The sequence below is a fragment of the Vidua macroura genome, chromosome 10 (genome assembly GCF_024509145.1).
Source record: "Vidua macroura isolate BioBank_ID:100142 chromosome 10, ASM2450914v1, whole genome shotgun sequence".
NCBI lineage: Eukaryota > Metazoa > Chordata > Aves > Passeriformes > Viduidae > Vidua > Vidua macroura.
In genome coordinates, this window is record NC_071580.1 from 18281392 (window position 1) to 18351121 (window position 69730).

Consider the following 69730-nt stretch of genomic DNA (forward strand, 5'->3'; position numbering starts at 1 on the left):
GGAGGCAGGTTGGGTCTGGGACATATCCTTAATCTTTTGGATTTTTTGGAGGCGGCCTCCCCATCAGGGCCACAGGACCCTGGAGACAAAGACCAGCTCTTTTCCCTGGGAAAGAAAAGTGGCCAGCCCACGTTCCTGATGTCAGTTTGTAGGGTTCCCTTGGGACTGTCAGAGCAGCACAGGTTTGAGGTGGGGGCATGCTGGGTTGGGAACATATCCTTGATTGTTCAGATTTTTTGGAGGCAGCCAGCCCCTCATGGCCACAGGATCCTGGAGCCAAAGACCGGCCCTTTTCCCTGGGAAAGAGAAGTGGCCAGCCCAGGTTCCTGATGTCAGTTTGTAGGGTTCCCTTGGGACTGTCAGGGCAGCACAGGTTTGAGGTGGAGGCAGGTTGGGTCTTGGACATATCCTGGATCGTTCGGATTTTTTGGAGGCGGCCGGCCACTCAGGTGTTGTGGCCCCTGGGGTCAAAACCGGGCATTTCCCCTTCGGAAAGAAAAGTGGCCAGCCCAGGTTCCTGATGTCAGTTTGTAGGGTTTCCTTGGGACTGTCAGGGCAGCACAGTTTTGAGGTGGAGGCGGGTTGGGTGTGGGACATATCCTTGATCGTTCGGATTTTTTGGAGGCGGCCTCCCCCTCAGGACCACAGGACACTGGAGATATAGACCAGCCCTTTTCCTTGGGATAGAAAAGTGGCCAGCCCACGTTCCTGATGTCAGTTTGTAGGGTTCCCTTGGGACTGTCAGGGCAGCACAGCTATGACCTGGGGGCGGGATAGGTCTGGGACATATCCTTGATCGTTCGGATTTTTTAGGGACCGCTGGCACCTAAGGGCCTGTGGACCATGGTAACAAAGACCGGCCCTTTTCCCTGGGAAAGAAAAGTGGCCAGCCCAGGTTCCTGATGTCAGTTTGTAGGGTTCCCTTGGGACTGTCAGGGCAGCACAGGTTTGAGGTGGGGGAAGGCTGGGTCTGGGACATATCCTTGATCGTTCGGATTTTTTGGAGGCCGCCGGCCCCTCAGGGCCACAGGACCCTGGAGAGAAAGATGGGGCCTTTTCCCAGGGAAATTCAAGTGGCCAGCCCAGGTTCCTGATGTCAGTTTGTAGGGTTCCCTTGGGACTGTCTGGGCAGCACAGGTTTGAGGTGGTGGCACGTTGGGTCGGGAACATATCCTTGATCGTTCAGATTTTTCGGAGGCTACCGGCATTCAGGGCCACAGGACCCCGGAGAAAAAGACCGGGCCTTTTCCCTGGGAAATACAAGTGGCCAGCCCGGGTTCCTGATGTCAGTTTGTAGGGTTCCCTTGGGACTGTCAGGGCAGCACAGGTTTGAGGTGGAGGCAGGTTGGGTCTTGGACATATCCTGGATCGTTCGGATTTTTTGGAGGCGGCCGGCCACTCAGGTGTTGTGGCCCCTGGGGTCAAAACCGGGCCTTTCCCCTTGGGAAAGAAAAGTGGCCAGCCCAGGTTCCTGATGTCAGATTGTAGGGTTCCCTTGGGACTGTCAGGGCAGCACAGGTTTGAGGTGGAGGCAGGTTGGGTCTGGGACATATCCTTGATCGTTCGGATTTTTTGGAGGCGGCCTCCCCCTCAGGGCCACAGGACACTGGAGATATAGACCAGCCCTTTTCCTTGGGATAGAAAAGTGGCCAGCCCACGTTCCTGATGTCAGTTTGTAGGGTTCCCTTGGGACTGTCAGGGCAGCACAGCTATGACGTGGGGGCGGGATAGGTCTGGGACATATCCTTGATCGTTCGGATTTTTTGGGGGCCGCTGGCACCTAAGGGCCTGTGGACCATGGTAACAAAGACCGGCCCTTTTCCCTGGGAAAGAAAAGTGGCCAGCCCAGGTTCCTGATGTCAGGTTGTAGGGTTCCCTTGGGACTGTCAGGGCAGCACAGGTTTGAGGTGGGGGAAGGCTGGGTCTGGGACATATCCTTGATCGTTCGGATTTTTTGGAGACGGCCGGCCACTCAGGGCGACCGGGCTCCGGAGACAGAGGCCGGCTCTTTTCCCTGGGAAAGAAAAGTAGCCAGCCCAGGTTCCTGATGTCAGTTTGTAGGGTTCCCTTGGGACTGTCTGGGCAGCACAGTTTTGAGGTGGTGGCACGTTGGGTCAGGAACATATCCTTGATCGTTCAGATTTTTTGGAGGCTACCGGCACTCAGGGCCACTGGACCCCGGAGACAAAGACCGGGCCTTTTCCCTGGGAAAGAGAAGCCGCCAGCCCAGGTTCCTGATGTCAGTTTGTAGGGTTCCCTTGGGACTGTCAGCGCAGCACAGGTTTGAGGTGTGGGCAGGTTGGGTGTGGGACATATCCTTGATCGTTCGGATTTTTTGGAGGCGGCTTCCCCCTCAAGGCAACCGGACCCTGGAGACATAGACTGGCTCTTTTCCTTGGGAAAGAGAAGTGGCCAGCCCAGGTTCCTGATGTCAGTTTGTAGGGTTCCCTTGGGACTGTCAGGTCCGCACAGATTTGAGGTGGAGGCAGGTTGGGTCTGGTACATATCCTTGATCGTTCGGATTTTTTGAAGTGGCCGTCCACTCAGGGCCACAGGACCCCGGAGACGAAGACCGTCCCTTTTCCTTGGGAAAGAAAAGTCGCCAGCCTCAGTTCCTGATGTCAGTTTGTAGGGTTCCCTTGGGACTGTCAGGGCAGCACAGGTTTGAGGTGGGGGAAGGCTGGGTCTGGGACATATCCTTGATCGTTCGCATTTTTGGAGGCCGCCGGCCCCTCAGGGCCACAGGACCCTGGAGAGAAAGATGGGGCCTTTTCCCAGGGAAATACAAGTGGCCAGCCCAGGTTCCTGATGTCAGTTTGTAGGGTTCCCTTGGGACTGTCAGGGCAGCACAGGTTTGAGGTGGAGGCAGGTTGGGTCTGGGACATATCCTTGATCGTTTGGAATTTTTGGCGGCGGCCTCCCCATCAGGGCCACAGGACCCTGGAGAAAAAGACCGGCTCTTTTACCTGGGAAAGAAAAGTGGCCAGCCCACTTTCCTGATGTCAGTTTGTAGGGTTCCCTTGGGACTGTCAGGGCAGCACAGGTTTGAGGTGGAGGCAGGTTGGGTCTGGGACATATCCTTGATCGTTCGGATTTTTTGGAGGCGGCCTCCCCCTCAGGGCCACAGGACACTGGAGATATAGACCAGCCCTTTTCCTTGGGATAGAAAAGTGGCCAGCCCACGTTCCTGATGTCAGTTTGTAGGGTTCCCTTGGGACTGTCAGGGCAGCACAGCTATGACGTGGGGGCGGGATAGGTCTGGGACATATCCTTGATCGTTCGGATTTTTTGGGGGCCGCTGGCACCTAAGGGCCTGTGGACCATGGTAACAAAGACCGGCCCTTTTCCCTGGGAAAGAAAAGTGGCCAGCCCAGCTTCCTGATGTCAGTTTGTAGGGTTCCCTTGGGACTGTAAGGGCAGCACAGGTTTGAGGTGGGGGAAGGCTGCGTCTGGGACGTATCCTTGATCGTTTGGATTTCTTGGAGGCCGCCGGCCCCTCAGGGCCACAGGACCCTGGAGAGAAAGATGGGGCCTTTTCCCAGGGAAATTCAAGTGGCAAGCCCAGGTTCCTGATGTCAGTTTGTAGGGTTCCTTTAGGACTGTCAGGGCAGCACAGATTTGAGGTGGTGGCACGTTGGGTCGGGAACATATCCTTGATCGTTCAGATTTTTTGGAGGCTACCGGCACTCAGGGCCACAGGACCCCAGAGACAAAGACCGGGCCTTTTCTCTGGGAAAGAGATGTGGCCAGCCCGGTTTCCTGATGTCAGTTAGTAGGGTTCCCTTGGGACTGTCAGGGCAGCACAGGTTTGAGGTGGAGGCAGGTTGGGTGTGGGACATATCCTTGATCGTTCGGATTTTTTGGAGACGGCCGGCCACTCAGGGCCACCGGACTCCGGAGACAGAGGCCGGCTCTTTTCCCTGGGAAAGAAAAGTGGCCAGCCCAGGTTCCTGATGTCAGTTTGTAGGGTTCCCTTGGGACTGTCTGGGCAGCACAGGTTTGAGGTGGGGGCATGGTGGGTTGGGAACATATCCTTGATTGTTCAGATTTTTTGGAGGCCGCCAGCCCCTCATGGCCACAGGATCCTGGAGCCAAAGACCGGTCCTTTTCCCTGGGAAAGAGAAGTGGCCAGCCCAGGTTCCTGATGTCAGTTTGTAGGGTTCCCTTGGGACTGTCAGCGCAGCACAGGTTTGAGGTGGAGGCAGGTTGGGTCTGGGACATATCCTTGATCGTTCGGATTTTTTGGAGACGGCTGGTCACTCAGGGCCAAAGGACCCCGGAGAGGTAGACCGTCCCTTTTCCCTGGGAAAGAAAAGTGGCCAGCCCAGGTTCCTGATGTCGGTTAGTAGGGTTTCCTTGGGACTGTCAGGGCAGCACAGGTTTGAGGTGGAGGCAGGTTGGGTCTTGGACATATCCTGGATCGTTTGGATTTATTGGAGGCGGCCGGCCACTCAGGTGTTGTGGCCCCTGGGGTCAAAACCGGGCCTTTCCCCTTGGGAAAGAAAAGTGGCCAGCCCAGGTTCCTGATGTCAGTTTGTAGGGTTCCCTTGGGACTGTCAGCGCAGCACAGGTTTGAGGTGGAGGCAGGTTGGGTCTGGGACATATCCTTGATCGTTCGGATTTTTTGGAGGCGGCCTCCCCCTCAGGGCCACAGGACACTGGAGATATAGACCAGCCCTTTTCCTTGGGATAGAAAAGTGGCCAGCCCAGGTTCCTGATGTCAGTTTGTAGGGTTCCCTTGGGACTGTCAGGGCAGCACAGCTATGACGTGGGGGCGGGATAGGTCTGGGACATATCCTTGATCGTTCAGATTTTTTGGAGGCTACCGGCACTCAGGGCCACTGGACCCCGGAGACAAAGACCGGGCCTTTTCCCTGGGAAAGAGAAGCGGCCAGCCCAGGTTCCTGATGTCAGTTTGTAGGGTTCCCTTGGGACTGTCAGGGCAGCACAGGTTTGAGGTGTGGGCAGGTTGGGTGTGGGACATATCCTTGATCGTTCGGATTTTTTGGAGGCGGCTTCCCCCTCAAGGCAACCGGACCCTGGAGACATAGACTGCCTCTTTTCCTTGGGAAAGAGAAGTGGCCAGCCCAGGTTCCTGATGTCAGTTTGTAGGGTTCCCTTGGGACTGTCAGGTCTGCACAGATTTGAGGTGGAGGCAGGTTGGGTCTGGTACATATCCTTGATCGTTCGGATTTTTTGAAGTGGCCGTCCACTCAGGGCCACAGGACCCCGGAGACGAAGACCGTCCCTTTTCCTTGGGAAAGAAAAGTCGCCAGCCTCAGTTCCTGATGTCAGTTTGTAGGGTTCCCTTGGGACTGTCAGGGCAGCACAGGTTTGAGGTGGGGGAAGGCTGGGTCTGGGACATATCCTTGATCGTTCGCATTTTTGGAGGCCGCCGGCCCCTCAGGGCCACAGGACCCTGGAGAGAAAGATGGGGCCTTTTCCCAGGGAAATACAAGTGGCCAGCCCAGGTTCCTGATGTCAGTTTGTAGGGTTCCCTTGGGACTGTCAGGGCAGCACAGGTTTGAGGTGGAGGCAGGTTGGGTCTGGGACATATCCTTGATCGTTTGGAATTTTTGGCGGCGGCCTCCCCATCAGGGCCACAGGACCCTGGAGAAAAAGACCGGCTCTTTTACCTGGGAAAGAAAAGTGGCCAGCCCAGGTTCCTGATGTCAGTTTGTAGGGTTCCCTTGGGACTGTCAGGGCAGCACAGGTTTGACGTGGAGGCAGGTTGGGTCTGGGACATATCCTTGATCGTTCAGATTTTTGGAGGCGGCCGGCCCCTGAGGGCCACAGGACCCTGGAGAGAAAGATGGGGCCTTTTCCCAGGGAAATACAACTGGCCATGCCAGGTTCCTGATGTCAGTTTGTAGGGTTCCCTTGGGACTGTCAGGGCAGCACAGGTTTGAGGTGGAGGCAGGTTGGGTCTGGGACATATCCTTGATCGTTTGGATTTTTTGGAGGCGGCCTCCCCATCAGGGCCACAGGACACTGGAGATATAGGCCAGCCCTTTTCCTTGGGATAGAAAAGTGGCCAGCCCACGTTCCTGATGTCAGTTTGTAGGGTTCCCTTGGGACTGTCAGGGCAGCACAGCTATGACGTGGGGGCGGGATAGGTCTGGGACATATCCTTGATCGTTCGGATTTTTTGGGGGCCGCTGGCACCTAAGGGCCTGTGGACCATGGTAACCAAGACCGGCCCTTTTCCCAGGGAAAGAAAAGTGGCCAGCCCAGGTTCCTGATGTCAGTTTGTAGGGTTCCCTTGGGACTGTCAGGGCAGCACAGGTTTGAGGTGGGGGAAGGCTGCGTCTGGGACATATCCTTGATCGTTCGGATTTTTTGGAGGCCGCCGGCCCCTCAGGGCCACAGGACCCTGGAGAGAAAGATGGGGCCTTTTCCCAGGGAAATTCAAGTGGCCAGCCCAGGTTCCTGATGTCAGTTTGTAGGGTTCCCTTGGGACTGTCTGGGCAGCACAGGTTTGAGGTGGTGGCACGTTGGGTCGGGAACATATCCTTGATCGTTCAGATTTTTTGGAGGCTACCGGCATTCAGGGCCACAGGACCCCGGAGAAAAAGACCGGGCCTTTTCCCTGGGAAATACAAGTGGCCAGCCCGGGTTCCTGATGTCAGTTAGTAGGGTTCCCTTGGGACTGTCAGGGCAGCACAGGTTTGAGGTGGAGGCAGGTTGGGTCTGGGACATATCCTTGATCGTTCGGATTTTTTGGAGGCGGCCGGCCACTCAGGTGTTGTGGCCCCTGGGGTCAAAACCGGGCCTTTCCCCTTGGGAAAGAAAAGTGGCCAGCCCAGGTTCCTGATGTCAGTTTGTAGGGTTCCCTTGGGACTGTCAGGGCAGCACAGGTTTGAGGTGGAGGCAGGTTGGGTCTGGGACATATCCTTGATCGTTCGGATTTTTTGGAGGCGGCCTCCCCCTCAGGGCCACAGGACACTGGAGATATAGACCAGCCCTTTTCCTTGGGATAGAAAAGTGGCCAGCCCACGTTCCTGATGTCAGTTTGTAGGGTTCCCTTGGGACTGTCAGGGCAGCACAGCTATGACGTGGGGGCGGGATAGGTCTGGGACATATCCTTGATCGTTCGGATTTTTTGGGGGCCGCTGGCACCTAAGGGCCTGTGGACCATGGTAACAAAGACCGGACCTTTTCCCTTGGAAAGAAAAGTGGCCAGCCCAGCTTCCTGATGTCAGTTTGTAGGGTTCCCTTGGGACTGTAAGGGCAGCACAGGTTTGAGGTGGGGGAAGGCTGGGTCTGGGACATATCCTTGATCGTTTGGATTTCTTGGAGGCCGCCGGCCCCTGAGGGCCACAGGACCCTGGAGAGAAAGATGGGGCCTTTTCCCAGGGAAATTCAAGTGGCAAGCCCAGGTCCCTGATGTCAGTTTGTAGGGTTCCTATAGGACTGTCAGGGCAGCACAGATTTGAGGTGTTGGCACGTTGGGTCGGGAACATATCCTTGATCGTTCAGATTTTTTGGAGGCTACCGGCACTCAGGGCCACAGGACCCCAGAGACAAAGACCGGGCCTTTTCCCTGGGAAAGAGATGTGGCCAGCCCGGTTTCCTGATGTCAGTTTGTAGGGTTCCCTTGGGACTGTCAGGGCAGCACAGGTTTGAGGTGGAGGCAGGTTGGGTGTGGGACATATCCTTGATCGTTCGGATTTTTTGGACACGGCCGGCCACTCAGGGCCACCGGACTCCGGAGACAGAGGCCGGCTCTTTTCCCTGGGAAAGAAAAGTGGCCAGCCCAGGTTCCTGGTGTCAGTTTGTAGGGTTCCCTTGGGACTGTCTGGGCAGCACAGCTTTGAGGTGGGGGCATGCTGGGTTGGGAACATATCCTTGATTGTTCAGATTTTTTGGAGGCCGCCAGCCCCTCATGGCCACAGGATCCTGGAGCCAAAGACCGGTCCTTTTTCCTGGGAAAGAGAAGTGGCCAGCCCAGGTTCCTGATGTCAGTTTGTAGGGTTCCCTTGGGACTGTCAGAGCAGCACAGGTTTGAGGTGGTGGCACGTTCGGTCGGGAACATATCCTTCATCGTTCGGATTTTTTGGGAGGCTACCGGCACTCAGGGCCACAGGACCCCGGAGACAAAGACCGGGCCTTTTCCCTGGCAAATAAAAGTGGCCAGCCCCGGTTCATGATGTCAGGTTGTAGGGTTTCCTTGGGACTGTCAGGGCAGCACAAGTCTGAGGTGGGGGAAGGCTGGGACTGGGACATATCCTTGATCGTTCGGATTTTTTGGAGGTGGCCGGCCACTCAGGTTTTGTGGCCCCTGGAGACAAAGATCGGACATTTTCCCTGGGAAAGAGAAGTGGCCAGCCCAGGTTCCTGATGTCAGTTTGTAGGGTTCCCTTAGCACCGTCAGGGCAGCACAGGTTTGAGGTGGTGGCACGTTGGGTCGGGAACATATCCTTGATCGTTCGGATTTTTTGGAGGCGGCCGGCCACTCAGGCCCACAGGACCCCGGAGACAAATACTGGGCCGTTTACCTGGGAAAGAAAAGTGGCCAGCCCAGGTTCCTGATGTCAGTTTGTAGGGTTCCCTTGGGACTGTCAGCGCAGCACAGGTTTGAGGTGGAGGCAGGTTGGGTCTGGGACATATCCTTGATCGTTCGGATTTTTTGGAGGCGGCCTCCCCATCAGAGCCACAGGACCCTGGAGACAAAGACCGGCTCTTTTCCCTGGGAAATACAAGTGGCCAGCCCAGGTTCCTGATGTCAGTTTGTAGGGTTCCCTTGGGACTGTCAGCGCAGCACAGCTATGACGTGGGGGCGGGATTGGTCTGGGACATATCCTTGATCGTTTGGATTTTTTGGGGGCCGCCGGCACCTAAGGGCCTGTGGACCATGGTAACAAAGACCAGCCCTTTTCCCTGGGAAAGAAAAGTGGCCAGCCCCGGCTCCTGATGACAGTTTGTAGGGTTCCCTTGGGACTGTCAGGGCACCACAGCTATGACGTGGGGGCGGGATAGGTCTGGGACATATCCTTGATCGTTTGGATTTTTTGGAGGCCGCCGGCCCCTCAGAGCCACAGGACCCTGGAGAGAAAGATGGGGCCTTTTCCCAGGGAAATACAAGTGGCCAGCCCAGGTTCCTGATGTCAGTTTGTAGGGTTCCCTTGGGACTGTCAGGGCAGCACAGGTTTGAGGTTCGGGAAGGCTGGGTCTGGGACATATCCTTGATCGTTCGGATTTTTGGAGGCCGCCGGGCCCTCAGGGCCACAGGACCCTGTAGAAAAAGATGGGTCCTTTTCCCAGGGAAATACAAGTGGCCAGCCCAAGTTCCTGATGTCAGTTTGTAGGGTTCCCCTGGGACTGTCAGCGCAGCACACATTTGCGGTGGGGGCAGGTTGGGTGTGGGACATATCCTTGATTGTTCGGATTTTTTGGAGGTGGCTTCCCCTCAGGGCAGCCGGACCCTGGAGACATAGACTGGCTTTTCTCCTTGGGAAAGAGAAGTGGCCAGCCCAGGTTCCTGATGTCAGTTTGTAGGGTTCCCTTGGGACTGTCAGGGCAGCACAGTTTTGAGGTGGTGGCACGTTGGGTCAGGAACATATCCTTGATCGTTCCGATTTTTTGGGGGCCACGGGCACCTAAGGGCCTGTGGACCATGGTAACAAAGACCGGCCCTTTTCCCTGGGAAAGAAAAGTGGCCAGCCCAGGTTCCTGATGTCAGTTTGTAGGGTTCCCTTGGGACTGTCAGGGCATCACAGGTTTGAGGTGGGGGAAGGCTGGGTCTGGGACATATCCTTGATCGTTCGGATTTTTGGAGGCCGCCGGCCCCTGAGGGCCACAGGACCCTGGAGAGAAAGATGGGGCCTTTTCCCAGGGAAATACAAGTGGCCAGCCCAGGTTCCTGATGTCAGTTTGTAGGGTTCCCTTGGGACTGTCAGGGCAGCACAGGTTTGAGGTGGAGGCAGGTTGGGTCTGGGACATATCCTTAATCTTTTGGATTTTTTGGAGGCGGCCTCCCCATCAGGGCCACAGGACCCTGGAGACAAAGACCAGCTCTTTTCCCTGGGAAAGAAAAGTGGCCAGCCCACGTTCCTGATGTCAGTTTGTAGGGTTCCCTTGGGACTGTCAGAGCAGCACAGGTTTGAGGTGGGGGCATGCTGGGTTGGGAACATATCCTTGATTGTTCAGATTTTTTGGAGGCAGCCAGCCCCTCATGGCCACAGGATCCTGGAGCCAAAGACCGGCCCTTTTCCCTGGGAAAGAGAAGTGGCCAGCCCAGGTTCCTGATGTCAGTTTGTAGGGTTCCCTTGGGACTGTCAGGGCAGCACAGGTTTGAGGTGGAGGCAGGTTGGGTCTTGGACATATCCTGGATCGTTCGGATTTTTTGGAGGCGGCTGGCCACTCAGGTGTTGTGGCCCCTGGGGTCAAAACCGGGCATTTCCCCTTCGGAAAGAAAAGTGGCCAGCCCAGGTTCCTGATGTCAGTTTGTAGGGTTTCCTTGGGACTGTCAGGGCAGCACAGTTTTGAGGTGGAGGCGGGTTGGGTGTGGGACATATCCTTGATCGTTCGGATTTTTTGGAGGCGGCCTCCCCCTCAGGACCACAGGACACTGGAGATATAGACCAGCCCTTTTCCTTGGGATAGAAAAGTGGCCAGCCCACGTTCCTGATGTCAGTTTGTAGGGTTCCCTTGGGACTGTCAGGGCAGCACAGCTATGACCTGGGGGCGGGATAGGTCTGGGACATATCCTTGATCGTTCGGATTTTTTAGGGACCGCTGGCACCTAAGGGCCTGTGGACCATGGTAACAAAGACCGGCCCTTTTCCCTGGGAAAGAAAAGTGGCCAGCCCAGGTTCCTGATGTCAGTTTGTAGGGTTCCCTTGGGACTGTCAGGGCAGCACAGGTTTGAGGTGGGGGAAGGCTGGGTCTGGGACATATCCTTGATCGTTCGGATTTTTTGGAGGCCGCCGGCCCCTCAGGGCCACAGGACCCTGGAGAGAAAGATGGGGCCTTTTCCCAGGGAAATTCAAGTGGCCAGCCCAGGTTCCTGATGTCAGTTTGTAGGGTTCCCTTGGGACTGTCTGGGCAGCACAGGTTTGAGGTGGTGGCACGTTGGGTCGGGAACATATCCTTGATCGTTCAGATTTTTCGGAGGCTACCGGCATTCAGGGCCACAGGACCCCGGAGAAAAAGACCGGGCCTTTTCCCTGGGAAATACAAGTGGCCAGCCCGGGTTCCTGATGTCAGTTTGTAGGGTTCCCTTGGGACTGTCAGGGCAGCACAGGTTTGAGGTGGAGGCAGGTTGGGTCTTGGACATATCCTGGATCGTTCGGATTTTTTGGAGGCGGCCGGCCACTCAGGTGTTGTGGCCCCTGGGGTCAAAACCGGGCCTTTCCCCTTGGGAAAGAAAAGTGGCCAGCCCAGGTTCCTGATGTCAGATTGTAGGGTTCCCTTGGGACTGTCAGGGCAGCACAGGTTTGAGGTGGAGGCAGGTTGGGTCTGGGACATATCCTTGATCGTTCGGATTTTTTGGAGGCGGCCTCCCCCTCAGGGCCACAGGACACTGGAGATATAGACCAGCCCTTTTCCTTGGGATAGAAAAGTGGCCAGCCCACGTTCCTGATGTCAGTTTGTAGGGTTCCCTTGGGACTGTCAGGGCAGCACAGCTATGACGTGGGGGCGGGATAGGTCTGGGACATATCCTTGATCGTTCGGATTTTTTGGGGGCCGCTGGCACCTAAGGGCCTGTGGACCATGGTAACAAAGACCGGCCCTTTTCCCTGGGAAAGAAAAGTGGCCAGCCCAGGTTCCTGATGTCAGGTTGTAGGGTTCCCTTGGGACTGTCAGGGCAGCACAGGTTTGAGGTGGGGGAAGGCTGGGTCTGGGACATATCCTTGATCGTTCGGATTTTTTGGAGACGGCCGGCCACTCAGGGCGACCGGGCTCCGGAGACAGAGGCCGGCTCTTTTCCCTGGGAAAGAAAAGTAGCCAGCCCAGGTTCCTGATGTCAGTTTGTAGGGTTCCCTTGGGACTGTCTGGGCAGCACAGTTTTGAGGTGGTGGCACGTTGGGTCAGGAACATATCCTTGATCGTTCAGATTTTTTGGAGGCTACCGGCACTCAGGGCCACTGGACCCCGGAGACAAAGACCGGGCCTTTTCCCTGGGAAAGAGAAGCCGCCAGCCCAGGTTCCTGATGTCAGTTTGTAGGGTTCCCTTGGGACTGTCAGCGCAGCACAGGTTTGAGGTGTGGGCAGGTTGGGTGTGGGACATATCCTTGATCGTTCGGATTTTTTGGAGGCGGCTTCCCCCTCAAGGCAACCGGACCCTGGAGACATAGACTGGCTCTTTTCCTTGGGAAAGAGAAGTGGCCAGCCCAGGTTCCTGATGTCAGTTTGTAGGGTTCCCTTGGGACTGTCAGGTCCGCACAGATTTGAGGTGGAGGCAGGTTGGGTCTGGTACATATCCTTGATCGTTCGGATTTTTTGAAGTGGCCGTCCACTCAGGGCCACAGGACCCCGGAGACGAAGACCGTCCCTTTTCCTTGGGAAAGAAAAGTCGCCAGCCTCAGTTCCTGATGTCAGTTTGTAGGGTTCCCTTGGGACTGTCAGGGCAGCACAGGTTTGAGGTGGGGGAAGGCTGGGTCTGGGACATATCCTTGATCGTTCGCATTTTTGGAGGCCGCCGGCCCCTCAGGGCCACAGGACCCTGGAGAGAAAGATGGGGCCTTTTCCCAGGGAAATACAAGTGGCCAGCCCAGGTTCCTGATGTCAGTTTGTAGGGTTCCCTTGGGACTGTCAGGGCAGCACAGGTTTGAGGTGGAGGCAGGTTGGGTCTGGGACATATCCTTGATCGTTTGGAATTTTTGGCGGCGGCCTCCCCATCAGGGCCACAGGACCCTGGAGAAAAAGACCGGCTCTTTTACCTGGGAAAGAAAAGTGGCCAGCCCACTTTCCTGATGTCAGTTTGTAGGGTTCCCTTGGGACTGTCAGGGCAGCACAGGTTTGAGGTGGAGGCAGGTTGGGTCTGGGACATATCCTTGATCGTTCGGATTTTTTGGAGGCGGCCTCCCCCTCAGGGCCACAGGACACTGGAGATATAGACCAGCCCTTTTCCTTGGGATAGAAAAGTGGCCAGCCCACGTTCCTGATGTCAGTTTGTAGGGTTCCCTTGGGACTGTCAGGGCAGCACAGCTATGACGTGGGGGCGGGATAGGTCTGGGACATATCCTTGATCGTTCGGATTTTTTGGGGGCCGCTGGCACCTAAGGGCCTGTGGACCATGGTAACAAAGACCGGCCCTTTTCCCTGGGAAAGAAAAGTGGCCAGCCCAGCTTCCTGATGTCAGTTTGTAGGGTTCCCTTGGGACTGTAAGGGCAGCACAGGTTTGAGGTGGGGGAAGGCTGCGTCTGGGACGTATCCTTGATCGTTTGGATTTCTTGGAGGCCGCCGGCCCCTCAGGGCCACAGGACCCTGGAGAGAAAGATGGGGCCTTTTCCCAGGGAAATTCAAGTGGCAAGCCCAGGTTCCTGATGTCAGTTTGTAGGGTTCCTTTAGGACTGTCAGGGCAGCACAGATTTGAGGTGGTGGCACGTTGGGTCGGGAACATATCCTTGATCGTTCAGATTTTTTGGAGGCTACCGGCACTCAGGGCCACAGGACCCCAGAGACAAAGACCGGGCCTTTTCTCTGGGAAAGAGATGTGGCCAGCCCGGTTTCCTGATGTCAGTTAGTAGGGTTCCCTTGGGACTGTCAGGGCAGCACAGGTTTGAGGTGGAGGCAGGTTGGGTGTGGGACATATCCTTGATCGTTCGGATTTTTTGGAGACGGCCGGCCACTCAGGGCCACCGGACTCCGGAGACAGAGGCCGGCTCTTTTCCCTGGGAAAGAAAAGTGGCCAGCCCAGGTTCCTGATGTCAGTTTGTAGGGTTCCCTTGGGACTGTCTGGGCAGCACAGGTTTGAGGTGGGGGCATGGTGGGTTGGGAACATATCCTTGATTGTTCAGATTTTTTGGAGGCCGCCAGCCCCTCATGGCCACAGGATCCTGGAGCCAAAGACCGGTCCTTTTCCCTGGGAAAGAGAAGTGGCCAGCCCAGGTTCCTGATGTCAGTTTGTAGGGTTCCCTTGGGACTGTCAGCGCAGCACAGGTTTGAGGTGGAGGCAGGTTGGGTCTGGGACATATCCTTGATCGTTCGGATTTTTTGGAGACGGCTGGTCACTCAGGGCCAAAGGACCCCGGAGAGGTAGACCGTCCCTTTTCCCTGGGAAAGAAAAGTGGCCAGCCCAGGTTCCTGATGTCGGTTAGTAGGGTTTCCTTGGGACTGTCAGGGCAGCACAGGTTTGAGGTGGAGGCAGGTTGGGTCTTGGACATATCCTGGATCGTTTGGATTTATTGGAGGCGGCCGGCCACTCAGGTGTTGTGGCCCCTGGGGTCAAAACCGGGCCTTTCCCCTTGGGAAAGAAAAGTGGCCAGCCCAGGTTCCTGATGTCAGTTTGTAGGGTTCCCTTGGGACTGTCAGGGCAGCACAGGTTTGAGGTGGAGGCAGGTTGGGTCTGGGACATATCCTTGATCGTTCGGATTTTTTGGAGGCGGCCTCCCCCTCAGGGCCACAGGACACTGGAGATATAGACCAGCCCTTTTCCTTGGGATAGAAAAGTGGCCAGCCCAGGTTCCTGATGTCAGTTTGTAGGGTTCCCTTGGGACTGTCAGGGCAGCACAGCTATGACGTGGGGGCGGGATAGGTCTGGGACATATCCTTGATCGTTCAGATTTTTTGGAGGCTACCGGCACTCAGGGCCACTGGACCCCGGAGACAAAGACCGGGCCTTTTCCCTGGGAAAGAGAAGCGGCCAGCCCAGGTTCCTGATGTCAGTTTGTAGGGTTCCCTTGGGACTGTCAGGGCAGCACAGGTTTGAGGTGTGGGCAGGTTGGGTGTGGGACATATCCTTGATCGTTCGGATTTTTTGGAGGCGGCTTCCCCCTCAAGGCAACCGGACCCTGGAGACATAGACTGCCTCTTTTCCTTGGGAAAGAGAAGTGGCCAGCCCAGGTTCCTGATGTCAGTTTGTAGGGTTCCCTTGGGACTGTCAGGTCTGCACAGATTTGAGGTGGAGGCAGGTTGGGTCTGGTACATATCCTTGATCGTTCGGATTTTTTGAAGTGGCCGTCCACTCAGGGCCACAGGACCCCGGAGACGAAGACCGTCCCTTTTCCTTGGGAAAGAAAAGTCGCCAGCCTCAGTTCCTGATGTCAGTTTGTAGGGTTCCCTTGGGACTGTCAGGGCAGCACAGGTTTGAGGTGGGGGAAGGCTGGGTCTGGGACATATCCTTGATCGTTCGCATTTTTGGAGGCCGCCGGCCCCTCAGGGCCACAGGACCCTGGAGAGAAAGATGGGGCCTTTTCCCAGGGAAATACAAGTGGCCAGCCCAGGTTCCTGATGTCAGTTTGTAGGGTTCCCTTGGGACTGTCAGGGCAGCACAGGTTTGAGGTGGAGGCAGGTTGGGTCTGGGACATATCCTTGATCGTTTGGAATTTTTGGCGGCGGCCTCCCCATCAGGGCCACAGGACCCTGGAGAAAAAGACCGGCTCTTTTACCTGGGAAAGAAAAGTGGCCAGCCCAGGTTCCTGATGTCAGTTTGTAGGGTTCCCTTGGGACTGTCAGGGCAGCACAGGTTTGACGTGGAGGCAGGTTGGGTCTGGGACATATCCTTGATCGTTCAGATTTTTGGAGGCGGCCGGCCCCTGAGGGCCACAGGACCCTGGAGAGAAAGATGGGGCCTTTTCCCAGGGAAATACAACTGGCCATGCCAGGTTCCTGATGTCAGTTTGTAGGGTTCCCTTGGGACTGTCAGGGCAGCACAGGTTTGAGGTGGAGGCAGGTTGGGTCTGGGACATATCCTTGATCGTTTGGATTTTTTGGAGGCGGCCTCCCCATCAGGGCCACAGGACACTGGAGATATAGGCCAGCCCTTTTCCTTGGGATAGAAAAGTGGCCAGCCCACGTTCCTGATGTCAGTTTGTAGGGTTCCCTTGGGACTGTCAGGGCAGCACAGCTATGACGTGGGGGCGGGATAGGTCTGGGACATATCCTTGATCGTTCGGATTTTTTGGGGGCCGCTGGCACCTAAGGGCCTGTGGACCATGGTAACCAAGACCGGCCCTTTTCCCAGGGAAAGAAAAGTGGCCAGCCCAGGTTCCTGATGTCAGTTTGTAGGGTTCCCTTGGGACTGTCAGGGCAGCACAGGTTTGAGGTGGGGGAAGGCTGCGTCTGGGACATATCCTTGATCGTTCGGATTTTTTGGAGGCCGCCGGCCCCTCAGGGCCACAGGACCCTGGAGAGAAAGATGGGGCCTTTTCCCAGGGAAATTCAAGTGGCCAGCCCAGGTTCCTGATGTCAGTTTGTAGGGTTCCCTTGGGACTGTCTGGGCAGCACAGGTTTGAGGTGGTGGCACGTTGGGTCGGGAACATATCCTTGATCGTTCAGATTTTTTGGAGGCTACCGGCATTCAGGGCCACAGGACCCCGGAGAAAAAGACCGGGCCTTTTCCCTGGGAAATACAAGTGGCCAGCCCGCGTTCCTGATGTCAGTTAGTAGGGTTCCCTTGGGACTGTCAGGGCAGCACAGGTTTGAGGTGGAGGCAGGTTGGGTCTGGGACATATCCTTGATCGTTTGGATTTTTTGGTGGCGGCCTCCCCCTCAGGGCCACAGGACACTGGAGATATAGACCAGCCCTTTTCCTTGGGATAGAAAAGTGGCCAGCCCAGGTTCCTGATGTCAGTTTGTAGGGTTCCCTTGGGACTGTCAGGGCAGCACAGCTATGACGTGGGGGCGGGATAGGTCTGGGACATATCCTTGATCGTTCGGATTTTTTGGGGGCCGCTGGCACCTAAGGGCCTGTGGACCATGGTAACAAAGACCGGCCCTTTTCCCTGGGAAAGAAAAGTAGCCCGCCCAGGTTCCTGATGTCAGTTTGTAGGGTTCCCTTGGGATTGTCAGGGCAGCACAGGTTTGAGGTGGAGGCAGGTTGGGTCTGGGACATATCCTTGATCGTTCGGATTTTTTGAAGTGGCCGTCCACTCAGGGCCACAGGACCCCGGAGACGAAGACCGTCCCTTTTCCTTGGGAAAGAAAAGTCTCCAGCCCCGGTTCCTGATGTCAGTTTGTAGGGTTCCCTTGGGACTGTCAGGGCAGCACAGGTTTGAGGTGGAGGCAGGTTGGGTCTGGGACATATCCTTGATCGTTCGGATTTTTGGAGGCCGCCGACCCCTGAGGGCCACAGGACCCTGGAGAGAAAGATGGGGCCTTTTCCCAGGGAAATACAAGTGGCCAGCCCAGGTTCCTGATGTCAGTTTGTAGGGTTCCCTTGGGACTGTCAGGGCAGCACAGGTTTGAGGTGGAGGCAGGTTGGGTCTGGGACATATCCTTGATCGTTTGGATTTTTCGGAGGCGGCCTCCCCATCAGGGCCACAGGACCCTGGAGACAAAGACCAGCTCTTTTCCCTGGGAGAGAAAAGTGGCCAGCCCACGTTCCTGATGTCAGTTTGTAGGGTTCCCTTGGGACTGTCTGGGCAGCACAGGTTTGAGGTGGTGGCACGTTGGGTCGGGAACATATCCTTGATCGTTCAGATTTTTTGGAGGCGGAGGGCCACTCAGGTGTTGTGGCCCCTGGGGTCAAAACCGGGCCTTTCCCCTTGGGAAAAAAAAGTGGCCAGCCCAGGTTCCTGATGTCAGTTTGTAGGGTTCCCTTGGGACTGTCAGCGCAGCACAGGTTTGAGGTGTGGGCAGGTTGGGTGTGGGACATATCCTTGATCGTTCGGATTTTTTGGAGGCGGCTTCCCCCTCAGGGCAACCGGACCCTGGAGACATAGACTGCCTCTTTTCCTTGGGAAAGAGAAGTGGCCAGCCCAGGTTCCTGATGTCAGTTTGTAGGGTTCCCTTGGGACTGTCAGGGCCGCACAGATTTGAGGTGGAGGCAGGATGGGTCTGGGACATATCCTTGATCGTTCGGATTTTTTGAAGTGGCCGTCCACTCAGGGCCACAGGACCCCGGAGACGAAGACCGTCCCTTTTCCTTGGGAAAGGAATGTCGCCCGCCCCGGTTCCTGATGTCAGTTTGTAGGGTTCCCTTGGGACTGTCAGGGCAGCACAGGTTTGAGGTGGAGGCAGGTTGGGTCTTGGACATATCGTTGATCGTTTGGATTTATTGGAGGCGGCCGGCCACTCAGGTGTTGTGGCCCCTGGGGTCAAAACCGGGCCTTTCCCCTTGGGAAATACAAGTGGCCAGCCCAGGTTCCTGATGTCAGTTTGTAGGGTTCCCTTGGGACTGTCAGGGCAGCACAGGTTAGACGTGGAGGCAGGCTGGGTCTGGGACATATCCTTGATCGTTTGGATTTTTTGGAGGCGGCCTCCCCCTAAGGGCCACAGGACACTGGAGATATAGACCAGCCCTTTTCCTTGGGATAGAAAAGTGGCCAGCCCAGGTTCCTGATGTCAGTTTGTAGGGTTCCCTTGGGACTGTCAGGGCAGCACAGCTATGACGTGGGGGCGGGATAGGTCTGGGACATATCCTTGATCGTTCGGATTTTTTGGGGGCCGCTGGCACCTAAGGGCCTGTGGACCATGGTAAGAAAGACCGGCCCTTTTCCCTGGGAAAGAAAAGTAGCCAGCCCAGGTTCCTGATGTCAGGTTGTAGGGTTCCCTTGGGATTGTCAGGGCAGCACAGGTTTGAGGTGGAGGCAGGTTGGGTCTGGGACATATCCTTGATCGTTCGGATTTTTTGAAGTGGCCGTCCACTCAGGGCCACAGGACCCCGGAGACGAAGACCGTCCCTTTTCCTTGGGAAAGAAAAGTCTCCAGCCCCGGTTCCTGATGTCAGTTTGTAGGGTTCCCTTGGGACTGTCAGGGCAGCACAGGTTTGAGGTGGAGGCAGGTTGGGTCTGGGACATATCCTTGATCGTTCGGATTTTTGGAGGCCGCCGACCCCTGAGGGCCACAGGACCCTGGAGAGAAAGATGGGGCCTTTTCCCAGGGAAATACAAGTGGCCAGCCCAGGTTCCTGATGTCAGTTTGTAGGGTTCCCTTGGGACTGTCAGGGCAGCACAGGTTTGAGGTGGAGGCAGCTTGGTGTGGGACATATCCTTGATCGTTCGGATTTTTTGGACACGGCCGGCCACTCAGGGCCACCGGACTCCGGAGACAGAGGCCGGCTCTTTTCCCTGGGAAAGAAAAGTGGCCAGCCCAGGTTCCTGGTGTCAGTTTGTAGGGTTCCCTTGGGACTGTCTGGGCAGCACAGGTTTGAGGTGGGGGCATGCTGGGTTGGGAACATATCCTTGATTGTTCAGATTTTTTGGAGGCCGCCAGCCCCTCATGGCCACAGGATCCTGGAGCCAAAGACCGGTCCTTTTCCCTGGGAAAGAGAAGTGGCCAGCCCAGGTTCCTGATGTCAGTTTGTAGGGTTCCCTTGGGACTGTCAGCGCAGCACAGGTTTGAGGTGGTGGCACGTTGGGTCGGGAACATATCCTTGATCGTTCGGATTTTTTGGAGGCTACCGGCATTCAGAGCCACAGGACCCCGGAGAGGTAGACCGTCCCTTTTCCCTGGGAAAGAAAAGTGGCCAGCCCAGGTTCCTGATGTCGGTTAGTAGGGTTTCCTTGGGACTGTCAGGGCAGCACAGGTTTGAGGTGGAGGCAGGTTGCGTCTTGGACATATCCTGGATCGTTCGGATTTATTGGAGGCGGCCGGCCACTCAGGTGTTGTGGCCCCTGGGGTCAAAACCGGGCCTTTCCCCTTGGGAAATACAAGTGGCCAGCCCAGGTTCCTGATGTCAGTTTGTAGGGTTCCCTTGGGACTGTCAGGGCAGCACAGGTTAGACGTGGAGGCAGGTTGGGTCTGGGACATATCCTTGATCGTTTGGATTTTTTGGTGGCGGCCTCCCCCTCAGGGCCACAGGACACTGGAGATATAGACCAGCCCTTTTCCTTGGGATAGAAAAGTGGCCAGCCCAGGTTCCTGATGTCAGTTTGTAGGGTTCCCTTGGGACTGTCAGGGCAGCACAGCTATGACGTGGGGGCGGGATAGGTCTGGGACATATCCTTGATCGTTCGGATTTTTTGGGGGCCGCTGGCACCTAAGGGCCTGTGGACCATGGTAACAAAGACCGGCCCTTTTCCCTGGGAAAGAAAAGTAGCCAGCCCAGGTTCCTGATGTCAGGTTGTAGGGTTCCCTTGGGATTGTCAGGGCAGCACAGGTTTGAGGTGGAGGCAGGTTGGGTCTGGGACATATCCTTGATCGTTCGGATTTTTTGAAGTGGCCGTCCACTCAGGGCCACAGGACCCCGGAGACGAAGACCGTCCCTTTTCCTTGGGAAAGAAAAGTCTCCAGCCCCGGTTCCTGATGTCAGTTTGTAGGGTTCCCTTGGGACTGTCAGGGCAGCACAGGTTTGAGGTGGAGGCAGGTTGGGTCTGGGACATATCCTTGATCGTTCGGATTTTTGGAGGCCGCCGATCCCTGAGGGCCACAGGACCCTGGAGAGAAAGATGGGGCCTTTTCCCAGGGAAATACAAGTGGCCAGCCCAGGTTCCTGATGTCAGTTTGTAGGGTTCCCTTGGGACTGTCAGGGCAGCACAGGTTTGACGTGGAGGCAGGTTGGGTCTGGGACATATCCTTGATCGTTTGGATTTTTTGGAGGCGGCCTCCCCATCAGGGCCACAGGACCCTGGAGACAAAGACCAGCTCTTTTCCCTGGGAGAGAAAAATGGCCAGCCCACGTTCCTGATGTCAGTTTGTAGGGTTCCCTTGGGACTGTCTGGGCAGCACAGGTTTGAGGTGGTGGCACGTTGGGTCGGGAACATATCCTTGATCGTTCAGATTTTTTGGAGGCTACCGGCATTCAGGGCCACAGGACCCCGGAGAAAAAGACCGGGCCTTTTCCCTGGGAAATTCCCGTGGCCAGCCCGGGTTCCTGATGTCAGTTAGTAGGGTTCCCATGGGACTGTCAGGGCAGCACAGGTTTGAGGTGGAGGCAGGTTGGGTCTTGGACATATCCTGGATCGTTCGGATTTTTTGGAGGCGGAGGGCCACTCAGGTGTTGTGGCCCCTGGGGTCAAAACCGGGCCTTTCCCCTTGGGAAAAAAAAGTGGCCAGCCCAGGTTCCTGATGTCAGTTTGTAGGGTTCCCTTGGGACTGTCAGCGCAGCACAGGTTTGAGGTGTGGGCAGGTTGGGTGTGGGACATATCCTTGATCGTTCGGATTTTTTGGAGGCGGCTTCCCCCTCAGGGCAACCGGACCCTGGAGACATAGACTGCCTCTTTTCCTTGGGAAAGAGAAGTGGCCAGCCCAGGTTCCTGATGTCAGTTTGTAGGGTTCCCTTGGGACTGTCAGGGCCGCACAGATTTGAGGTGGAGGCAGGATGGGTCTGGGACATATCCTTGATTGTTCGGATTTTTTGAAGTGGCCGTCCACTCAGGGCCACAGGACCCCGGAGACGAAGACCGTCCCTTTTCCTTGGGAAAGGAATGTCGCCCGCCCCGGTTCCTGATGTCAGTTTGTAGGGTTCCCTTGGGACTGTCAGGGCAGCACAGGTTTGAGGTGGAGGCAGGTTGGGTCTTGGACATATCCTGGATCGTTCGGATTTTTTGGAGGCGGCCGGCCACTCAGGTGTTGTGGCCCCTGGGGTCAAAACCGGGCCTTTCCCCTTGGGAAAGAAAAGTGGCCAGCCCAGGTTCCTGATGTCAGTTTGTAGGGTTCCCTTGGGACTGTCAGGGCAGCACAGGTTTGAGGTGGAGGCAGGTTGGGTCTGGGACATATCCTTGATCGTTCGGATTTTTTGGAGGCGGCCTCCCCCTCAGGGCCACAGGACACTGGAGATATAGACCAGCCCTTTTCCTTGGGATAGAAAAGTGGCCAGCCCAGGTTCCTGATGTCAGTTTGTAGGGTTCCCTTGGGACTGTCAGGGCAGCACAGGTTTGAGGTGGAGGCAGGTTGGGTCTGGGACATATCCTTGATCGTTTGGATTTTTTGGAGGCGGCCTCCCCCTAAGGGCCACAGGACACTGGAGATATAGACCAGCCCTTTTCCTTGGGATAGAAAAGTGGCCAGCCCAGGTTCCTGATGTCAGTTTGTAGGGTTCCCTTGGGACTGTCAGGGCAGCACAGCTATGACGTGGGGGCGGGATAGGTCTGGGACATATCCTTGATCGTTCGGATTTTTTGGGGGCCGCTGGCACCTAAGGGCCTGTGGACCATGGTAAGAAAGACCGGCCCTTTTCCCAGGGAAATACAAGTGGCCAGCCCAGGTTCCTGATGTCAGTTAGTAGGGTTCCCTTGGGACTGTCAGGGCAGCACAGGTTTGAGGTGGGGGAAGGCTGGGTCTGGGACATATCCTTGATCGTTCGGATTTTTTGGAGACGGCCGGCCACTCAGGGCGACCGGACTCCGGAGACAGAGGCCGGCTCTTTTCCCTGGGAAAGAAAAGTAGCCAGCCCAGGTTCCTGATGTCAGTTTGTAGGGTTCCCTTGGGACTGTCTGGGCAGCACAGGTTTGAGGTGGAGGCACGTTGGGTCGGGAACATATCCTTGATCGTTCAGATTTTTTGGAGGCTACCGGCATTCAGGGCCACAGGACCCCGGAGAAAAAGACCGGGCCTTTTCCCTGGGAAATTCCCGTGGCCAGCCCGGGTTCCTGATGTCAGTTTGTAGGGTTCCCTTGGGACTGTCAGGGCAGCACAGGTTTGAGGTGGAGGCAGGTTGGGTCTTGGACATATCCTGGATCGTTCGGATTTTTTGGAGGCGGCCGGCCACTCAGGTGTTGTGGCCCCTGGGGTCAAAACCGGGCCTTTCCCCTTGGGAAAGAAAAGTGGCCAGCCCAGGTTCCTGATGTCAGTTTGTAGGGTTCCCTTGGGACTGTCAGGGCAGCACAGGTTTGAGGTGGAGGCAGGTTGGGTCTGGGACATATCCTTGATCGTTCGGCTTTTTTGGAGGCGGCCTCCCCCTCAGGGCCACAGGACACTGGAGATATAGACCAGCCCTTTTCCTTGGGATAGAAAAGTGGCCAGCCCACGTTCCTGATGTCAGTTTGTAGAGTTCCCTTGGGACTGTCAGGGCAGCACAGCTATGACGTGGGGGCGGGATAGGTCTGGGACATATCCTTGATCGTTCGGATTTTTTGGGGTCCGCTGGCACCTAAGGGCCTGTGGACCATGGTAACAAAGACCGGCCCTTTTCCCTGGGAAAGAAAAGTGGCCAGCCCAGCTTCCTGATGTCAGTTTGTAGGGTTCCCTTGGGACTGTAAGGGCAGCACAGGTTTGAGGTGGGGGAAGGCTGGGTCTGGGACATATCCTTGATCGTTTGGATTTTTTGGTGGCGGCCTCCCCCTCAGGGCCACGGGACACTGGAGATATAGACCAGCCCTTTTCCTTGGGATAGAAAAGTGGCCAGCCCAGGTCCCTGATGTCAGTTTTTAGGGTTTCCTTGGGACTGTCAGGGCAGCACAGCTATGACGTGGGGGCGGGATAGGTCTGGGACATATCCTTGATCGTTCGGATTTTTTGGGGGCCGCTGGCACCTAAGGGCCTGTGGACCATGGTAACAAAGACCAGCCCTTTTCCCTTGGAAAGAAAAGTAGCCAGCCCAGGTTCCTGATGTCAGGTTGTAGGGTTCCCTTGGGATTGTCAGGGCAGCACGGGTTTGAGGTGGAGGCAGGTTGGGTGTGGGACATATCCTTGATCGTTCGGATTTTTTGAAGTGGCCGTCCAATCAGGGCCACAGGACCTCGGAGACGAAGACCGTCCCTTTTCCTTGGGAAAGAAAAGTCGCCAGCCCCGGTTCCTGATGTCAGTTTGTAGGGTTCCCTTGGGACTGTCAGGGCAGCACAGGTTTGAGGTGGAGGCAGGTTGGGTCTGGGACATATCCTTGATCGTTTGGATTTTTTGGAGGCGGCCTCCCCATCAGGGCCACAGGACCCTGGAGAAAAAGACCGGCTCTTTTACCTGGGAAAGAAAAGTAGCCAGCCCAGGTTCCTGATGTCAGTTTGTAGGGTTCCCTTGGGACTGTCTGGGCAGCACAGTTTTGAGGTGGTGGCACGTTGGGTCAGGAACATATCCTTGATCGTTCAGATTTTTTGGAGGCTACCGGCACTCAGGGCCACTGGACCCCGGAGACAAAGACCGGGCCTTTTCCCTGGGAAAGAGAAGCGGCCAGCCCAGGTTCCTGATGTCAGGTTGTAGGGTTCCCTTGGGACTGTCAGCGCAGCACAGGTTTGAGGTGTGGGCAGGTTGGGTGTGGGACATATCCTTGATCGTTCGGATTTTTTGGAGGCGGCTTCCCCCTCAGGGCAACCGGACCCTGGAGACATAGACTGCCTCTTTTCCTTGGGAAAGAGAAGTGGCCAGCCCAGGTTCCTGATGTCAGTTTGTAGGGTTCCCTTGGGACTGTCAGGGCCGCACAGATTTGAGGTGGAGGCAGGATGGCTCTGGGACATATCCTGGATCGTTCGGATTTTTTGGAGGCGGCCGGCCACTCAGGTGTTGTGGCCCCTGGGGTCAAAACCGGGCCTTTCCCCTTGGGAAAAAAAAGTGGCCAGCCCAGGTTCCTGATGTCAGTTTGTAGGGTTCCCTTGGGACTGTCAGGGCAGCACAGGTTTGAGGTGGAGGCAGGTTGGGTCTGGGACATATCCTTGATCGTTCGGATTTTTTGAAGTGGCCATCCACTCAGGGCCACAGGACCCCGGAGACGAAGACCGTCCCTTTTCCTTGGGAAAGAAAAGTCGCCAGCCCCAGTTCCTGATGTCAGTTTGTAGGGTTCCCTTGGGACTGTCAGGGCAGCACAGGTTTGAGGTGGGGGAAGGATGGGTCTCGGACATATCCTTGATCGTTCGGATTTTTGGAGGCCGCCGGCCCCTCAGGGCCACAGGACCCTGGAGGGAAAGATGGGGCCTTTTCCCAGGGAAATACAAGTGGCCAGCCCAGATTCCTGATGTCAGTTTGTAGGGTTCCCTTGGGACTGTCAGGGCAGCACAGGTTTGAGGTGGAGGCAGGATGGGTCTGGGACATATCCTTGATCGTTCGGATTTTTGGAGGCCGCCGGCCCCTGAGGGCCACAGGACCCTGGAGAGAAAGATGGGGCCTTTTCCCAGGGAAATACAAGTGGCCAGCCCAGGTTCCTGATGTCAGTTTGTAGGGTTCCCTTGGGACTGTCTGGGCAGCACAGGTTTGAGGTGGAGGCAGGTTGGGTCTGGGACATATCCTTGATCGTTTGGATTTTTTGGAGGCGGCCTCCCCATCAGGGCCACAGGACACTGGAGATATAGACCAGCCCTTTTCCTTGGCATAGAAAAGTGGCCAGCCCAGATTCCTGATGTCTGTTTGTAGGGTTCCCTTGGGACTGTCAGGGCAGCACAGCTATGACGTGGGGGCGGGATAGGTCTGGGACATATCCTTGATCGTTCGGATTTTTTGGGGGCCGCTGGCACCTAAGGGCCTGTGGACCATGGTAACAAAGACCGGCCCTTTTCCCAGGGAAATACAAGTGGCCAGCCCAGGTTCCTGATGTCAGTTTGTAGGGTTCCCTTGGGACTGTCAGGGCAGCACAGGTTTGAGGTGGGGGAAGGCTGGGTCTGGGACATATCCTTGATCGTTTGGATTTTTTGGAGGCCGCCGGCCCCTCAGGGCCACAGGACCCTGGAGAGAAAGATGGGGCCTTTTCCCAGGGAAATTCAAGTGGCCAGCCCAGGTTCCTGATGTCAGTTTGTAGGGTTCCCTTGGGACTGTCTGGGCAGCACAGGTTTGAGGTGGTGGCACGTTGGGTCGGGAACATATCCTTGATCGTTCAGATTTTTTGGAGGCTACCGGCATTCAGGGCCACAGGACCCCGGAGAAAAAGACCGGGCCTTTTCCCTGGGAAATACAAGTGGCCAGCGCGGGTTCCTGATGTCAGTTTGTAGGGTTCCCTTGGGACTGTCAGGGCAGCACAGGTTTGAGGTGGAGGCAGGTTGGGTCTGGGACATATCCTTGATCGTTCGGATTTTTTGGAGGCGGCCGGCCACTCAGGTGTTGTGGCCCCTGGGGTCAAAACCGGGCCTTTCCCCTTGGGAAAGAAAAGTGGCCAGCCCAGGTTCCTGATGTCAGTTTGTAGGGTTCCCTTGGGACTGTCAGGGCAGCACAGGTTTGAGGTGGAGGCAGGTTGGGTCTGGGACATATCCTTGATCGTTCGGATTTTTTGGAGGCGGCCTCCCCCTCAGGGCCACAGGACACTGGAGATATAGACCAGCCCTTTTCCTTGGGATAGAAAAGTGGCCAGCCCAGGTTCCTGATGTCAGTTTGTAGGGTTCCCTTGGGACTGTCAGGGCAGCACAGCTATGACGTGGGGGCGGGATAGGTCTGGGACATATCCTTGATCGTTCGGATTTTTTGGGGGCCGCTGGCACCTAAGGGCCTGTGGACCATGGTAACAAAGACCGGCCCTTTTCCCAGGGAAATACAAGTAGCCCGCCCAGGTTCCTGATGTCAGTTTGTAGGGTTCCCTTGGGACTGTCAGGGCAGCACAGGTTTGAGGTGGGGGAAGGCTGGGTCTGGGACATATCCTTGATCGTTCGGATTTTTTGGAGACGGCCGGCCACTCAGGGCCACCGGACTCCGGAGACAGAGGCCGGCTCTTTTCCCTGGGAAAGAAAAGTAGCCAGCCCAGGTTCCTGATGTCAGTTTGTAGGGTTCCCTTGGGACTGTCTGGGCAGCACAGTTTTGAGGTGGTGGCACGTTGGGTCAGGAACATATCCTTGATCGTTCAGATTTTTTGGAGGCTACCGGCACTCAGGGCCACTGGACCCCGGAGACAAAGACCGGGCCTTTTCCCTGGGAAAGAGAAGCGGCCAGCCCAGGTTCCTGATGTCAGGTTGTAGGGTTCCCTTGGGACTGTCAGCGCAGCACAGGTTTGAGGTGTGGGCAGGTTGGGTCTGGGACATATCCTTGATCGTTCGGAATTTTTGGAGGCGGCTTCCCCCTCAGGGCAACCGGACCCTGGAGACATAGGCTGCCTCTTTTCCTTGGGAAAGAGAAGTGGCCAGCCCAGGTTCCTGATGTCAGTTTGTAGGGTTCCCTTGGGACTGTCAGGGCCGCACAGATTTGAGGTGGAGGCAGGTTGGGTCTGGGACATATCCTTGATCGTTCAGATTTTTTGAAGTGGCCGTCCACTCAGGGCCACAGGACCCCGGAGACGAAGACCGTCCCTTTTCCTTGGGAAAGAAAAGTCGCCAGCCCCGGTTCCTGATGTCAGTTTGTAGGGTTCCCTTGGGACTGTCAGGGCAGCACAGGTTTGAGGTGGAGGCAGGTTGGGTCTTGGACATATCCTGGATCGTTCGGATTTATTGGAGGCGGCCGGCCACTCAGGTGTTGTGGCCCCTGGGGTCAAAACCGGCCCTTTCCCCTTGGGAAAGAAAAGTGGCCAGCCCAGGTTCCTGATGTCAGTTTGTAGGGTTCCCTTGGGACTGTCAGCGCAGCACAGGTTTGAGGTGGAGGCAGGTTGGGTCTGGGACATATCCTTGATCGTTCGGATTTTTTGGAGGCGGCCTCCCCCTCAGGGCCACAGGACACTGGAGATATAGACCAGCCCTTTTCCTTGGGATAGAAAAGTGGCCAGCCCACGTTCCTGATGTCAGTTTGTAGGGTTCCCTTGGGACTGTCAGGGCAGCACAGCTATGACGTGGGGGCGGGATAGGTCTGGGACATATCCTTGATCGTTCGGATTTTTTGGGGGCCGCTGGCACCTAAGGGCCTGTGGACCATGGTAACAAAGACCGGCCCTTTTCCCAGGGAAATACAAGTAGCCAGCCCAGGTTCCTGATGTCAGTTTGTAGGGTTCCCTTGGGACTGTCTGGGCAGCACAGTTTTGAGGTGGTGGCACGTTGGGTCAGGAACATATCCTTGATCGTTCAGATTTTTTGGAGGCTACCGGCACTCAGGGCCACTGGACCCCGGAGACAAAGACCGGGCCTTTTCCCTGGGAAAGAGAAGCGGCCAGCCCAGGTTCCTGATGTCAGGTTGTAGGGTTCCCTTGGGACTGTCAGCGCAGCACAGGTTTGAGGTGTGGGCAGGTTGGGTGTGGGACATATCCTTGATCGTTCGGATTTTTTGGAGGCGGCTTCCCCCTCAGGGCAACCGGACCCTGGAGACATAGACTGGCTCTTTTCCTTGGGAAAGAGAAGTGGCCAGCCCAGGTTCCTGATGTCAGTTTGTAGGGTTCCCTTGGGACTGTCAGGGCTGCACAGATTTGAGGTGGAGGCAGGTTGGGTCTGGGACATATCCTTGATCGTTCGGATTTTTTGAAGTGGCCGTCCACTCAGGGCCACAGGACCCCGGAGACGAAGACCGTCCCTTTTCCTTGGGAAAGAAAAGTCGCCAGCCCCGGTTCCTGATGTCAGTTTGTAGGGTTCCCTTGGGACTGTCAGGGCATCACAGGTTTGAGGTGGAGGCAGGTTGGGTCTTGGACATATCCTGGATCGTTCGGATTTTTTGGAGGCGGCCGGACACTCAGGTGTTGTGGCCCCTGGGGTCAAAACCGGCCCTTTCCCCTTGGGAAAGAAAAGTGGCCAGCCCAGGTTCCTGATGTCAGTTTGTAGGGTTCCCTTGGGACTGTCAGGGCCTCACAGATTTGAGGTGGCGGCAGGTTGGGTCTGGGACATATCCTTGATCGTTCGGATTTTTTGAAGTGGCCATCCACTCAGGGCCACAGGATCCCGGAGACGAAGACCGTCCCTTTTCCTTGGGAAAGAAAAGTCGCCAGCCCCAGTTCCTGATGTCAGTTTGTAGGGTTCCCTTGGGATTGTCAGGGCAGCACAGGTTTGAGGTGGGGGAAGGCTGGGTCTGGGACATATCCTTGATCGTTCGGATTTTTGGAGGCCGCCGGCCCCTCAGGGCCACAGGACCCTGGAGAGAAAGATGGGGCCTTTTCCCAGGGAAATACAAGTGGCCAGCCCAGGTTCCTGATGTCAGTTTGTAGGGTTCCCTTGGGACTGTCAGGGCAGCACAGGTTTGAGGTGGAGGCAGGTTGGGTCTGGGACATATCCTTGATCGTTCGGATTTTTTGGAGGCGGCCTCCCCCTCAGGGCCACAGGACACTGGAGATATAGACCAGCCCTTTTCCTTGGGATAGAAAAGTGGCCAGCCCACGTTCCTGATGTCAGTTTGTAGGGTTCCCTTGGGACTGTCAGGGCAGCACAGCTATGACGTGGGGGCGGGATAGGTCTGGGACATATCCTTGATCGTTCGGATTTTTTGGGGGCCGCTGGCACCTAAGGGCCTGTGGACCATGGTAACAAAGACCGGCCCTTTTCCCAGGGAAATACAAGTAGCCAGCCCAGGTTCCTGATGTCAGTTTGTAGGGTTCCCTTGGGACTGTCTGGGCAGCACAGTTTTGAGGTGGTGGCACGTTGGGTCAGGAACATATCCTTGATCGTTCAGATTTTTTGGAGGCTACCGGCACTCAGGGCCACTGGACCCCGGAGACAAAGACCGGGCCTTTTCCCTGTGAAAGAGAAGCGGCCAGCCCAGGTTCCTGATGTCAGGTTGTAGGGTTCCCTTGGGACTGTCAGCGCAGCACAGGTTTGAGGTGTGGGCAGGTTGGGTGTGGGACATATCCTTGATCGTTCGGATTTTTTGGAGGCGGCTTCCCCCTCAGGGCAACCGGACCCTGGAGACATAGACTGGCTCTTTTCCTTGGGAAAGAGAAGTGGCCAGCCCAGGTTCCTGATGTCAGTTTGTAGGGTTCCCTTGGGACTGTCAGGGCTGCACAGATTTGAGGTGGAGGCAGGTTGGGTCTGGGACATATCCTTGATCGTTCGGATTTTTTGAAGTGGCCGTCCACTCAGGGCCACAGGACCCCGGAGACGAAGACCGTCCCTTTTCCTTGGGAAAGAAAAGTCGCCAGCCCCGGTTCCTGATGTCAGTTTGTAGGGTTCCCTTGGGACTGTCAGGGCATCACAGGTTTGAGGTGGAGGCAGGTTGGGTCTTGGACATATCCTGGATCGTTCGGATTTTTTGGAGGCGGCCGGACACTCAGGTGTTGTGGCCCCTGGGGTCAAAACCGGCCCTTTCCCCTTGGGAAAGAAAAGTGGCCAGCCCAGGTTCCTGATGTCAGTTTGTAGGGTTCCCTTGGGACTGTCAGGGCCTCACAGATTTGAGGTGGCGGCAGGTTGGGTCTGGGACATATCCTTGATCGTTCGGATTTTTTGAAGTGGCCATCCACTCAGGGCCACAGGATCCCGGAGACGAAGACCGTCCCTTTTCCTTGGGAAAGAAAAGTCGCCAGCCCCAGTTCCTGATGTCAGTTTGTAGGGTTCCCTTGGGATTGTCAGGGCAGCACAGGTTTGAGGTGGGGGAAGGCTGGGTCTGGGACATATCCTTGATCGTTCGGATTTTTGGAGGCCGCCGGCCCCTCAGGGCCACAGGACCCTGGAGAGAAAGATGGGGCCTTTTCCCAGGGAAATACAAGTGGCCAGCCCAGGTTCCTGATGTCAGTTTGTAGGGTTCCCTTGGGACTGTCAGGGCAGCACAGGTTTGAGGTGGAGGCAGGTTGGGTCTGGGACATATCCTTGATCGTTCGGATTTTTTGGAGGCGGCCTCCCCCTCAGGGCCACAGGACACTGGAGATATAGACCAGCCCTTTTCCTTGGGATAGAAAAGTGGCCAGCCCAGGTTCCTGATGTCAGTTTGTAGGGTTCCCTTGGGACTGTCAGGGCAGCACAGCTATGACGTGGGGGCGGGATAGGTCTGGGACATATCCTTGATCGTTCCGATTTTTTGGGGGCCGCTGGCACCTAAGGGGCTGTGGACCATGGTAACAAAGTCCGGCCCTTTTCCCAGGGAAATACAAGTGGCCAGCCCAGGTTCCTGATGTCAGTTTGTAGGGTTCCCTTGGGACTGTCAGGGCAGCACAGGTTTGAGGTGGGGGAAGGCTGGGTCTGGGACATATCCTTGATCGTTCGGATTTTTTGGAGACGGCCGGCCACTCAGGGCCACCGGACTCCGGAGACAGAGGCCGGCTCTTTTCCCTGGGAAAGAAAAGTAGCCAGCCCAGGTTCCTGATGTCAGTTTGTAGGGTTCCCTTGGGACTGTCTGGGCAGCACAGGTTTGAGGTGGTGGCACGTTGTGTCAGGAACATATCCTTGATCGTTCAGATTTTTTGGAGGCTACCGGCACTCAGGGCCACTGGACCCCGGAGACAAAGACCGGGCCTTTTCCCAGGGAAATACAAGCGGCCAGCCCAGGTTCCAGATGTCAGGTTGTAGGGTTCCCTTGGGACTGTCAGCGCAGCACAGGTTTGAGGTGTGGGCAGGTTGGGTGTGGGACATATCCTTGATCGTTCGGATTTTTTGGAGGCGGCTTCCCCCTCAGGGCAACCGGACCCTGGAGACATAGACTGCCTCTTTTCCTTGGGAAAGAGAAGTGGCCAGCCCAGGTTCCTGATGTCAGTTTGTAGGGTTCCCTTGGGACTGTCAGGGCAGCACAGGTTTGAGGTGGAGGCAGGTTGGGTCTGGGACATATCCTTGATCGTTCGGATTTTTTGAAGTGGCCGTCCACTCAGGGCCACAGGACCCCCGAGACGAAGACCGTCCCTTTTACTTGGGAAAGAAAAGTGGCCAGCCCAGGTTCCTGATGTCAGTTTGTAGGGTTCCCTTGGGACTGTCAGGGCAGCACAGGTTTGAGGTGGAGGCAGGTTGGGTCTTGGACATATCCTGGATCGTTCGGATTTTTTGGAGGCGGCCGGCCACTCAGGTGTTGTGGCCCCTGGGGTCAAAACCGGGCTTTTCCCCTTTGGTAAGAAAAGTGGCCAGCCCAGGTTCCTGATGTCAGTTTGTAGGGTTCCCTTGGGACTGTCACGGCAGCACAGGTTTGAGGTGGAGGCAGGTTGGGTCTGGGACATATCCTTGATCGTTTGGATTTTTTGGAGGCGGCCTCCCCATCAGGGCCACAGGACACTGGAGATATAGACCAGCCCTTTTCCTTGGGATAGAAAAGTGGCCAGCCCAGATTCCTGATGTCAGTTTGTAGGGTTCCCTTGGGACTGTCAGGGCAGCACAGCTATGACGTGGGGGCGGGATAGGTCTGGGACATATCCTTGATCGTTCGGATTTTTTGGGGGCCGCTGGCACCTAAGGGCCTGTGGACCATGGTAACAAAGACCGGCCCTTTTCCCAGGGAAATACAAGTGGCCAGCCCAGGTTCCTGATGTCAGTTTGTAGGGTTCCCTTGGGATTGTCAGGGCAGCACAGGTTTGAGGTGGGGGAAGGCTGGGTCTGGGACATATCCTTGATCGTTCGGATTTTTGGAGGCCGCCGGCCCCTCAGGGCCACAGGACCCTGGAGAGAAAGATGGGGCCTTTTCCCTGGGAAATACAAGTGGCCAGCCCAGGTTCCTGATGTCAGTTTGTAGGGTTCCCTTGGGACTGTCAGGGCAGCACAGGTTTGAGGTGGAGGCAGGTTGGGTCTGGGACATATCCTTGATCGTTCGGATTTTTGGAGGCCGCCGGCCCCTGAGGGCCACAGGACCCTGGAGAGAAAGATGGGGCCTTTTCCCAAGGAAATACAACTGGCCAGCCCAGGTTCCTGATGTCAGTTTGTAGGGTTCCCTTGGGACTGTCAGGGCAGCACAGGTTTGAGGTGGAGGCAGGTTGGGTCTGGGACATATCCTTGATCGTTTGGATTTTTTGGTGGCGGCCTCCCCATCAGGGCCACAGGACACTGGAGATATAGACCAGCCCTTTTCCTTGGGATAGAAAAGTGGCCAGCCCAGATTCCTGATGTCAGTTTGTAGGGTTCCCTTGGGACTGTCAGGGCAGCACAGCTATGACGTGGGGGCGGGATAGGTCTGGGACATATCCTTGATCGTTCGGATTTTTTGGGGGCCGCTGGCACCTATGGGCCTGTGGACCATGGTAACAAAGACCGGCCCTTTTCCCAGGGAAATACAAGTGGCCAGCCCAGATTCCTGATGTCAGTTTGTAGGGTTCCCTTGGGATTGTCAGGGCAGCACAGGTTTGAGGTGGGGGAAGGCTGGGTCTGGGACATATCCTTGATCGTTTGGATTTTTTAGAGGCCGCCGGCCCCTCAGGGCCACAGGACCCTGGAGAGAAAGATGGGGCCTTTTCCCAGGGAAATTCAAGTGGCCAGCCCAGGTTCCTGATGTCAGTTTGTAGGGTTCCCTTGGGACTGTCTGGGCAGCACAGGTTTGAGGTGGTGGCAGGTTGGGTCGGGAACATATCCTTGATCGTTCAGATTTTTTGGAGGCTACCGGCATTCAGGGCCACAGGACCCCGGAGAAAAAGACCGGGCCTTTTCCCTGGGAAATACAAGTGGCCAGCCCGGGTTCCTGATGTCAGTTTGTAGGGTTCCCTTGGGACTGTCAGGGCAGCACAGGTTTGAGGTGGAGGCAGGTTGGGTCTTGGACATATCCTGGATCGTTCGGATTTTTTGGAGGCAGCCGGCCACTCAGGTGTTGTGGCCCCTGGGGTCAAAACCGGGCCTTTCCCCTTGGGAAAGAAAAGTGGCCAGCCCAGGTTCCTGATGTCAGTTTGTAGGGTTCCCTTGGGACTGTCAGCGCAGCACAGGTTTGAGGTGGAGGCAGGTTGGGTCTGGGACATATCCTTGATCGTTCGGCTTTTTTGGAGGCGGCCTCCCCCTCAGGGCCACAGGACACTGGAGATATAGACCAGCCCTTTTCCTTGGGATAGAAAAGTGGCCAGCCCAGGTTCCTGATGTCAGTTTGTAGGGTTCCCTTGGGACTGTCAGGGCAGCACAGCTATGACGTGGGGGCGGGATAGGTCTGGGACATATCCTTGATCGTTCGGATTTTTTGGGGGCCGCTGGCACCTAAGGGCCTGTGGACCATGGTAACAAAGACCGGCCCTTTTCCCAGGGAAATACAAGTGGCCAGCCCAGATTCCTGATGTCAGTTTGTAGGGTTCCCTTGGGACTGTCAGGGCAGCACAGGTTTGAGGTGGGGGAAGGCTGGGTCTGGGACATATCCTTGATCGTTCGGATTTTTTGGAGACGGCCAGCCACTCAGGGCCACCGGACTCCGGAGACAGAGGCCGGGTCTTTTCCCTGGGAAAGAAAAGTAGCCAGCCCAGGTTCCTGATGTCAGTTTGTAGGGTTCCCTTGGGACTGTCTGGGCAGCACAGGTTTGAGGTGGTGGCACGTTGGGTCAGGAACATATCCTTGATCGTTCAGATTTTTTGGAGGCTACCGGAACTCAGGGCCACTGGACCCCGGAGACAAAGACCGGGCCTTTTCCCTGGGAAAGAGAAGCGGCCAGCCCAGGTTCCAGATGTCAGGTTGTAGGGTTCCCTTGGGACTGTCAGCGCAGCACAGGTTTGAGGTGTGGGCAGGTTGGGTGTGGGACATATCCTTGATCGTTCGGATTTTTTGGAGGCGGCTTCCCACTCCAGGGCAACCGGACCCTGGAGACATAGACTGCCTCTTTTCCTTGGGAAAGAGAAGTGGCCAGCCCAGGTTCCTGATGTCAGTTTGTAGGGTTCCCTTGGGACTGTCAGGGCAGCACAGGTTTGAGGTGGAGGCAGGTTGGGTCTGGGACATATCCTTGATCGTTCGGATTTTTTGAAGTGGCCGTCCACTCAGGGCCACAGGACCCCCGAGACGAAGACCGTCCCTTTTCCTTGGGAAAGAAAAGTCGCCAGCCCCGGTTCCTGATGTCAGTTTGTAGGGTTCCCTTGGGACTGTCAGGGCAGCACAGGTTTGAGGTGGAGGCAGGTTGGGTCTTGGACATATCCTGGATCGTTCGGATTTTTTGGAGGCGGCCGGCCACTCAGGTGTTGTGGCCCCTGGGGTCAAAACCGGGCTTTTCCCCTTTGGTAAGAAAAGTGGCCAGCCCAGGTTCCTGATGTCAGTTTGTAGGGTTCCCTTGGGACTGTCAGGGCAGCACAGGTTTGAGGTGGAGGCAGGTTGGGTCTGGGACATATCCTTGATCGTTTGGATTTTTTGGAGGCGGCCTCCCCATCAGGGCCACAGGACACTGGAGATATAGACCAGCCCTTTTCCTTGGGATAGAAAAGTGGCCAGCCCAGATTCCTGATGTCAGTTTGTAGGGTTCCCTTGGGACTGTCAGGGCAGCACAGCTATGACGTGGGGGCGGGATAGGTCTGGGACATATCCTTGATCGTTCGGATTTTTTGGGGGCCGCTGGCACCTAAGGGCCTGTGGACCATGGTAACAAAGACCGGCCCTTTTCCCAGGGAAATACAAGTGGCCAGCCCAGGTTCCTGATGTCAGTTTGTAGGGTTCCCTTGGGATTGTCAGGGCAGCACAGGTTTGAGGTGGGGGAAGGCTGGGTCTGGGACATATCCTTGATCGTTCGGATTTTTGGAGGCCGCCGGCCCCTCAGGGCCACAGGACCCTGGAGAGAAAGATGGGGCCTTTTCCCTGGGAAATACAAGTGGCCAGCCCAGGTTCCTGATGTCAGTTTGTAGGGTTCCCTTGGGACTGTCAGGGCAGCACAGGTTTGAGGTGGAGGCAGGTTGGGTCTGGGACATATCCTTGATCGTTCGGATTTTTGGAGGCCGCCGGCCCCTGAGGGCCACAGGACCCTGGAGAGAAAGATGGGGCCTTTTCCCAAGGAAATACAACTGGCCAGCCCAGGTTCCTGATGTCAGTTAGTAGGGTTCCCTTGGGACTGTCAGGGCAGCACAGGTTTGAGGTGGAGGCAGGTTGGGTCTGGGACATATCCTTGATCGTTCGGATTTTTTGGAGGCGGCCTCCCCATCAGGGCCACAGGACACTGGAGATATAGACCAGCCCTTTTCCTTGGGATAGAAAAGTGGCCAGCCCAGATTCCTGATGTCAGTTTGTAGGGTTCCCTTGGGACTGTCAGGGCAGCACAGCTATGACGTGGGGGCGGGATAGGTCTGGGACATATCCTTGATCGTTCGGATTTTTTTGGGGGCCGCTGGCACCTATGGGCCTGTGGACCATGGTAACAAAGACCGGCCCTTTTCCCAGGGAAATACAAGTGGCCAGCCCAGATTCCTGATGTCAGTTTGTAGGGTTCCCTTGGGACTGTCAGGGCAGCACAGGTTTGAGGTGGGGGAAGGCTGGGTCTGGGACATATCCTTGATCGTTTGGATTTTTTGGAGGCCGCCGGCCCCTCAGGGCCACAGGACCCTGGAGAGAAAGATGGGGCCTTTTCCCAGGGAAATTCAAGTGGCCAGCCCAGGTTCCTGATGTCAGTTTGTAGGGTTCCCTTGGGACTGTCTGGGCAGCACAGGTTTGAGGTGGTGGCACGTTGGGTCGGGAACATATCCTTGATCGTTCAGATTTTTTGGAGGCTACCGGCATTCAGGGCCACAGGACCCCGGAGAAAAAGACCGGGCCTTTTCCCTGGGAAATACAAGTGGCCAGCCCGGGTTCCTGATGTCAGTTTGTAGGGTTCCCTTGGGACTGTCAGGGCAGCACAGGTTTGAGGTGGAGGCAGGTTGGGTCTTGGACATATCCTGGATCGTTCGGATTTTTTGGAGGCGGCCGGCCACTCAGGTGTTGTGGCCCCTGGGGTCAAAACCGGGCCTTTCCCCTTGGGAAAGAAAAGTGGCCAGCCCAGGTTCCTGATGTCAGTTTGTAGGGTTCCCTTGGGACTGTCAGGGCAGCACAGGTTTGAGGTGGAGGCAGGTTGGGTCTGGGACATATCCTTGATCGTTCGGCTTTTTTGGAGGCGGCCTCCCCCTCAGGGCCACAGGACACTGGAGATATAGACCAGCCCTTTTCCTTGGGATAGAAAAGTGGCCAGCCCAGGTTCCTGATGTCAGTTTGTAGGGTTCCCTTGGGACTGTCAGGGCAGCACAGCTATGACGTGGGGGCGGGATAGGTCTGGGACATATCCTTGATCGTTCGGATTTTTTGGGGGCCGCTGGCACCTAAGGGCCTGTGGACCATGGTAACAAAGACCGGCCCTTTTCCCAGGGAAATACAAGTGGCCAGCCCAGATTCCTGATGTCAGTTTGTAGGGTTCCCTTGGGACTGTCAGGGCAGCACAGGTTTGAGGTGGGGGAAGGCTGGGTCTGGGACATATCCTTGATCGTTCGGATTTTTTGGAGACGGCCGGCCACTCAGGGCCACCGGACTCCGGAGACAGAGGCCGGCTCTTTTCCCTGGGAAAGAAAAGTAGCCAGCCCAGGTTCCTGATGTCAGTTTGTAGGGTTCCCTTGGGACTGTCTGGGCAGCACAGGTTTGAGGTGGTGGCACGTTGGGTCAGGAACATATCCTTGATCGTTCAGATTTTTTGGAGGCTACCGGCACTCAGGGCCACTGGACCCCGGAGACAAAGACCGGGCCTTTTCCCTGGGAAAGAGAAGCGGCCAGCCCAGGTTCCAGATGTCAGGTTGTAGGGTTCCCTTGGGACTGTCAGCGCAGCACAGGTTTGAGGTGTGGGCAGGTTGGGTGTGGGACATATCCTTGATCGTTCGGATTTTTTGGAGGCGGCTTCCCCCTCAGGGCAACCGGACCCTGGAGACATAGACTGGCTCTTTTCCTTGGGAAAGAGAAGTGGCCAGCCCAGGTTCCTGATGTCAGTTTTTAGGGTTCCCTTGGGACTGTCAGGGCCGCACAGATTTGAGGTGGAGGCAGGTTGGGTCTGGGACATATGCTTGATCGTTCGGATTTTTTGAAGTGGCCATCCACTCAGGGCCACAGGACCCCGGAGACGAAGACCGTCCCTTTTCCTTGGGAAAGAAAAGTGGCCAGCCCAGGTTCCTGATGTCAGTTTGTAGGGTTCCCTTGGGACTGTCAGGGCAGCACAGGTTTGAGGTGGGGGAAGGCTGGGTCTGGGACATATCCTTGATCGTTTGGATTTTTGGAGGCCGCCGGCCCCTCAGGGCCACAGGACCTTGGAGAGAAAGATGGGGCCTTTTTCCAGGGAAATACAAGTGGCCAGCCCAGGTTCCTGATGTCAGTTTGTAGGGTTCCCTTGGGACTGTCAGGGCAGCACAGGTTTGAGGTGGAGGCAGGTTGGGTCTGGGACATATCCTTGATCGTTCGGATTTTTGGAGGCCGCCGGCCCCTGAGGGCCACAGGACCCTGGAGAGAAAGATGGGGCCTTTTCCCAGGGAAATACAACTGGCCAGCCCAGGTTCCTGATGTCAGTTTGTAGGGTTCCCTTGGGACTGTCAGGGCAGCACAGGTTTGAGGTGGAGGCAGGTTGGGTGTGGGACATATCCTTGATCGTTTGGATTTTTTGGAGGCGGCCTCCCCATCAGGGCCACAGGACACTGGAGATATAGACCAGCCCTTTTCCTTGGGATAGAAAAGTGGCCAGCCCAGATTCCTGATGTCAGTTTGTAGGGTTCCCTTGGGACTGTCAGGGCAGCACAGCTATGACGTGGGGGCGGGATAGGTCTGGGACATATCCTTGATCGTTCGGATTTTTTGGGGGCCGCTGGCACCTAAGGGCCTGTGGACCATGGTAACAAAGACCGGCCCTTTTCCCAGGGAAATACAAGTGGCCAGCCCAGGTTCCTGATGTCAGTTTGTAGGGTTCCCTTGGGACTGTCAGGGCAGCACAGGTTTGAGGTGGGGGAAGGCTGGGTCTGGGACATATCCTTGATCGTTTGGATTTTTTGGAGCCCGCCGGCCCCTCAGGGCCACAGGACCCTGGAGAGTAAGATGGGGCCTTTTCCCAGGGAAATTCAAGTGGCCAGCCCAGGTTCCTGATGTCAGTTTGTAGGGTTCCCTTGGGACTGTCTGGGCAGCACAGGTTTGAGGTGGTGGCACGTTGGCTTGGGAACATATCCTTGATCGTTCAGATTTTTTGGAGGCTACCGGCATTCAGGGCCACAGGACCCCGGAGAAAAAGACCGGGCCTTTTCCCTGGGAAATACAAGTGGCCAGCCCGGGTTCCTGATGTCAGTTTGTAGGGTTCCCTTGGGACTGTCAGGGCAGCACAGGTTTGAGGTGGAGGCAGGTTGGGTCTTGGACATATCCTGGATCGTTCGGATTTTTTGGAGGCGGCCGGCCACTCAGGTGTTGTGGCCCCTGGGGTCAAAACCGGGCCTTTCCCCTTGGGAAAGAAAAGTGGCCAGCCCAGGTTCCTGATGTCAGTTTGTAGGGTTCCCTTGGGACTGTCAGGGCAGCACAGGTTTGAGGTGGAGGCAGGTTGGGTCTGGGACATATCCTTGATCGTTCGGCTTTTTTGGAGGCGGCCTCCCCCTCAGGGCCACAGGACACTGGAGATATAGACCAGCCCTTTTCCTTGGGGTAGAAAAGTGGCCAGCCCAGGTTCCTGATGTCAGTTTGTAGGGTTCCCTTGGGACTGTCAGAGCAGCACAGGTTTGAGGTGGAGGCAGGTTGGGTCTGGGACATATCCTTGATCGTTCGGATTTTTTGGAGGCGGCCTCACCCTCAGGGCCACAGGACACTGGAGATATAGACCAGCCCTTTTCCTTGGGATAGAAAAGTGGCCAGCCCAGGTTCCTGATGTCAGTTTGTAGGGTTCCCTTGGGACTGTCAGGGCAGCACAGCTATGACGTGGGGGCGGGATAGGTCTGGGACATATCCTTGATCGTTCGGATTTTTTGGGGGCCGCTGGCACCTAAGGGCCTGTGGACCATGGTAACAAAGACCGGCCCTTTTCCCAGGGAAATACAAGTGGCCAGCCCAGGTTCCTGATGTCAGTTTGTAGGGTTCCCTTGGGACTGTCAGGGCAGCACAGGTTTGAGGTGGGGGAAGGCTGGGTCTGGGACATATCCTTGATCGTTTGGATTTTTTGGAGGCCGCCGGCCCCTCAGGGCCACAGGACCCTGGAGAGAAAGATGGGGCCTTTTCCCAGGGAAATTCAAGTGGCCAGCCCAGGTTCCTGATGTCAGTTTGTAGGGTTCCCTTGGGACTGTCAGGGCAGCACAGGTTTGAGGTGGTGGCACGTTGGGTCGGGAACATATCCTTGATCGTTCAGATTTTTTGGAGGCTACCGGCATTCAGGGCCACAGGACCCCGGAGAAAAAGACCGGGCCTTTTCCCTGGGAAATACAAGTGGCCAGCCCGGGTTCCTGATGTCAGTTTGTAGGGTTCCCTTGGGACTGTCAGGGCAGCACATGTTTGAGGTGGAGGCAGGTTGGGTCTTGGACATATCCTGGATCGTTCGGATTTTTTGGAGGCGGCCGGCCACTCAGGTGTTGTGGCCCCTGGGGTCAAAACCGGGCCTTTCCCCTTGGGAAAGAAAAGTGGCCAGCCCAGGTTCCTGATGTCAGTTTGTAGGGTTCCCTTGGGACTGTCAGGGCAGCACAGCTATGACGTGGGGGCGGGATAGGTCTGGGACATATCCTTGATCGTTCGGATTTTTTGGGGGCCGCTGGCACCTAAGGGCCTGTGGACCATGGTAACAAAGACCGGCCCTTTTCCCAGGGAAATACAAGTGGCCAGCCCAGGTTCCTGATGTCAGTTTGTAGGGTTCCCTTGGGACTGTCAGGGCAGCACAGGTTTGAGGTGGGGGAAGGCTGGGTCTGGGACATATCCTTGATCGTTCAGATTTTTTGGAGACGGCCGGCCACTCAGGGCCACCGGACTCCGGAGACAGAGGCCGGCTCTTTTCCCTGGGAAAGAAAAGTAGCCAGCCCAGGTTCCTGATGTCAGTTTGTAGGGTTCCCTTGGGACTGTCTGGGCAGCACAGTTTTGAGGTGCTGGCACGTTGGGTCAGGAACATATCCTTGATCGTTCAGATTTTTTGGAGGCTACCGGCACTCAGGGCCACTGGACCCCGGAGACAAAGACCGGGCCTTTTCCCTGGGAAAGAGAAGCGGCCAGCCCAGGTTCCTGATGTCAGGTTGTAGGGTTCCCTTGGGACTGTCAGCGCAGCACAGGTTTGAGGTGTGGGCAGGTTGGGTGTGGGACATATCCTTGATCGTTCGGATTTTTTGGAGGCGGCTTCCCCCTCAGGGCAACCGGACCCTGGAGACATAGACTGGCTCTTTTCCTTGGGAAAGAGAAGTGGCCAGCCCAGGTTCCTGATGTCAGTTTGTAGGGTTCCCTTGGGACTGTCAGGGCCGCACAGATTTGAGGTGGAGGCAGGTTGGGTCTGGGACATATCCTTGATCGTTCGGATTTTTTGAAGTGGCCGTCCACTCAGGGCCACAGGACCCTGGAGACGAAGACCGTCCCTTTTCCTTGGGAAAGAAAAGTCGCCAGCCCCGGTTCCTGATGTCAGTTTGTAGGGTTCCCTTGGGACTGTCAGCGCAGCACAGGTTTGAGGTGGAGGCAGGTTGGGTCTTGGACATATCCTGGATCGTTCGGATTTTTTGGAGGCGGCCGGCCACTCAGGTTTTGTGGCCCCTGGGGTCAAAACCGGGCCTTTACCCTTGGGAAAGAAAAGTGGCCAGCCCAGGTTCCTGATGTCAGTTTGTAGGGTTCCCTTGGGACTGTCAGGGCAGCACAGGTTTGAGGTGGGGGAAGGCTGGGTCTGGGACATATCCTTGATCGTTCGGATTTTTTGGAGGCGGCTTCCCCCTCAGGGCAACCGGACCCTGGAGACATAGACTGCCTCTTTTCCTTGGGAAAGAGAAGTGGCCGGCTCAGGTTCCTGATGTCAGTTTGTAGGGTTCCCTTGGGACTGTCAGGGCCGCACAGGTTTGAGGTGGAGGCAGGTTGGGTCTGGGACATATCCTTGATCGTTCGGATTTTTTGAAGTGGCCATCCACTCAGGGCCACAGGACCCCGGAGACGAAGACCGTCCCTTTTCCTTGGGAAAGAAAAGTCGCCAGCCCCAGTTCCTGATGTCAGTTTGTAGGGTTCCCTTGGGATTGTCTGGGCAGCACAGGTTTGAGGTGGGGGAAGGCTGGGTCTGGGACATATCCTTGATCGTTCGGATTTTTGGAGGCCGCCGGCCCCTCAGGGCCACAGGACCCTGGAGAGAAAGATGGGGCCTTTTCCCTGGGAAATACAAGTGGCCAGCCCAGGTTCCTGATGTCAGTTTGTAGGGTTCCCTTGGGACTGTCAGGGCAGCATAGGTTTGAGGTGGAGGCAGGTTGGGTCTGGGACATATCCTTGATCGTTCGGATTTTTGGAGGCCGCCGGCCCCTGAGGGCCACAGGACCCTGGAGAGAAAGATGGGGCCTTTTCCCAGGGAAATACAAGTGGCCAGCCCAGGTTCCTGATGTCAGTTTGCAGGGTTCCCTTGGGACTGTCAGGGCAGCACAGGTTTGAGGTGGAGGCAGGTTGGGTCTGGGACATATCCTTGATCGTTTGGATTTTTTGGAGGCGGCCTCCCCATCAGGGCCACAGGACACTGGAGATATCGACCAGCCCTTTTCCTTGGGATAGAAAAGTGGCCAGCCCAGATTCCTGATGTCAGTTTGTAGGGTTCCCTTGGGACTGTCAGGGCAGCACAGCTATGACGTGGGAGCGGGATAGGTCTGGGACATATCCTTGATCGTTCGGATTTTTTGAGGGCCGCTGGCACCTAAGGGCCACAGGACCATGGTAAGAAAGACCGGCCCTTTTCCCAGGGAAATACAAGTGGCCAGCCCAGGTTCCTGATGTCAGTTTGCAGGGTTCCCTTGGGACTGTCAGGGCAGCACAGGTTTGAGGTGGGGGAAGGCTGGGTCTGGGACATATCCTTGATCGCTTGGATTTTTTGGAGGCCGCCGGCCCCTCAGGGCCACAGGACCCTGGAGAGAAAGATGGGGCCTTTTCCCAGGGAAATTCAAGTGGCCAGCCCAGGTTCCTGATGTCAGTTTGTAGGGTTCCCTTGGGACTGTCAGGGCAGCACAGGTTTGAGGTGGTGGCACGTTGGCTCGGGAACATATCCTTGATCGTTCAGATTTTTTGGAGGCTACCGGCATTCAGGGCCACAGGACCCCGGAGAAAAAGACCGGGCCTTTTCCCTGGGAAATACAAGTGGCCAGCCCGGGTTCCTGATGTCAGTTTGTAGGGTTCCCTTGGGACTGTCAGGGCAGCACAGGTTTGAGGTGGAGGCAGGTTGGTTCTTGGACATATCCTGGATCGTTCGGATTTTTTGGAGGCGGCCGGCCACTCAGGTGTTGTGGCCCCTGGGGTCAAAACCGGGCCTTTCCCCTTGGGAAAGAAAAGTGGCCAGCCCAGGTTCCTGATGTCAGTTTGTAGGGTTCCCTTGGGACTGTCAGGGCAGCACAGGTTTGAGGTGGAGGCAGGTTGGGTCTGGGACATATCCTTGATCGTTCGGATTTTTTGGAGGCGGCCTCCCCCTCAGGGCCACAGGACACTGGAGATATAGACCAGCCCTTTTCCTTGGGATAGAAAAGTGGCCAGCCCAGGTTCCTGATGTCAGTTTGTAGGGTTCCCTTGGGACTGTCAGGGCAGCACAGGTTTGAGGTGGAGGCAGGTTGGGTCTGGGACATATCCTTGATCGTTCGGATTTTTTGAAGTGGCCATCCACTCAGGGCCACAGGACCCCGGAGACGAAGACCGTCCCTTTTCCTTGGGAAAGAAAAGTCGCCAGCCCCAGTTCCTGATGTCAGTTTGCAGGGTTCCCTTGGGACTGTCAGGGCAGCACAGGTGTGAGGTGGGGGAAGGCTGGGTCTGGGACATATCCTTGATCGTTTGGATTTTTTGGAGGCCGCCGGCCCCTCAGGGCCACAGGACCCTGGAGAGAAAGATGGGGCCTTTTCCCAGGGAAATTCAAGTGGCCAGCCCAGGTTCCTGATGTCAGTTTGTAGGGTTCCCTTGGGACTGTCAGGGCAGCACAGCTATGACGTGGGGGCGGGATAGGTCTGGGACATATCCTTGATCGTTCGGATTTTTTGGGGGCCGCTGGCACCTAAGGGCCTGTGGACCATGGTAACAAAGACCGGCCCTTTTCCCAGGGAAATACAAGTGGCCAGCCCAGGTTCCTGATGTCAGTTTGTAGGGTTCCCTTGGGACTGTCAGGGCAGCACAGGTTTGAGGTGGGGGAAGGCTGGGTCTGGGACATATCCTTGATCGTTCAGATTTTTTGGAGACGGCCGGCCACTCAGGGCCACCGGACTCCGGAGACAGAGGCCGGCTCTTTTCCCTGGGAAAGAAAAGTAGCCAGCCCAGGTTCCTGATGTCAGTTTGTAGGGTTCCCTTGGGACTGTCTGGGCAGCACAGGTTTGAGGTGGTGGCACGTTGGGTCAGGAACATATCCTTGATCGTTCAGATTTTTTGGAGGCTACCGGCACTCAGGGCCACTGGACCCCGGAGACAAAGACCGGGCCTTTTCCCTGGGAAAGAGAAGCGGCCAGCCCAGGTTCCTGATGTCAGGTTGTAGGGTTCCCTTGGGACTGTCAGCGCAGCACAGGTTTGAGGTGTGGGCAGGTTGGGTGTGGGACATATCCTTGATCGTTCGGATTTTTTGGAGGCGGCTTCCCCCTCAGGGCAACCGGACCCTGGAGACATAGACTGGCTCTTTTCCTTGGGAAAGAGAAGTGGCCAGCCCAGGTTCCTGATGTCAGTTTGTAGGGTTCCCTTGGGACTGTCAGGGCCGCACAGATTTGAGGTGGAGGCAGGTTGGGTCTGGGACATATCCTTGATCGTTCGGATTTTTTGAAGTGGCCGTCCACTCAGGGCCACAGGACCCTGGGGACGAAGACCGTCCCTTTTCCTTGGGAAAGATAAGTCGCCAGCCCCGGTTCCTGATGTCAGTTTGTAGGGTTCCCTTGGGACTGTCAGCGCAGCACAGGTTTGAGGTGGAGGCAGGTTGGGTCTTGGACATATCCTGGATCGTTCGGATTTTTTGGAGGCGGCCGGCCACTCAGGTTTTGTGGCCCCTGGGGTCAAAACCGGGCCTTTCCCCTTGGGAAAGAAAAGTGGCCAGCCCAGGTTCCTGATGTCAGTTTGTAGGGTTCCCTTGGGACTGTCAGGGCAGCACAGGTTTGAGGTGGAGGCAGGTTGGGTCTGGGACATATCCTTGATCGTTCGGATTTTTTGGAGGCGGCCTCCCCCTCTGGGCCACAGGACACTGGAGATATAGACCAGCCCTTTTCCTTGGGATAGAAAAGTGGCCAGCCCAGGTTCCTGATGTCAGTTTGTAGGGTTCCCTTGGGACTGTCAGGGCAGCACAGCTATGACGTGGGGGCGGGATAGGTCTGGGACATATCCTTGATCGTTCGGATTTTTTGGGGGCCGCTGGCACCTAAGGGCCTGTGGACCATGATAACAAAGACCGGCCCTTTTCCCTGGGAAAGAAAAGTGGCCAGCCCAGGTTCCTGATGTCAGTTTGTAGGGTTCCCTTGGGACTGTCAGGGCCGCACAGATTTGAGGTGGGGGAAGGCTGGGTCTGGGACATATCCTTGATCGTTCGGATTTTTGGAGGCCGCCGGCCCCTCAGGGCCACAGGACCCTGGAGAGAAAGATGGGGCCTTTTCCCTGGGAAATACAAGTGGCCAGCCCAGGTTCCTGATGTCAGTTTGTAGGGTTCCCTTGGGACTGTCAGGGCAGCATAGGTTTGAGGTGGAGGCAGGTTGGGTCTGGGACATATCCTTGATCGTTCGGATTTTTGGAGGCCGCCGGCCCCTGAGGGCCACAGGACCCTGGAGAGAAAGATGGGGCCTTTTCCCAGGGAAATACAAGTGGCCAGCCCAGGTTCCTGATGTCAGTTTGCAGGGTTCCCTTGGGACTGTCAGGGCAGCACAGGTTTGAGGTGGAGGCAGGTTGGTTCTTGGACATATCCTGGATCGTTCGGATTTTTTGGAGGCGGCCGGCCACTCAGGTGTTGTGGCCCCTGGGGTCAAAACCGGGCCTTTCCCCTTGGGAAAGAAAAGTGGCCAGCCCAGGTTCCTGATGTCAGTTTGTAGGGTTCCCTTGGGACTGTCAGGGCAGCACAGGTTTGAGGTGGAGGCAGGTTGGGTCTGGGACATATCCTTGATCGTTCGGATTTTTTGGAGGCGGCCTCCCCCTCAGGGCCACAGGACACTGGAGATATAGACCAGCCCTTTTCCTTGGGATAGAAAAGTGGCCAGCCCAGGTTCCTGATGTCAGTTTGTAGGGTTCCCTTGGGACTGTCAGCGCAGCACAGGTTTGAGGTGTGGGCAGGTTGGGTGTGGGACATATCCTTGATCGTTCGGATTTTTTGGAGGCGGCTTCCCCCTCAGGGCAACCGGACCCTGGAGACATAGACTGGCTCTTTTCCTTGGGAAAGAGAAGTGGCCGGCCCAGGTTCCTGATGTCAGTTTGTAGGGTTCCCTTGGGACTGTCAGGGCAGCACAGATTTGAGGTGGAGGCAGGTTGCGTCTGGGACATATCCTTGATCGTTCGGAATTTTTGAAGTGGCCGTCCACTCAGGGCCACAGGACCCCGGAGACGAAGACCGTCCCTTTTCCTTGGGAAAGAAAAGTCGCCAGCCCCGGTTCCTGATGTCAGTTTGTAGGGTTCCCTTGGGACTGTCAGCGCAGCACAGGTTTGAGGTGGAGGCAGGTTGGGTCTTAGACATATCCTGGATCGTTCGGATTTTTTGGAGGCGGCCGGCCACTCAGGTGTTGTGGCCCCTGGGGTCAAAAGAGGGCCTTTCCCCTTGGGAAAAAAAAGTGGCCAGCCCAGGTTCCTGATGTCAGTTTGTAGGGTTCCCTTGGGACTGTCAGGGCAGCACAGGTTTGAGGTGGAGGCAGGTTGGGTCTGGGACATATCCTTGATCGTTCGGATTTTTGGAGGCCGCCGGCCCCTGAGGGCCACAGGACCCTGGAGAGAAAGATGGGGCCTTTTCCCAGGGAAATACAAGTGGCCAGCCCAGGTTCCTGATGTCAGTTTGTAGGGTTCCCTTGGGACTGTCAGGGCAGCACAGGTTTGAGGTGGAGGCAGGTTGGGTCTGGGACATATCCTTGATCGTTTGGATTATTTGGAGGCGGCCTCCCCATCAGGGCCACAGGACACTGGAGATATAGACCAGCCCTTTTCCTTGGGATAGAAAAGTGGCCAGCCCAGATTCCTGATGTCAGTTTGTAGGGTTCCCTTGGGACTGTCAGGGCAGCACAGCTATGACGTGGGGGCGGGATAGGTCTGGGACATATCCTTGATCGTTCGGATTTTTTGGGGGCCGCTGGCACCTAAGGGCCTGTGGACCATGGTAACAAAGACCGGCCCTTTTCCCAGGGAAATACAAGTGGCCAGCCCAGGTTCCTGATGTCAGTTTTTAGGGTTCCCTTGGGACTGTCAGGGCAGCACAGGTTTGAGGTGGGGGAAGGCTGGGTCAGGGACATATCCTTGATCGTTTGGATTTTTTGGAGGCCGCCGGCCCCTCAGTGCCACAGGACCCTGGAGAGAAAGATGGGGCCTTTTCCCAGGGAAATTCAAGTGGCCAGCCCAGGTTCCTGATGTCAGTTTGTAGGGTTCCCTTGGGACTGTCAGGGCAGCACAGGTTTGAGGTGGAGGCAGGTTGGGTCTTGGACATATCCTGTGTCGTTCGGATTTTTTAGAGGCGACCGGCCACTCAGGTGTTGTGGCCCCTGGGGTCAAAACCGGGCCTTTCCCCTTGGGAAATACAAGTGGCCAGCCCAGGTTCCTGATGTCAGTTTGTAGGGTTCCCTTGGGACTGTCAGGGCAGCACAGGTTTGAGGTGGAGGCAGGTTGGGTCTGGGACATATCCTTGATCGTTCGGATTTTTTGGAGGCGGCCTCACCCTCAGGGCCACAGGACACTGGAGATATAGACCAGCCCTTTTCCTTGGGATAGAAAAGTGGCCAGCCCAGGTTCCTGATGTCAGTTTGTAGGGTTCCCTTGGGACTGTCAGGGCAGCACAGCTATGACGTGGGGGCGGGATAGGTCTGGGACATCCTTGATCGTTCGGATTTTTTGGGGGCCGCTGGCACCTAAGGGCCTGTGGACCATGGTAACCAAGACCGGCCCTTTTCCCGGGGAAATACAAGTGGCCAGCCCAGGTTCCTGATGTCAGTTTGTAGGGTTCCCTTGGGACTGTCAGGGCAGCACCGGTTTGAGGTGGGGGAAGGCTGGGTCTGGGACATATCCTTGATCGTTTGGATTTTTTGGAGGCCGCCGGCCCCTCAGGGCTACAGGACCATGGAGAGAAAGATGGGGCCTTTTCCCAGGGAAATTCAAGTGGCCAGCCCAGGTTCCTGATGTCAGTTTGTAGGGTTCCCTTGGGACTGTCTGGGCAGCACAGGTTTGAGGTGGTGGCACGTTGGCTCGGGAACATATCCTTGATCGTTCAGATTTTTTGGAGGCTACCGGCACTCAGGGCCACAGGACCCCGGAGAAAAAGACCGGGCCTTTTCCCTGGGAAATACAAGTGGCCAGCCCGGGTTCCTGATGTCAGTTTGTAGGGTTCCCTTGGGACTGTCAGGGCAGCACAGGTTTGAGGTGGAGGCAGGTTGGGTCTGGGACGTATCCTTGATCGTTCGGATTTTTTGGAGGCGGCCTCCCCCTCAGGGCCACAGGACACTGGAGATATAGACCAGCCCTTTTCCTTGGGATAGAAAAGTGGCCAGCCCAGGTTCCTGATGTCAGTTTGTAGGGTTCCCTTGGGACTGTCAGGGCAGCACAGGTTTGAGGTGGAGGCACGTTGGGTCTGGGACATATCCTTGATCGTTCGGATTTTTTGGAGGCGGCCTCCCCCTCAGGGCCACAGGACACTGGAGATATAGACCAGCCCTTTTCCTTGGGATAGAAAAGTCGCCAGCCCAGGTTCCTGATGTCAGTTTGTAGGGTTCCCTTGGGACTGTCAGGGCAGCACAGCTATGACGTGGGGGCGGGATAGGTCTGGGACATATCCTTGATCGTTCGGATTTTTTGGGGGCCGCTGGCACCTAAGGGCCTGTGGACCATGGTAACAAAGACTGGCCCTTTTCCCAGGGAAATACAAGTGGCCAGCCCAGGTTCCTGATGTCAGTTAGTAGGGTTCCCTTGGGACTGTCAGGGCAGCACAGGTTTGAGGTGGGGGAAGGCTGGGTCTGGGACATATCCTTGATCGTTCGGATTTTTTGGAGACGGCCGGCCACTCAGGGCCACCGGACTCCGGAGACAGAGGCCTGCTCTTTTCCCTGGGAAAGAAAAGTAGCCAGCCCAGGTTCCTGATGTCAGTTTGTAGGGTTCCCTTGGGACTGTCTGGGCAGCACAGGTTTGAGGTGGTGGCACGTTGGGTCAGGAACATATCCTTGATCGTTCAGATTTTTTGGAGGCTACCGGCACTCAGGGCCACTGGACCCCGGAGACAAAGACCGGGCCTTTTCCCTGGGAAAGAGAAGCGGCCAGCCCAGGTTCCTGATGTCAGGTTGTAGGGTTCCCTTGGGACTGTCAGCGCAGCACAGGTTTGAGGTGTGGGCAGGTTGGGTGTGGGACATATCCTTGATCGTTCGGATTTTTTGGAGGCGGCTTCCCCCTCAGGGCAACCGGACCCTGGAGACATAGACTGGCTCTTTTCCTTGGGAAAGAGAAGTGGCCAGCCCAGGTTCCTGATGTCAGTTTGTAGGGTTCCCTTGGGACTGTCAGGGCCGCACAGATTTGAGGTGGAGGCAGGTTGGGTCTGGGACATATCCTTGATCGTTCGGATTTTTTGAAGTGGCCATCCACTCAGGGCCACAGGACCCCGGAGACGAAGACCGTCCCTTTTCCTTGGGAAAGAAAAGTCGCCAGCCCCGGTTCCTGATGTCAGTTTGTAGGGCTCCCTTGGGACTGTCAGGGCAGCACAGGTTTGAGGTGGAGGCAGGTTGGGTCTTGGACATATCCTGGATCGTTCGGATTTTTTGGAGGCGGCCGGCCACTCAGGTGTTGTGGCCCCTGGGGTCAAAACCGGGCCTTTCCCCTTGGGAAAAAAAAGTGGCCAGCCCAGGTCCCTGATGTCAGTTTGTAGGGTTCCCTTGGGACTGTCAGGGCAGCACAGGTTTGAGGTGGAGGCACGTTGGGTCTGGGACATATCCTTGATCGTTCGGATTTTTTGGAGGCGGCCTCCCCCTCAGGGCCACAGGACACTGGAGATATAGACCGGCCCTTTTCCTTGGGATAGAAAAGTGGCCAGCCCAGGTTCCTGATGTCAGTTTGTAGGGTTCCCTTGGGACTGTCAGGGCAGCACAGCTATGACGTGGGGGCGGGATAGGTCTGGGACATATCCTTGATCGTTCGGATTTTTTGGGGGCCGCTGGCACCTAAGGGCCTGTGGACCATGATAACAAAGACCGGCCCTTTTCCCTGGGAAAGAAAAGTGGCCAGCCCAGGTTCCTGATGTCAGTTTGTAGGGTTCCCTTGGGACTGTCAGGGCAGCACAGGTTTGAGGTGGGGGAAGGCTGGGTCTGGGACATATCCTTGATCGTTCGGATTTTTTGGAGGCGGCTTCCCCCTCAAGGCAACCGGACCCTGGAGACATAGACTGCCTCTTTTCCTTGGGAAAGAGAAGTGGCCAGCCCAGGTTCCTGATGTCAGTTTGTAGGGTTCCCTTGGGACTGTCAGGGCAGCACAGATTTGAGGTGGAGGCAGGTTGGGTCTTGGACATATCCTTGATCGTTCGGATTTTTTGAAGTGGCCATCCACTCAGGGCCACAGGACCCCGGAGACGAAGACCGTCCCTTTTCCTTGGGAAAGAAAAGTCGCCAGCCCCAGTTCCTGATGTCAGTTTGTAGGGTTCCCTTGGGACTGTCAGGGCAGCACAGGTTTGAGGTGGGGGAAGGCTGGGTCTGGGACATATCCTTGATCGTTTGGATTTTTGGAGGCCGCCGGCCCCTCAGGGCCACAGGACCCTGGAGAGAAAGATGGGGCCTTTTCCCAGGGAAATACAAGTGGCCAGCCCAGGTTCCTGATGTCAGTTTGTAGGGTTCCCTTGGGACTGTCAGGGCAGCACAGGTTTGAGGTGGAGGCAGGTTGGGTCTGGGACATATCCTTGATCGTTCGGTTTTTTTGGAGGCGGCCTCCCCCTCAGGGCCACAGGACACTGGTGATATAGACCAGCCCTTTTCCTTGGGATAGAAAAGTGGCCAGCCCAGGTTCCTGATGTCAGTTTGTAGGGTTCCCTTGGGACTGTCAGGGCAGCACAGGTTTGAGGTGGGGGAAGGCTGGGTCTGGGACATATCCTTGATCGTTCGGATTTTTTGGGGGCCGCTGGCACCTAAGGGCCTGTGGACCATGGTAACAAAGACTGGCCCTTTTCCCAGGGAAATACAAGTGGCCAGCCCAGATTCCTGATGTCAGTTTGTAGGGTTCCCTTGGGACTGTCAGGGCAGCACAGGTTTGAGGTGGGGGAAGGCTGGGTCTGGGACATATCCTTGATCGTTCGGATTTTTTGGAGACGGCCGGCCACTCAGGGCCACCGGACTCCGGAGACAGAGGCCGGCTCTTTTCCCTGGGAAAGAAAAGTAGCCAGCCCAGGTTCCTGATGTCAGTTTGTAGGGTTCCCTTGGGACTCTCTGGGCAGCACAGGTTTGAGGTGGTGGCACGTTGGGTCAGGAACATATCCTTGATCGTTCAGATTTTTTGGAGGCTACCGGCACTCAGGGCCACTGGACCCCGGAGACAAAGACCGGGCCTTTTCCCTGGGAAAGAGAAGCGGCCAGCCCAGGTTCCTGATGTCAGGTTGTAGGGTTCCCTTGGGACTGTCAGCGCAGCACAGGTTTGAGGTGTGGGCAGGTTGGGTGTGGGACATATCCTTGATCGTTCGGATTTTTTGGAGGCGGCTTCCCCCTCAGGGCAACCGGACCCTGGAGACATAGACTGGCTCTTTTCCTTGGGAAAGAGAAGTGGCCAGCCCAGGTTCCTGATGTCAGTTTGTAGGGTTCCCTTGGGACTGTCAGGGCCGCACAGATTTGAGGTGGAGGCAGGTTGGGTCTGGGACATATCCTTGATCGTTCGGATTTTTTGAAGTGGCCGTCCACTCAGGGCCACAGGACCCCGGAGACGAAGACCGTCCCTTTTCCTTGGGAAAGAAAAGTCGCCAGCCCCGGTTCCTGATGTCAGTTTGTAGGGTTCCCTTGGGACTGTCAGGGCAGCACAGGTTTGAGGTGGAGGCAGGTTGGGTCTTGGACATATCCTGGATCGTTCGGATTTTTTGGAGGCGGCCGGCCACTCAGGTGTTGTGGCCCCTGGGGTCAAAACCGGGCCTTTCCCCTTGGGAAAGAAAAGTGGCCAGCCCAGGTCCCTGATGTCAGTTTGTAGGGTTCCCTTGGGACTGTCAGGGCAGCACAGGTTTGAGGTGGAGGCAGGTTGGGTCTGGGACATATCCTTGATCGTTCGGATTTTTTGGAGGCGGCCTCCCCCTCAGGGCCACAGGACACTGGAGATATAGACCAGCCCTTTTCCTTGGGATAGAAAAGTGGCCAGCCCAGGTTCCTGATGTCAGTTTGTAGGGTTCCCTTGGGACTGTCAGGGCAGCACAGCTATGACGTGGGGGCGGGATAGGTCTGGGACATATCCTTGATCGTTCGGATTTTTTGGGGGCCGCTGGCACCTAAGGGCCTGTGGACCATGATAACAAAGACCGGCCCTTTTCCCTGGGAAAGAAAAGTGGCCAGCCCAGGTTCCTGATGTCAGTTTGTAGGGTTCCCTTGGGACTGTCAGGGCAGCACAGGTTTGAGGTGGGGGAAGTCTGGGTCTGGGACATATCCTTGATCGTTCGGATTTTTTGGAGGCGGCTTCCCCCTCAGGGCAACCGGACCCTGGAGACATAGACTGCCTCTTTTCCTTGGGAAAGAGAAGTGGCCAGCCCAGGTTCCTGATGTCAGTTTGTAGGGTTCCCTTGGGACTGTCAGGGCCGCACAGATTTGAGGTGGAGGCAGGTTGGGTCTTGGACATATCCTTGATCGTTCGGATTTTTTGAAGTGGCCATCCACTCAGGGCCACAGGACCCCGGAGACGAAGACCGTCCCTTTTCCTTGGGAAAGAAAAGTCGCCAGCCCCAGTTCCTGATGTCAGTTTGTAGGGTTCCCTTGGGACTGTCAGGGCAGCACAGGTTTGAGGTGGGGGAAGGCTGGGTCTGGGACATATCCTTGATCGTTTGGATTTTTGGAGGCCGCCGGCCCCTCAGGGCCACAGGACCCTGGAGAGAAAGATGGGGCCTTTTACCTGGGAAATACAAGTGGCCAGCCCAGGTTTCTGATGTCAGTTTGTAGGGTTCCCTTGGGACTGTCTGGGCAGCACAGGTTTGAGGTGGTGGCACGTTGGCTCGGGAACATATCCTTGATCGTTCAGATTTTTTGGAGGCTACCGGCATTCAGGGCCACAGGACCCCGGAGAAAAAGACCGGGCCTTTTCCCTGGGAAATACAAGTGGCCAGCCCGGGTTCCTGATGTCAGTTTGTAGGGTTCCCTTGGGACTGTCAGGGCAGCACAGGTTTGAGGTGGAGGCAGGTTGGGTCTTGGACATATCCTGGATCGTTCGGATTTTTTGGAGGCGGCGGGCCACTCAGGTGTTGTGGCCCCTGGGGTCAAAACCGGGCCTTTCCCCTTGGGAAAGAAAAGTGGCCAGCCCAGGTTCCTGATGTCAGTTTGTAGGGTTCCCTTGGGACTGTCAGGGCAGCACAGGTTTGAGGTGGAGGCAGGTTGGGTCTGGGACATATCCTTGATCGTTCGGATTTTTTGAAGTGGCCGTCCACTCAGGGCCACAGGACCCCGGAGACGAAGACCGTCCCTTTTCCTTGGGAAAGAAAAGTCGCCAGCCCCGGTTCCTGATGTCAGTTTGTAGGGTTCCCTTGGGACTGTCAGCGCAGCACAGGTTTGAGGTGGAGGCAGGTTGGGTCTTGGACATATCCTGGATCGTTCGGATTTTTTGGAGGCGGCCGGCCACTCAGGTGTTGTGGCCCCTGGGGTCAAAACCGGGCCTTTCCCCTTGGGAAAAAAAAGTGGCCAGCCCAGGTTCCTGATGTCAGTTTGTAGGGTTCCCTTGGGACTGTCAGGGCAGCACAGGTTTGAGGTGGAGGCAGGTTGGGTCTGGGACATATCCTTGATCGTTCGGATTTTTGGAGGCCGCCGGCCCCTGAGGGCCACAGGACCCTGGAGAGAAAGATGGGGCCTTTTCCCAGGGAAATACAAGTGGCCAGCCCAGGTTCCTGATGTCAGTTTGTAGGGTTCCCTTGGGACTGTCAGGGCAGCACAGGTTTGAGGTGGAGGCAGGTTGGGTCTTGGACATATCCTGGATCCTTCGGATTTTTTGGAGGCGGCCGGCCACTCAGGTGTTGTGGCCCCTGGGGTCAAAACCGGGCCTTTCCCCTTGGGAAAGAAAAGTGGCCAGCCCAGGTTCCTGATGTCAGTTTGTAGGGTTGCCTTGGGACTGTCAGGGCAGCACAGGTTAGAGGTGGAGGCAGGTTGGGTCTGGGACATATCCTTGATCGTTCGGATTTTTTGGAGGCGGCCTCCCCCTCAGGGCCACAGGACACTGGATATATAGACCAGCCCTTTTCCTTGGAATAGAAAAGTGGCCAGCCCAGGTTCCTGATGTCAGTTTGTAGGGTTCCCTTGGGACTGTCAGAGCAGCACAGGTTAGAGGTGGAGGCAGGTTGGGTCTGGGACATATCCTTGATCGTTCGGATTTTTTGGAGGCGGCCTCCTCCTCAGGGCCACAGGACACTGGAGATATAGACCAGCCCTTTTCCTTGGGATAGAAAAGTGGCCAGCCCAGGTTCCTGATGTCAGTTTGTAGGGTTCCCTTGGGACTGTCAGGGCAGCACAGCTATGACGTGGGGGCGGGATAGGTCTGGGACATATCCTTGATCGTTCGGATTTTTTGGGGGCCGCTGGCACCTAAGGGCCTGTGGACCATGGTAACAAAGACCGGCCCTTTTCCCAGGGAAATACAAGTGGCCAGCCCAGATTCCTGATGTCAGTTAGTAGGGTTCCCTTGGGACTGTCAGGGCAGCACAGGTTTGAGGTGGGGGAAGGCTGGGTCTGGGACATATCCTTGATCGTTCGGATTTTTTGGAGACGGCCCGCCACTCAGGGCCACCGGACTCCGGAGACAGAGGCCGGCTCTTTTCCCTGGGAAAGAAAAGTAGCCAGCCCAGGTTCCTGATGTCAGTTTGTAGGGTTCCCTTGGGACTGTCAGGGCAGCACAGTTTTGAGGTGGTGGCACGTTGGGTCAGGAACATATCCTTGATCGTTCAGATTTTTTGGAGGCTACCGGCACTCAGGGCCACTGGACCCCGGAGACAAAGACCGGGCCTTTTCCCTGGGAAAGAGAAGCGGCCAGCCCAGGTTCCTGATGTCAGTTTGTAGGGTTCCCTTGGGACTGTCAGGGCAGCACAGGTTTGAGGTGGAGGCAGGTTGGGTCTTGGACATATCCTGGATCGTTCGGATTTTTTGGAGGCGGCCGGCCACTCAGGTGTTGTGGCCCCTGGGGTCAAAACCGGGCCTTTCCCCTTGGGAAAAAAAAGTGGCCAGCCCAGGTTCCTGATGTCAGTTTGTAGGGTTCCCTTGGGACTGTCAGGGCAGCACAGGTTTGAGGTGGAGGCAGGTTGGGTCTGGGACATATCCTTGATCGTTCGGATTTTTTGGAGGCGGCCTCCCCCTCAGGGCCACAGGACACTGGAGATATAGACCAGCCCTTTTCCTTGGGATAGAAAAGTGGCCAGCCCAGGTTCCTGATGTCAGTTTGTAGGGTTCCCTTGGGACTGTCAGGGCAGCACAGCTATGACGTGGGGGCGGGATAGGTCTGGGACATATCCTTGATCGTTCGGATTTTTTGGGGGCCGCTGGCACCTAAGGGCCTGTGGACCATGATAACAAAGACCGTCCCTTTTCCCTGGGAAAGAAAAGTGGCCAGCCCAGGTTCCTGATGTCAGTTTGTAGGGTTCCCTTGGGACTGTCAGGGCAGCACAGGTTTGAGGTGGGGGAAGGCTGGGTGTGGGACATATCCTTGATCGTTCGGATTTTTTGGAGGCGGCTTCCCCCTCAGGGCAACCGGACCCTGGAGACATAGACTGGCTCTTTTCCTTGGGAAAGAGAAGTGGCCAGCCCAGGTTCCTGATGTCAGTTTGTAGGGTTCCCTTGGGACTGTCCGGGCCGCACAGATTTGAGGTGGAGGCAGGTTGGGTCTGGTACATATCCTTGATCGTTCGGATTTTTTGAAGTGGCCATCCACTCAGGGCCACAGGACCCCGGAGACGAAGACCGTCCCTTTTCCTTGGGAAAGAAAAGTCGCCAGCCCCAGTTCCTGATGTCAGTTTGTAGGGTTCCCTTGGGACTGTCAGCGCAGCACAGGTTTGAGGTGGGGGAAGGCTGGGTCTGGGACATATCCTTGATCGTTCGGATTTTTGGAGGCCGCCGGCCCCTGAGGGCCACAGGACCCTGGAGAGAAAGATGGGGCCTTTTCCCAGGGAAATACAACTGGCCAGCCCAGGTTCCTGATGTCAGTTTGTAGGGTTCCCTTGGGACTGTCAGGGCAGCACAGGTTTGAGGTGGAGGCAGGTTGGGTCTGGGACATATCCTTGATCGTTTGGATTTTTTGGAGGCGGCCTCCCCTTCAGGGCCACAGGACACTGGAGATATAGACCAGCCCTTTTCCTTGGGATAGAAAAGTGGCCAGCCCAGATTCCTGATGTCAGTTTGTAGGGTTCCCTTGGGACTGTCAGGGCAGCACAGCTATGACGTGGGGGCGGGATAGGTCTGGGACATATCCTTGATCGTTTGGATTTTTTGGGGGCCGCTGGCACCTAAGGGCCTGTGGACCATGGTAACAAAGACCGGCCCTTTTCCCAGGGAAATACAAGTGGCCAGCCCAGGTTCCTGATGTCAGTTAGTAGGGTTCCCTTGGGACTGTCAGGGCAGCACAGGTTTGAGGTGGTGGCACGTTGGGTCGGGAACATATCCTTGATCGTTCAGATTTTTTGGAGGCTACCGGCATTCAGGGCCACAGGACCCCGGAGAAAAAGACCGGGCCTTTTCCCTGGGAAATACAAGTGGCCAGCCCGGGTTCCTGATGTCAGTTTGTAGGGTTCCCTTGGGACTGTCAGGGCAGCACAGGTTTGAGGTGGAGGCAGGTTGGGTCTGGGACATATCCTGGATCGTTCGGATTTTTTGGAGGCGGCCGGCCACTCAGGTGTTGTGGCCCCTGGGGTCAAAACCGGGCCTTTCCCCTTGGGAAAGAAAAGTGGCAAGCCCAGGTTCCTGATGTCAGTTTGTAGGGTTCCCTTGGGACTGTCAGGGCAGCACAGGTTTGAGGTGGAGGCAGGTTGGGTCTGGGACATATCCTTGATTGTTCGGATTTTTTGGAGACGGCCGGCCACTCAGGGCCACCGGACTCCGGAGACAGAGGCCGGCTCTTTTCCCTGGGAAAGAAAAGTAGCCAGCCCAGGTCCCTGATGTCAGTTTGTAGGGTTCCCTTGGGACTGTCTGGGCAGCACAGGTTTGAGGTGGTGGCACGTTGGGTCAGGAACATATCCTTGATCGTTCAGATTTTTTGGAGGCTACCGGCACTCAGGGCCACTGGACCCCGGAGACAAAGACCGGGCCTTTTCCCTGGGAAAGAGAAGCGGCCAGCCCAGGTTCCTGATGTCAGGTTGTAGGGTTCCCTTGGGACTGTCAGCGCAGCACAGGTTTGAGGTGGAGGCAGGTTGGGTGTGGGACATATCCTTGATCGTTCGGATTTTTTGGAGGCGGCTTCCCTCTCAGGGAACCGGACCCTGGAGACATAGACTGGCTCTTTTCCTTGGGAAAGAGAAGTGGCCAGCCCAGGTTCCTGATGTCAGTTTGTAGGGTTCCCTTGGGACTGTCAGGGCCGCACAGATTTGAGGTGGAGGCAGGTTGGGTCTGGGACATATCCTTGATCGTTCGGATTTTTTGAAGTGGCCGTCCACTCAGGGCCACAGGACCCCGGAGACGAAGACCGTCCCTTTTCCTTGGGAAAGAAAAGTCGCCAGCCCCGGTTCCTGATGTCAGTTTGTAGGGTTCCCTTGGGACTGTCAGCGCAGCACAGGTTTGAGGTGGGGGAAGGCTGGGTCTGGGACATATCCTTGATCGTTCGGATTTTTGGAGGCCGCCGGCCCCTGAGGGCCACAGGACCCTGGAGAGAAAGATGGGGCCTTTTCCCAGGGAAATACAACTGGCCAGCCCAGGTTCCTGATGTCAGTTTGTAGGGTTCCCTTGGGACTGTCAGGGCAGCACAGGTTTGAGGTGGAGGCAGGTTGGGTCTGGGACATATCCTTGATCGTTTGGATTTTTTGGAGGCGGCCTCCCCTTCAGGGCCACAGGACACTGGAGATATAGACCAGCCCTTTTCCTTGGGATAGAAAAGTGGCCAGCCCAGATTCCTGATGTCAGTTTGTAGGGTTCCCTTGGGACTGTCAGGGCAGCACAGCTATGACGTGGGGGCGGGATAGGTCTGGGACATATCCTTGATCGTTTGGATTTTTTGGGGGCCGCTGGCACCTAAGGGCCTGTGGACCATGGTAACAAAGACCGGCCCTTTTCCCAGGGAAATACAAGTGGCCAGCCCAGGTTCCTGATGTCAGTTAGTAGGGTTCCCTTGGGACTGTCAGGGCAGCACAGGTTTGAGGTGGTGGCACGTTGGGTCGGGAACATATCCTTGATCGTTCAGATTTTTTGGAGGCTACCGGCATTCAGGGCCACAGGACCCCGGAGAAAAAGACCGGGCCTTTTCCCTGGGAAATACAAGTGGCCAGCCCGGGTTCCTGATGTCAGTTTGTAGGGTTCCCTTGGGACTGTCAGGGCAGCACAGGTTTGAGGTGGAGGCAGGTTGGGTCTGGGACATATCCTGGATCGTTCGGATTTTTTGGAGGCGGCCGGCCACTCAGGTGTTGTGGCCCCTGGGGTCAAAACCGGGCCTTTCCCCTTGGGAAAGAAAAGTGGCAAGCCCAGGTTCCTGATGTCAGTTTGTAGGGTTCCCTTGGGACTGTCAGGGCAGCACAGGTTTGAGGTGGAGGCAGGTTGGGTCTGGGACATATCCTTGATCGTTCGGATTTTTTGGAGGCGGCCTCCCCCTCAGGGCCACAGGACACTGGAGATATAGACCAGCCCTTTTCCTTGGGATAGAAAAGTGGCCAGCCCAGGTTCCTGATGTCAGTTTGTAGGGTTCCCTTGGGACTGTCAGGGCAGCACAGGTTTGAGGTGGAGGCAGGTTGGGTCTGGGACATATCCTTGATCGTTCGGATTTTTTGGGGGCCGCTGGCACCTAAGGGCCTGTGGACCATGGTAACAAGGACCGGCCCTTTTCCCAGGGAAATACAAGTGGCCAGCCCAGGTTCCTGATGTCAGTTTGTAGGGTTCCCTTGGGACTGTCAGGGCAGCACAGGTTTGAGGTGGGGGAAGGCTGGGTCTGGGACATATCCTTGATCGTTCGGATTTTTTGGAGACGGCCGGCCACTCAGGGCCACCGGACTCCGGAGACAGAGGCCAGCTCTTTTCCCTGGGAAAGAAAAGTAGCCAGCCCAGGTTCCTGATGTCAGTTTGTAGGGTTCCCTTGGGACTGTCTGGGCAGCACAGTTTAGAGGTGGTGGCACGTTGGGTCAGGAACATATCCTTGATCGTTCAGATTTTTTGGAGGCTACCGGCACTCAGGGCCACTGGACCCCGGAGACAAAGACCGGGCCTTTTCCCTGGGAAAGAGAAGCGGCCAGCCCAGGTTCCTGATGTCAGGTTGTAGGGTTCCCTTGGGACTGTCAGCGCAGCACAGGTTTGAGGTGTGGGCAGGTTGGGTCTGGGACATATCCTGGATCGTTCGGATTTTTTGGAGGCGGCTTCCCCCTCAGGGCAACCGGACCCTGGAGACATAGACTGGCTCTTTTCCTTGGGAAAGAGAAGTGGCCAGCCCAGGTTCCTGATGTCAGTTTGTAGGGTTCCCTTGGGACTGTCAGGGCCGCACAGATTTGAGGTGGAGGCAGGTTGGGTCTGGGACATATCCTGGATCGTTCGGATTTTTTGGAGGCGGCCGGCAACTCAGGTGTTGTGGCCCCTGGGGTCAAAACCGGGCCTTTCCCCTTGGGAAAGAAAAGTGGCCAGCCCAGGTTCCTGATGTCAGTTTGTAGGGTTCCCTTGGGACTGTCAGGGCAGCACAGGTTTGAGGTGGAGGCAGGTTGGGTCTGGGACATATCCTGGATCGTTCGGATTTTTTGGAGGCGGCCTCCCCCTCAGGGCCACAGGACACTGGAGATATAGACCAGCCCTTTTCCTTGGGATAGAAAAGTGGCCAGCCCAGGTTCCTGATGTCAGTTTGTAGGGTTCCCTTGGGACTGTCAGGGCAGCACAGCTATGACGTGGGGGCGGGATAGGTCTGGGACATATCCTTGATCGTTCGGATTTTTTGGGGGCCGCTGGCACCTAAGGGCCTGTGGACCATGGTAACAAAGACCGGCCCTTTTCCCAGGGAAATACAAGTGGCCAGCCCCGGTTCCTGATGTCAGGTTGTAGGGTTCCCTTGGGACTGTCAGGGCAGCACAGGTTTGAGGTGGGGGAAGGCTGGGTCTGGGACATATCCTTGATCGTTCGGATTTTTTGGAGGCGGCTTCCCCCTCAGGGCCACAGGACACTGGAGATATAGACCAGCCCTTTTCCTTGGGATAGAAAAGTGGCCAGCCCAGGTTCCTGATGTCCGTTTGTAGGGTTCCCTTGGGACTGTCAGGGCAGCACAGCTATGACGTGGGGGCGGGATAGGTCTGGGACATCCTTGATCGTTCGGATTTTTTGGGGGCCGCTGGCACCTAAGGGCCTGTGGACCATGGTAACCAAGACCGGCCTTTTTCCCAGGGAAATACAAGTGGCCAGCCCAGGTTCCTGATGTCAGTTTGTAGGGTTCCCTTGGGACTGTCAGGGCAGCACAGGTTTGAGGTGGTGGCACGTTGGGTCGGGAACATATCCTTGATCGTTCAGATTTTTTGGAGGCTACCGGCATTCAGGGCCACAGCACCCCGGAGAAAAAGACCGGGCCTTTTCCCTGGGAAATACAAGTGGCCAACCCGGGTTCCTGATGTCAGTTTGTAGGGTTCCCTTGGGACTGTCAGGGCAGCACAGGTTTGAGGTGGAGGCAGGTTGGGTCTTGGACATATCCTGGATCGTTCGTATTTTTTGGAGGCGGCCGGCCACTCAGGTGTTGTGGCCCCTGGGGTCAAAACCGGCCCTTTCCCCTTGGGAAAGAAAAGTGGCCAGCCCAGGTTCCTGATGTCAGTTTGTAGGGTTCCCTTGGGACTGTCAGGGCAGCACAGGTTTGAGGTGGAGGCAGGTTGGGTCTGGGACATATCCTTGATCGTTCGGATTTTTTGGAGGCGGCCTCCCCCTCAGGGCCACAGGACACTGGAGATATAGACCAGCCCTTTTCCTTGGGATAGAAAAGTGGCCAGCCCAGGTTCCTGATGTCAGTTTGTAGGGTTCCCTTGGGACTGTCAGGGCAGCACAGGTTTGAGGTGGAGGCAGGTTGGGTCTGGGACATATCCTTGATCGTTCGGATTTTTTGGGGGCCGCTGGCACCTAAGGGCCTGTGGACCATGGTAACAAGGACCGGCCCTTTTCCCAGGGAAATACAAGTGGCCAGCCCAGGTTCCTGATGTCAGTTTGTAGGGTTCCCTTGGGACTGTCAGGGCAGCACAGGTTTGAGGTGGGGGAAGGCTGGGTCTGGGACATATCCTTGATCGTTCGGATTTTTTGGAGACGGCCGGCCACTCAGGGCCACCGGACTCCGGAGACAGAGGCCAGCTCTTTTCCCTGGGAAAGAAAAGTAGCCAGCCCAGGTTCCTGATGTCAGTTTGTAGGGTTCCCTTGGGACTGTCTGGGCAGCACAGTTTAGAGGTGGTGGCACGTTGGGTCAGGAACATATCCTTGATCGTTCAGATTTTTTGGAGGCTACCGGCACTCAGGGCCACTGGACCCCGGAGACAAAGACCGGGCCTTTTCCCTGGGAAAGAGAAGCGGCCAGCCCAGGTTCCTGATGTCAGGTTGTAGGGTTCCCTTGGGACTGTCAGCGCAGCACAGGTTTGAGGTGTGGGCAGGTTGGGTCTGGGACATATCCTGGATCGTTCGGATTTTTTGGAGGCGGCTTCCCCCTCAGGGCAACCGGACCCTGGAGACATAGACTGGCTCTTTTCCTTGGGAAAGAGAAGTGGCCAGCCCAGGTTCCTGATGTCAGTTTGTAGGGTTCCCTTGGGACTGTCAGGGCCGCACAGATTTGAGGTGGAGGCAGGTTGGGTCTGGGACATATCCTTGATCGTTCGGATTTTTTGAAGTGGCCGTCCACTCAGGGCCACAGGACCCCGGAGACGAAGACCGTCCCTTTTCCTTGGGAAGGAAAAGTCGCCAGCCCCGGTTCCTGATGTCAGTTTGTAGGGTTCCCTTGGGACTGTCAGCGCAGCACAGGTTTGAGGTGGAGGCAGGTTGGGTCTTGGACATATCCTGGATCGTTCGGATTTTTTGGAGGCGGCCGGCCACTCAGGTGTTGTGGCCCCTGGGGTCAAAACCGGGCCTTTCCCCTTGGGAAAAAAAAGTGGCCAGCCCAGGTTCCTGATGTCAGTTTGTAGGGTTCCCTTGGGACTGTCAGGGCAGCACAGGTTTGAGGTGGAGGCAGGTTGGGTCTGGGACATATCCTTGATCGTTTGGATTTTTTGGAGGCGGCCTCCCCATCAGGGCCACAGGACACTGGGGATATAGACCAGCCCTTTTCCTTGGGATAGAAAAGTGGCCAGCCCAGATTCCTGATGTCAGTTTGTAGGGTTCCCTTGGGACTGTCAGGGCAGCACAGCTATGACGTGGGGGCGGGATAGGTCTGGGACATATCCTTGATCGTTTGGATTTTTTGGGGGCCGCTGGCACCTAAGGGCCTGTGGACCATGGTAACAAAGACCGGCCCTTTTCCCAGGGAAATACAAGTGGCCAGCCCAGGTTCCTGATGTCAGTTTGTAGGGTTCCCTTGGGACTGTCAGGGCAGCACAGGTTTGAGGTGGGGGAAGGCTGGGTCTGGGACATATCCTTGATCGTTCGGATTTTTTGGAGGCCGCCGGCCCCTCAGGGCCACAGGACCCTGGCGAGAAAGATGGGGCCTTTTCCCAGGGAAATTCAAGTGGCCACCCCAGGTTCCTGATGTCAGTTTGTAGGGTTCCCTTGGGACTGTCAGGGCAGCACAGGTTTGAGGTGGAGGCAGGTTGGGTCTTGGACATATCCTGGATCGTTCGGATTTTTTGGATGCGGCCGGTCACTCAGGTGTTGTGGCCCCTGGGGTCAAAACCGGGCCTTTCCCCTTGGGAAATACAAGTGGCCAGCCCAGGTTCCTGATGTCAGTTTGTAGGGTTCCCTTGGGACTGTCAGGGCAGCACAGGTTTGAGGTGGGGGAAGGCTGGGTCTGGGACATATCCTTGATCGTTCGGATTTTTTGGAGACGGCCGGCCACTCAGGGCCACCGGACTCCGGAGACAGAGGCCGGCTCTTTTCCCTGGGAAAGAAAAGTGGCCAGCCCAGGTTCCTGATGTCAGTTTGTAGGGTTCCCTTGGGACTGTCTGGGCAGCACAGGTTTGAGGTGGTGGCACGTTGGGTCAGGAACATATCCTTGATCGTTCAGATTTTTTGGAGGCTACCGGCACTCAGGGCCACTGGACCCCGGAGACAAAGACCGGGCCTTTTCCCTGGGAAAGAGAAGCGGCCAGCCCAGGTTCCTGATGTCAGGTTGTAGGGTTCCCTTGGGACTGTCAGCGCAGCACAGGTTTGAGGTGTGGGCAGGTTGGGTGTGGGACATATCCTTGATCGTTCGGATTTTTTGGAGGCGGCTTCCCCCTCAGGGCAACCGGACCCTGGAGACATAGACTGGCTCTTTTCCTTGGGAAAGAGAAGTGGCCAGCCCAGGTTCCTGATGTCAGTTTGTAGGGTTCCCTTGGGACTGTCAGGGCCGCACAGATTTGAGGTGGAGGCAGGTTGGGTCTGGGACATATCCTTGATCGTTCGGATTTTTTGAAGTGGCCATCCACTCAGGGCCACAGGACCCCGGAGACGAAGACCGTCCCTTTTCCTTGGGAAAGAAAAGTCGCCAGCCCCGGTTCCTGATGTCAGTTTGTAGGGTTCCCTTGGGACTGTCAGGGCAGCACAGGTTTGAGGTGGAGGCAGGTTGGGTCTTGGACATATCCTTGATCGTTCGGATTTTTTGGAGGCGGCCGGCCACTCAGGTGTTGTGGCCCCTGGGGTCAAAACCGGGCCTTTCCCCTTGGGAAAAAAAAGTGGCCAGCCCAGGTTCCTGATGTCAGTTTGTAGGGTTCCCTTGGGACTGTCAGGGCAGCACAGGTTTGAGGTGGGGGAAGGCTGGGTCTGGGACATATCCTTGATCGTTCGGATTTTTTGGAGGCGGCTTCCCCCTCAGTGCAACCGGACCCTGGGGACATAGACTGCCTCTTTTCCTTGGGAAAGAGAAGTGGCCAGCCCAGGTTCCTGATGTCAGGTTGTAGGGTTCCCTTGGGACTGTCAGGGCCGCACAGATTTGAGGTGGAGGCAGGTTGGGTCTGGGACATATCCTTGATCGTTCGGATTTTTTGAAGTAGCCGTCCACTCAGGGCCACAGGACCCCGGAGACGAAGACCGTCATTTTTCCTTGGGAAAGAAAAGTCGCCAGCCCCAGTTCCTGATGTCAGTTTGTAGGGTTCCCTTGGGACTGTCAGGGCAGCACAGGTTTGAGGTGGGGGAAGGCTGGGTCTGGGACATATCCTTGATCGTTCGGATTTTTTGGAGGCGGCCTCCCCCTCAGGGCCACAGGACACTGGAGATATAGACCAGCCCTTTTCCTTGGGATAGAAAAGTGGCCAGCCCAGGTTCCTGATGTCAGTTTGTAGGGTTCCCTTGGGACTGTCAGGGCAGCACAGGTTTGAGGTGGGGGAAGGCTGGGTCTGGGACATATCCTTGATCGTTCGGATTTTTTGGGGGCCGCTGGCACCTAAGGGCCTGTGGACCATGATAACAAAGACCGGCCCTTTATCCTGGGAAAGAAAAGTGGCCAGCCCAGGTTCCTGATGTCAGTTTGTAGGGTTCCCTTGGGACTGTCAGGGCAGCACAGGTTTGAGGTGGGGGAAGGCTGGGTCTGGGACATATCCTTGATCGTTCGGATTTTTGGAGGCCGCCGGCCCCTCAGGGCCACAGGACCCTGGAGAGAAAGATGGGGCCTTTTCCCAGGGAAATACAACTGGCCAGCCCAGGTTCCTGATGTCAGTTTGTAGGGTTCCCTTGGGACTGTCAGGGCAGCACACGTTTGAGGTGGAGGCAGGTTGGGTCTGGGACATATCCTTGATCGTTTGGATTTTTTGGAGGCGGCCTCCCCATCAGGGCCACAGGACACTGGAGATATAGACCAGCCCTTTTCCTTGGGATAGAAAAGTGGCCAGCCCAGATTCCTGATGTCCGTTTGTAGGGTTCCCTTGGGACTGTCAGGGCAGCACAGCTATGACGTGGGGGCGGCATAGGTCTGGGACATATCCTTGATCGTTCGGATTTTTTGGGGGCCGCTGGCACCTAAGGGCCTGTGGACCATGGTAACAAAGACCGGCCCTTTTCCCAGGGAAATACAAGTGGCCAGCCCAGATTCCTGATGTCAGTTTGTAGGGTTCCCTTGGGACTGTCAGGGCAGCACAGGTTTGAGGTGGGGGAAGGCTGGGTCTGGGACATATCCTTGATCGTTTGGATTTTTTGGAGGCCGCTGGCCCCTCAGGGCCACAGGACCCTGGAGAGAAAGATGGGGCCTTTTCCCAGGGAAATTCAAGTGGCCAGCCCAGGTTCCTGATGTCAGTTTGTAGGGTTCCCTTGGGACTGTCAGGGCAGCACAGGTTTGAGGTGGAGGCAGGTTGGGTCTTGGACATATCCTGGATCGTTCGGATTTTTTGGAGGCGGCCTCCCCCTCAGGGCCACAGGACACTGGAGATATAGACCAGCCCTTTTCCTTGGGATAGAAAAGTGGCCAGCCCAGATTCCTGATGTCAGTTTGTAGGGTTCCCTTGGGACTGTCAGGGCAGCACAGGTTTGAGGTGGGGAAAGGCTGGGTCTGGGACATATCCTTGATCGTTCAGATTTTTTGGAGACGGCCGGCCACTCAGGGCCACCGGACTCCGGAGACAGAGGCCGGCTCTTTTCCCTGGGAAAGAAAAGTGGCCAGCCCAGGTTCCTGATGTCAGTTTGTAGGGTTCCCTTGGGACTGTCTGGGCAGCACAGTTTTGAAGTGGTGGCACGTTGGGTCAGGAGCATATCCTTGATCGTTCAGATTTTTTGGAGGCTACCGGCACTCAGGGCCACTGGACCCCGGAGACAAAGACCGGGCCTTTTCCCTGGGAAAGAGAAGCGGCCAGCCCAGGTTCCTGATGTCAGGTTGTAGGGTTCCCTTGGGACTGTCAGCGCAGCACAGGTTTGAGGTGTGGGCAGGTTGGGTGTGGGACATATCCTTGATCGTTCGGATTTTTTGGAGGCGGCTTCCCACTCCAGGGCAACCGGACCCTGGAGTCATAGACTGGCTCTTTTCCTTGGGAAAGAGAAGTGGCCAGCCCAGGTTCCTGATGTCAGTTTGTAGGGTTCCCTTGGGACTGTCAGGGCCGCACAGATTTGAGGTGGAGGCAGGTTGGGTCTGGGACATATCCTTGATCGTTCGGATTTTTTGAAGTGGCCGTCCACTCAGGGCCACAGGACCCCGGAGACGAAGACCGTCCCTTTTCCTTGGGAAAGAAAAGTCGCCAGCCCCGGTTCCTGATGTCAGTTTGTAGGGTTCCCTTGGGACTGTCAGCGCAGCACAGGTTTGAGGTGGAGGCAGGTTGGGTCTTGGACATATCCTGGATCGTTCGGATTTTTTGGAGGCGGCCGGCCACTCAGGTGTTGTGGCCCCTGGGGTCAAAACCGGGCCTTTCCCCTTGGGAAAAAAAAGTGGCCAGCCCAGGTTCCTGATGTCAGTTTGTAGGGTTCCCTTGGGACTGTCAGGGCAGCACAGGTTTGCGGTGGAGGCAGGTTGGGTCTGGGACATATCCTTGATCGTTCGGATTTTTTGGAGGCGGCTTCCCCCTCAGGGCCACAGGACACTGGAGATATAGACCAGCCCTTTTCCTTGGGATAGAAAAGTGGCCAGCCCCGGTTCCTGATGTCAGTTTGTAGGGTTCCCTTGGGACTGTCAGGGCAGCACAGCTATGACGTGGGGGCGGGATAGGTCTGGGACATATCCTTGATCGTTCGGATTTTTTGGGGGCCGCTGGCACCTAAGGGCCTGTGGACCATGGTAACAAAGACCGGCCCTTTTCCCTTGGAAAGAAAAGTGGCCAGCCCAGGTTCCTGATGTCAGTTTGTAGGGTTCCCTTGGGACTGTCAGGGCAGCACTGGTTTGAGGTGGTGGCACGTTGGGTCGGGAACATATCCTTGATCGTTCAGATTTTTTGGAGGCTACCGGCACTCAGGGCCACAGGACCCCAGAGACAAAGACCGGGCCTTTTCCCAGGGAAATACAAGTGGCCAGCCCAGGTTCCTGATGTCAGTTTGTAGGGTTCCCTTGGGACTGTCTGGGCAGCACAGGTTTGGGGTGGTGGCACGTTGGGTCGGGAACATATCCTTGATCGTTCAGATTTTTTGGAGGCTACCGGCACTCAGGGCCACAGGACCCCAGAGACAAAGACCGGGCCTTTTCCCTGGGAAATACAAGTGGCCAGCCCAGGTTCCTGATGTCAGTTTGTAGGGTTCCCTTGGGACTGTCTGGGCAGCACAGGTTTGGGGTGGTGGCACGTTGGGTCGGGAACATATCCTTGATCGTTCAGATTTTTTGGAGCCTACCGGCACTCAGGGCCACAGGACCCCGGAGACAAAGACCGGTCCTTTTCCCTGGGAAAGAGAAGTGGCCAGCCTGGGTTCCTGATGTCAGTTTGTAAGGTTCCCTTGGGACTGTCAGGGCAGCACAGGTTTGAGGTGGGGGCATGCTGGGTTGGGAACATATCCTTGATCGTTCAGATTTTTTGGAGGCCGCCAGCCCCTCATGGCCACAGGATCCTGGAGCCAAAGACCGGCCCTTTTCCCTGGGAAAGAGAAGTGGCCAGCCCAGGTTCCTGATGTCAGTTTGTAGGGTTCCCTTGGGACTGTCAGCGCAGCACAGGTTTGAGGTGGGGGCAGCTTGGGTCTACGACACATCCTCGATCGTTCGGATTTTTTGGAGACGGCCGGCCACTCAGGGCCACCGGACTCCGGAGACAGAGGCCGGCTCTTTTCCCTGGGAAAGAAAAGTGGCCAGCCCAGGTTCCTGATGTCAGTTTGTAGGGTTCCCTTGGGACTGTCAGGGCAGCACAGGTTTGAGGTGGGGGCAGCTTGGGTCTGGGACACATCTTCGATCGTTTGGATTTTTGGAGGTGTCCGGCCACTTCAGGGCCACAGGCCCCTGGAGACAAAGACCGGTCCTTTTCCCAGGGAAAGAAAAGTGGCCAGCCCAGGTTCCTGATGTCAGTTTGTAGGGTTCCCTTGGGACTGTCAGGGCAGCACAGGTTTGAGCTGGGGGCAGCTTGGGTCTGCGACACATCCTCGATCGTTTGGATTTTTGGAGCTGTCCGGCCACTTCAGGGCCACAGTCCCCTGGAGACAAAGACCGGTCCTTTTCCCTGGGAAAGAAAAGTGGCCAGCCCAGGTTCCTGATGTCAGTTTGTAGGGTTCCCTTGGGACTGTCAGGGCAGCACAGGTTTGAGCTGGGGGCAGCTTGGGTCTGCGACACATCCTCGATCGTTTGGATTTTTGGAGCTGTCCGGCCACTTCAGGGCCACAGGCCCCTGGAGACAAAGACTGGTCCTTTTCCCTGGGAAAGAAAAGTGGCCAGCCCAGGTTCCTGATGTCAGGTTGTAGGGTTCCCTTGGGACTGTCAGGGCAGCACAGGTTTGAGGTGGGGGCAGCTTGGGTCTACGACACATCCTCGATCGTTTGGATTTTTGGAGGTGTCCGGCCACTCAGGGCCACAGGCCCCTGGAGACACAGACCGGTCCTTTTCCCTGGGAAAGAAAAGTGGCCAGCCCAGGTTCCTGATGTCAGTTTGTAGGGTTCCCTTGGGACTGTCAGGGCAGCACAGGTTTGAGCTGGGGGCAGCTTGGGTCTGCGACACATCCTCGATCGTTTGGATTTTTGGAGATGTCCGGCCACTTCAGGGCCACAGGCCCCTGGAGACAAAGACCGGTCCTTTTCCCTGGGAAAGAAAAGTGGCCAGCCCGGGTTCCTGATGTCAGTTTGTAGGGTTCCCTTGGGACTGTCAGGGCAGCACAGGTTTGAGGTGGGGGCAGCTTGGGTCTGCGACACATCCTCGATGGTTTGGATTTTTGGAGGTGTCCGGCCACTTCAGGGCCACAGGCCCCTGGAGACAAAGACTGGACCTTTTCCGTGGGAAAGAAAAGTGGCCAGCCCAGGTTCCTGATGTCAGTTTGTAGGGTTCCCTTGGGACTGTCAGGGCAGCACAGGTTTGAGCTTGGGGCAGCTTGGGTCTGCGACACATCTTCCATCGTTTGGATTTTTGGAGGTGTCCGGCCACTCAGGGCCACAGGCCCCTGGAGGCAAATATCAGCCATTTTCCTTGGGAAAGAAAAGTGGCCAGCCCAGGTTCCTGATGTCAGTTTGTAGGGTTCCCTTGGGACTGTCAGGGCAGCACAGGTTTGCGGTGGGGGCAGCTTGGGTCTGCGACACATCCTCGATCGTTTGGATTTTTGGAGGTGTCCGGCCACTTCAGGGCCACAGGCCCCTGGAGGCAAATATCAGCCTTTTTCCCTGGGAAAGAAAAGTGGCCAGCCCAGGTTCCTGATGTCAGTTTGTAGGGTTCCCTTGGGACTGTCAGGGCAGCACAGGTTTGAGGTGGGGGCAGCTTGGGTCTGCGACACATCTTCGATCGTTTGGATTTTTGGAGGTGTCCGGCCACTCAGGGCCACAGGCCCCTGGAGACACAGACCGGTCCTTTTCCCTGGGAAAGAAAAGTGGCCAGCCCAGGTT